Source organism: Gossypium hirsutum, chromosome D08 (assembly GCF_007990345.1).
Source record: "Gossypium hirsutum isolate 1008001.06 chromosome D08, Gossypium_hirsutum_v2.1, whole genome shotgun sequence".
NCBI lineage: Eukaryota > Viridiplantae > Streptophyta > Magnoliopsida > Malvales > Malvaceae > Gossypium > Gossypium hirsutum.
In genome coordinates this window covers 18,090,309-18,162,397 of record NC_053444.1, presented here as the reverse complement: position 1 = coordinate 18,162,397, position 72,089 = coordinate 18,090,309, and the positions used below count along the sequence as shown (strand labels likewise).

The window sequence follows — 72,089 nt, the reverse complement described above, 5'->3', positions numbered from 1 at the left end:
TATCCGATGTGTGATGGTAGAGCTCACTATATGTTTCATAAATCAAGTGCCAATTTATCATATTTTATGTAATCATTTAGAATATGTTCTATGCTTGAGTGAGTATGTATGTGTTATGAGAATAAACTATTAAATGATGCATAACTTAATACTATATGATGTTAGACTTAAGAATAAGGTACTTGTGAGTAAATGATTGGTTGTGTTGCATGATGTTATGTTTGCGTTGTGGAAATTCATTACATTCACTGAGCTTATTGAAGCTCACCCACTTATTTCAACATATGCAGATTAGTAACGTCATGGTGTGGGCGGTGTGGTTACCGAGGGAATGATCCAAGGAAGATTGGTTGTTTATCGTAGGTGCTCTATTATTTATATTCGTATTGGGGAAATAGGCAATGTGGTAGAACTATTTTGGGTTATTCACTTTTAAATATTTTGATTTGGCTTATAAGATTTTCATGTTACTATTATGCTAGAATAATAGACATTGATGTTGGCATGACGATTCTTGTTTGGATGATTGACGTTTTGGACTATTAAATTTAATCGTTACAATAAAGTACTTGATGCATGTTACCTTGGAACTATTTGAGATGAATAATTTGCTCTTCTATGCCGCATTTTTAGCTTCAGAAGCAGAGGTATCGATAGTTAGCTTTGAAAATTGATACCTCTGTGAATTAAAACGTATAGGAAAATAGAATAGGAATTTGGTATCAATACCTTATCTCAAGTATCAAAACTCGGGACTAAAGTATCAGTAATTTATAGCAAGTACCGATAATTTTCGATAATTGGGATTTTTTCCTGAAAACAATATGCTCATTTGGTATCGTTTTTCCAAGTGGTATCGATACCACTTAAAGAAAATATCGATACCTTAATATCAATATCGATACCTACGGACATTTTTTTGAATTTTTTTTATTTTTCCCTTATACATGTTTCTAACTGTATGTAAGACAGATTAACAAATGATTTACATGTAATAATGAAAGTTAACTAATTGGATGACTTAAAACCGATACGAATAATAAAATGATGGACGTTTTGTTTACAATGATCTTTCTACTTGATGTATGCGACATGAGACGGTGGTGTGACATCCTGTATTCAAGCTTAGGGACCAAGCCAGCTATAAGGTGTTACAAGTAGTGGACGATTGATGCAAGGTTTAAAGAAGACACATGTAAGATTAGATGAACACTTGTTAAAATGTTAATTATGTAATAGTTTGAGAATTGTTTTAATGGGTATTTAAGTGGAAAGAAAGAGAATCTCATCTTCTCCACCGAAATCTCACCTTAGTTGGAAGAAAGAAAAGCTTTAAGAATTTCTTCAGGTTTCCACTTTGCATGGTAAGCTATTTCAAGCCTGTTCAATATGGATTTTGTGATTTTGAGATTGTTACATTTCAATCTAGCTAACCGTGACGTTTATTTCTAAAATAGTTAAAGGTTTCATGAGATTAGCATTATTGAATGCTTAAAGTATTGAAGAGTGTTTTGATAAGAAGTTTAGATATGGAAAAGGCTTTACTTAGTAAATTATAAATGTCTAAAACTGGTTTCAACACATTGTAAGCTGATGTATTGTGTTTAGAATTTAAAATGATAGGATCAAATTGACTTGTAGATATATACAATGAGTTGATGAATGATATCTGGTTAATATGAATTGAATTAAATTGTTTTATAGATCAAGATTTTAATCCGTTAAGAGAAGACCATGGAAAAGGGAAGGTTGTTGAGTAGACTTCATTGTTGTCTATTACCATTCTGCTAGGTAAGTTCATACAATAGGAACATTATTTCCTAAATATATAAATAAAAATGTGCTAAGTAGATGTAGTTCCTAAATATATAAAGAGAGAGATGAGAATACTAAAACATGTTATGAAAGAATGCAAATGAAATTACAGAATGACTGTGTCCCAGTGAACTTAGTAAAGGATTCATACACATGGCTAAATGTTACTTCCTGATGATTCCGAGATCCAACATTTGTTGCGTACTCGAAGATACATGTGGCATAGATTTAGCCTGGACTGGTAATCTTATGTCATTTTAAAAGTTTAGTCTAGATTGGTAACCTTACATGTATATAACCCTGACCAGGCTTCCATTGTATTAATAAAGGTTTAGCCCGAACGGGTAACTTGACACCTCTATATGTGATTAGCTCGAACGAGCCTTTGATGTGAACTGTACATTTGTTTTGAACTCTTTTACGACGCTCATCAGGTAATGTAAAGCTTGTGAAATATGAAATTTGGAAGTTAAGAAATTAGGGGAAATGAAAGAATTCATTATTATAATTGAAGTCTACATTAACAGAAGGTTTGAAATGGAGTTGACAAGAGAAGTGTCATTATATTATGATGTTATTCGATACATTATGTATAAAGGAATATATGCATCTATCTTGTTGGCGAACTATGTTGGCAGAAAGGTAAACTATATTTGCGTACACGTTACAATTCGTTACACATACTACAGAACTCATACACCCAACGCACCAATTTTTAGTTCCTTGTCTATTCAAACTCAAGCTTTTACTTACATCAAACTGTACGAGTCATGCCTACATAGTCCGCCTTCCATTCAGGATTTAGGTATGTCACAATATGAATGTCACAAGTGAATAAATCCATAAACTGATTCAGGATCTATTCTGCTTAGGTCCTATCCGATGTAATTTCAGTCCAGTCAGTCATATCTATGTCTTTATCTTCTGGGAGTCATCCGCTCCAATGCCCAAGACAAAACATCTCCCCAATTTGACTTGATAGACGACATATTAGTCTTTCAATCGGTTTGCTCATTTTTTATTAGACTAAGGAAATATTTAGGTTTCTCTACTAATATAAGTTGTATATCTGTAGTACGATCTGACCACGTAATACCACTTAATATTAGTTAAACATTAGACAACCAGTGAGCGACATTTGTTTCCATTTTGCTTTGCGTGCAAAAACCATGTGAGGACAATAGACAAAGTATTAATGTAATTCATGGATACTTTTATCAACCAATTTCCTATAAAAATTACAAGTTTACTTAAATGAAAATATTACATTTAGGGCACTAGAACCAACACTATGAACATTCACAGGATTTGAACTTTGAGGACTAGGGGGTTCTCAAAAACGCACAATAGGGGACTGAGGTTGCGGAGCCATAAGTTTAGCCCACATAAATTAGTTAAACCACTCATTCATCATCTGGAAAGAATGCACTTCGCTCCTCACTTATAGGCATCTAAGAAACAAGAATACTATGACTTGCTCCTTGATTGGAAGCTAGAACTTTGTTGTCTACCTCATCAGGTACGTCACAATTAGACTCGGCCAACATGGTATATCTCTATGAAAATCAGGGTTAGATCAGATCAAAAGCATCACATTGTCACAAGTTATCATGACATGTATTTCAAGACTCAACACACGTTACATCCAGTCCTAGAATCGAATAAACCATAGCTCTTTTACCACTAAATGTAACACCCTCACCCGGCTTGGTCGCTGAACCCGAGTTACGAGATGCTACCATAATTACCAAAATAGATCATGATTCAAAATTGAAATGCATATTAATTCATGTCATAATATTAAGGATAATGTGAAATACAAACAAACCGAGTCTAAATCGAGTTTACAAAAGCTCTAAAGTTTACCCAAGCATGAAAAAGGACCGTATTGAAAACTTTTGAAAATCTGAGTAAAAAGTATTGATACCAAAATTCAGTATCGATACCGTTTTGGCATTCTGCCAAATTTCAAAATTTGAAACAAGTCATTTTGTATCGATACCATTTTTTGAAATATACCTATCATCAATGATCGATACTTTATACTGGTATCGATACCAAATTAGCATTCCTAAATGTAACACCCCTAACCCCTCTTCGTCGTTGAATTAGGGTCACAAGCATTACTAACGAATCAAACAATTAATTCAATCATAATCAACAGATAAACTAACTAATAACATTATAATATGTAGGGGCAGGTCACGACAATCGAATATGTTCATGCTATATTCTTATACATTCGAATAATAATTATGCTATGCATTTCTAAACTTGGTCTTCTATTGTCTACACTCTTATCAGTATTTATACTTTGCTAAATTTAGTCTTTCACTGTCTACACTCTTATCACTATTTATCCCTTTTAGAATGTCAAAATTCGAATACATATAAGACTATCCAATTATTAGCATCAGAGTATTAGTCTGTACTCCGTCTATGATTATCTTTTTAATTTATCTTCGATGATGTTAGTGGAATGCACTTAATTTAGGCTTGCTAATCCACCCCAATTCAGAGTAAAATTTACTTTTACATCCCTTATTACGAGTCTACGGGACCCTAAAAATAGTTTAAAATAGGTAGGGACTAATTTGAAACAATTCTGGAAGTTTAGGAAATAATTACAAATTTTTTTATTTCAAGGGTCACACACCAATGTGACCAAGCTGTGTAACTCTCTGGCTTGGGTCACACGCCCATGTGTGTTCCCGTGTGTGACACACGCCTGTGTGGCCAGGCCATGTACACCTAAAAGTACCTTAAAACTCAAGTTTACCAATTCTTACTTACTTGGGCACTAAGCAACTCAACTACCAATTATTTAACATATTCAAAACACTATTAAACATGCCCAAAATATACCAAATTCATCACCTAATATGCCTAAAAAATGTACCCTCATTGGTACAACATTTTATATGTTAAAATACATCAACAACACATCAAACATTCAAGACTTTCATTCATATCACACCATATTTGAACTAACTTTCAAACTTCTAAAGTTACCAAATATGAAGCTAAGCACATACCAAGCATTATGCTAAGCTACCAAACTTTAAATTATCACATACACAAAATATAAACTAGGCCAGCATACCAACATAGCCTCAACCACAACCATATACACATTTAACCATCATTTCACTAGCAACTAAGTTAACAACTTCTTATAAATGATATAAACAAAACACTCTCTAGGTACATGCCATTACAAAATAAAAAATCACCACACTTGAGCTCGGGATTTGTGATTTGATGCTAAGTCGACAATAATTTGGACAGTAACTAGCTTGCGCACCGAAAACAAAACCGCATGCTTAGTAAAACTCAGTGGTATTTCTATAATCTGAATAACATAAACTTGATGTAAGTATTTAAAATGCAAAATGCAACAAGTAAACTATGTTCATGTGTTTCAATTTAATAGTATAATTTTTGCTCATTCCTTACTCACATCTACTAAGATTTTCACATGTTCAAATATGTAAGTATATATCAATGGCATTTCATTTAACATTTGAATACATCATCTCATGCAATGGCATGATTCATATCTTTGATCAATACTTGAACTCATTCAAGTTTCACATCTCAGTTCATCATTTCATATCTCATTTCTCATCTCGTAATCATTTCTCCTATTTTCCATTTCAATATTTTCTTATCTCATATTCATTTATCATATTTTTCATTTCAATATTTTCTCATCTCATATTCATTTCTGATCTTTGTCATTTCAATATCAATCACATAAATTATTATTTTACTTTCCCCTATTAACACGACACAGACTTGGACGGATACACGAATCCAACCAACACACCAGTTTGGCACCCAGTGCCTCATCGGATAAATCCAAAGTAATAGCTGCGCCCAGTGTTATATAAATTGACACCTAGTGTCTCATCGGTTAAATCGAAGCAAATTGGCACCCAATGTCTCATTGAGTCGAGGTCGAAGTAATCCCTGAACTTTTTGTAACACTCTAACCCAAATCTGTCGTCGAAACAGGGTTACGGAGCATTCCTGAGATTTCAAATAAAACGGACAAAAATTTCAAACATTTCATAACATAATAATAATCACATCAAAACCAATCAACATTATAAATATTGTCCCTTATGCGAGCCCTCGAGGCCCTAAATAAGCATTAGAAACAAGTCAGGACTAAATCGAAAACTCATAGAATTTTTCAGAAAATATTGAAATTTTTCAAAGCTGTAGGGGTCACACAACTGTATGGCTAGGTCTTGTGACTCACACGATCAAGAGACATGTCCGTGTCTCAGGTTGTGTGGGCATTCGAAATAGGGACACACGATCGTGTCTTAGCCCGTGTCCGTGCTCGTGTAACTCACTGACTTGGGCCACAAAGCCAAGCCACAAGCCCGTGTGCTAGGCCGTGTACCTTTCGAAGTAACCTCACATGCCCGTGTGCCAGGCTATCTGCTAGGCCATGTAACAGCCTAACTTGCAACCTTTTGAAAGCTACAGGGGACACACGGCCGTGTCACCTGACCGTGTATCACACACAGCTGAGACACATGCCTGTGTCTCTGCTCGTGTGAACGAAAATAGGTCATTTTACAAGCCATATTTCTCACCCAATTTGGTATGTACCTACACCCAACAATGCACATATACACAAGCTATAATAAGGCATCCAAGACAAGCATAATCAAGCCTTATACAAATGGTATGATCACATACAACCAATATGCCATTTGGCACCTCAAATAACACTTTATAGACATAACTAATCATGTGTTCAATATAACCAATTGTTCAACTTACATATATGCATACTTGCACCAAAACTTACCATGTAGATCACTTAACAAAACATACCATTCGGTACCAAAACTCCAATGTACAACTAGCATCAAATGACCATGTAAATCATTTGCACCAAAGCACCAATTTACCACAATTACATCCTATCACAAAGAACATATTCAATATGTATAATCATGCCATAATTTTCATCTCCCATAATTCAACCATACTAATTATTCATCAACCATTAGAGAGAAAATATTTACATACCATATACTAGACTTATTCTATCATCAAAATGCCAAAACATAAGCCAAACAAATGGCCAAAATATCAACAAAGCATATAGGCCAACATTAGCCAAAATAACCTATACATGCCATTATAACCAAACTTAAACCAACTGAAAGTATCGAGTGAGCCAATGGATAGTGTGATATAGCTCCGACAAGCTTCCAACCTGAATGAGCTTCCGTTTCACTAAAAATACAGAAAATACATAGAGTAAGCATTTAAGCTTAGTAAGTTTGTATAACTTAGAATCTAACTTACTATTTAATCAAGTAATAGGTAAGTACAAAGCATATTCCAACACATTTTGGCCAAATGCCTAAGCACATATATACCAACCATTTTAGCCATGTAAATCCATATATATGAACCAATAATCATGGATGAGCTCAATAATTAAACAAATTACATATACATATATCATCCATTTCATATATATATGTATCATGTAAAATCATTTCCATGTACTTCATGTAAATACTTATGATACTTCGTATCGAACTCTTATCATCTCATAATAGAACATTGCCTGTTGAACCATTTAGAATATCATTGGATACTCAGGTTAGCTCACACATAGTGTGCTAAACTATAATCTGTCAATTCCTGTACATGTATGCTCATACGAGCTATGAATCGGTATGCTCTTACGAACTGTAAATCGGTAAGCTCATACGAGCTGAGATCGATAAGCTCTCACGAGCTGAAATCGGTAAGCTCGTATGAGTTGAGAATCAGTAAGCTCTCACGAGCTGAAATCGGTAAAGCTCATACGAGCTGAGACCGGTAATCCCTAATGACATGTCATTTGTATCCTACAAATTTCAAAGGTTCAAACGGGACTTGGTAATCGTCATACATTGTCAGATATGCGATCGGTTTTTTTTCATGGCAATTATACAAATCACATACATATAATTCAATTAAAAAATAAATACTCAATTTAATTACACAAACTTACCTCGACGAGTATACGTAGATACGAAGCGATTAATCCGAGATTTTCTCTTTGTCTCGATCTAACTTCGTACGAGGTCTAACTGGGTCTATACGAATAAATTCAACTCAATTTAATATATATTTCAATCAATTTAGTCCAACACATATTTTGGCAAAATTTTCATTTTCTCCCTATACTTTTAATTTATTTACAATTTAGTCCCTAGTTCATAAAAATGGAAATTTACACAATTTTACCACAACCCACTATGGTCGAATATCAAATAGGTCCTTAGCATGCACTATACTTCAATTATTCCACAATTTCACCATGAATATTTCTTATTTGACAATTTCACTAAAAATTCTTTTACAAAAGTTGTTTATCTAACAACCATTCATTTTCTATCATAAAACTTCAAAACTCATATATACTCATCAATGGTAAAACCCTAATGTTTAACAGTTTCACAAATTAGTCCCTAGGCTAGCTAAACTAAGCTACAACGATCCCGGAAACATAGAAATCATTAAAAACAGGACAAAAACCACTTACCAATTGAGCATTCAAAGTTGCCGAACCTTAGCTTCCAAAAATGAATTTTCTTTCTTTGATATTCGGTTGAAAAAGAATGGAAGAAGATGACAATTTGTCTGGTTTTATTTATTATAACTTTAATTACTTAATTACCTAATTAACCTTTAAAATTAAACCAAATTTCAAAATTGCCAAGCCAATATCTTCCACTAACTCATTTATGGAATAATTACCACATAAGGACTTCCACTTTAAAGTTCTATAGGAATTTAATACCTTTAGCTATTAGAACTCAACTTTTGCACTTTACGCGATTTAGTCCTTTTTATCAAATTGAGCATGTAAACGTGGTAAAATTTCTTAACAAAATTTTTATACGGTATTTATATCATGTTGTAGGAAATAAAATAATAATAAAATAAATTTTCTAACTTCAGATTTGTGGTCCCGAAACCATTGTTTCGATTTCACTAAAAACGGGCTATTACACTCTTCCTATCCTATGGCATGCCATCTATATCCGACTCAACCTGATACAATTAATAGGGATTCGTTTCACTTTTCAATACAACCAATGTCTCAGTTTCATGAATATATATCATCACATATAAGCATATATTCAATTTGACAATAATCACATTTTTCTCAATACACATATATTCATAATCAATATATTTCATAATATACAAAATCAATCCATTTCATTTCAATTATGAATTTAATTCAATTCCCATGTACCAAAGTATTCACCTCAATTGCTTACCATATGCAAACAATTATATATGCAATAATCTACTACTTAATTCGGATTATAGAAATACAAACCGTGATTTTCAAGCCATTCATCGTCGATTTTATATTTCTCCTTTTTACTCAAGGATTTCGGTACGATGTTAGCTACGGAATAAAAAAATTAAATCAATTAATATTACACATTCCAACTCACATTAAATTTCAATTTTCACACTATATTTTGCTTATTTTTCAATTTAGTCCCTAAACCGAGACTAATTTTAACCTTTACAAATTAACTTCGTATTTTTATACTAATTTCACTCTAGACCACATTTAGCTTCCTCTTTTCCAATTCGATCCCATAATTTCAAATTTTTCACAATTTAGTTCCTATTGTTCAAAATCAACAATTAATTCCACAATTTAGTTCTTTTCCATTTCTAACTTAAAAATCTATCTATTTAATCCCTAATACTTAAACTATTCAACAATGTCAACATCTAAAATCTTGAACAATACTAAAAATTACAACATGGGTTAGGTAGCCCTAAGTGTCAGGATTCCAAAAACGTAAAAATTACAAGTATATAGACTAAATTGCACTAACTAAATGGGATTTGAACTTCAAACCCCCTTAGGTCGTGCACTTCTTCTCCTTTTCTTTCTTTTTTTTTTCTTTCCTTTGTTTAATTTGCATGTCTCCACCTTTTTTTCTTTTATTATGTCTTTCATTTTTATTTTTATTATAATATATATACATTAAAGTTACCATATATTAAATATATATTTTCATGCATTTTGCTAAGCCCATAGTCGGCCACCTGTTTACTAACATTAATTAAGTGGCATAATTGCTACTTTAGCCCTTTTAGTTTATTTCAATCTATAATTCAACTTTTATCTCTTACTCGATTTAATCCCTGTACCTTAATAACTCTTACTTTCACGAAATTTACTAATCCAAAAACTAATTAGCTATTAAGCTGGCCTTGTAAATATTTAATAAAACTATTTACGGGTCCAGTTTACGAAAACGAAGTCCCGAAAATACGTTTTTTGACACCCCTGACTAACAAGTCATTACATTCTATCATTTTAAAATACTGTTCATTTGTTTAAGTACCGATACTCTTAGTATGGATACTTAATGCCGAAAAGGTCAAAATCATCACATTTTAGTACTTACTCATGCTCAAGCAAATGATACCTAAAATGGTGCCTTAGGCATAATCATAACCTGCACAAAATCATTTATAGCACAATACATATAATCATCAAATGATCCTAAGTTCCACTAACCAATATGCCATCACTTGGCACCAACTTACATCAATATTATATGTAAATCATCCAACCAAATCATGTTATTTCATACCATTCATCTATTCCTCATAACATGACATTCCAAATGTATATTCACATAATATAATGAAACTATGAAAATGATCAAAATGTCATTACCTTAAGTGTTCATGTTCACTATGATTCAAACATATTTGACATTACAATTCATTTGACACTCCTAAGTACATGCCCTATATATCCAAGTTTAAATGATTAATAATCTACTAAATCAGGAGATTGATAGTACGAGCTTCTTGATGATCCGATTGGCACATTCCAAAAGACAAAATCTACAAAAAGAGAAAGGAATGGGTAAGCATTATGAATCCCTTAGTAAGCTCATATCTAAATAACAATTAACTTACCTCAAATAACAAGTACATAAGTAAAATTCAACATGAATAATCAAGTTTACCTAATTCATCAAAGCACGATACAACAAGCTGAGTTATATTCATATTCAATCTAACCACATCTCATTCGTAGATATACATATATTCAAACTTGTCATTAGATCCTTCACTATGATATCTTTGAGCATTTGGCACAACACATTTTGTTTTCACCTTTCATATTAATCGTATTACCTGATGAAACTCAGTAAACAACCCAATTACATAGGTATTAATTTCATTAGAGGCTCATTTGAGTTGAGCATACAATTGTTTCAAGTTACCCGTTCGGGCTAAACCTTATATTGACACATCAAATAGCTTGGTCAGGGCTATAAATACATGTAAACTAGTTCAGGCTAAACCTTTAAAATGACAACAGATTACCAGTTTAGGCTAAACCCGTGTCACATGTATCTTTGAGTCCACAACAAATACTAGATCTCGGTATAATCGAAACTCAACCAGTAACCATGTGTAAGATACGTTTACAAATTTTTATCAAGGTAATTTCCACATACAAGTTCATAGTTATCTGTTTTCAATTTAATCCAAATCTCACCCTTTTTGTACTAAATTGTAAATAAATCAAAGTTCACTACTATTATAGGTATTCACATTATAACATATATATAAGGTTCAAAACATAAGTATACCATATGAACTTACCTGACAAAATTAGCATATTAGATTCACAGCAGGGACTAATCAACAATTTTGCTTTTTTCTCGGTTATCCTCGACTTAAGTCAAATCTCGATCTATATAGTAATTAATTTCAAACTATCAATTCCAAACATTCCACAACAACATACTATCATCGTATATCAGTTCAATTTCATTTACCGAAATTCTTTTAGCTTTTATGTTTTATTCAATTTAGTCCTTAAAACCGAAAATGTCATAACTTTCAAATTTGAGCTTCAATTTCAAAACCAATCTCAATTTCATCCTTCTACAGTCCTCTAATACTTATAATTATAGAAATTTCATGTTAAAATTTGAAATTATTGCACTTTGGTCCTTATGATCAAAACTAACAATTTTCACTTTACAAACTATTCATTTTTCATATCTAAGCTCAAAACCTATCGATTTAATACCAAAAGCTTCAATATTCAACAATTTTAACTTTTGTGAACTTTAAAAGTTTCACAAATTAATCCCTGGACTAACTAAATCAAACTTTCAGAATCTCAAAAACATAAAAATTACAATAAACAAATTAGTTTAACCTACATGCACCAAGGTTGAATGTTTCTTGCTCTAAAAAATGGCTTCCCTTCTCTTTTTAGTGCAAACGGTGATGAAGATGATAAAAGAAAGATGTCAACTTTCTTTTGTTTTTATTTCTTTTCACTTTTAACTAAATTTTAATTATTATTTAACTTAAAAATTCACTTCATTTTAAGCACTAACCGTCCACCTAATTTAAAATGGTCTTATTTCCATTTTAAACCTTAATCTAATACTATTTATCCATTTTAGCAAATAAAAATTAATAGCGATTAACTTTTACGATTTTTACGATCTAGTCATTATACCTTAATTACTAACCGTTCAATAAAATTATCAAACCAAAAATTAATATAACATTATAACATGCTCATAAATACTAATAAATAATATTTATTGACTCAATTATAAAAAATGAGGGTTTTGAAACCACTATTTTCGACACCACTGATAAACAGACCATTACAATAACGATATAAAAAATATAAAAATTACAAAAAAAAAGATTTTAAATTCACTTACATGCAAGGGCCGAATGCTAGGGGATTTTTTGAAGTTCTCAATTCTTCCTTCAATGGTGATATTTGGTGGAGGAGATAGAATGAAACTCATTCTCTTTCTTTTCACTTTTATTTCTTTTAATTAATGCCTTAGTTTCATTAATTTATCTTTATTTTTTGTCAAAACAATTGTTAAAATCATACACCAAGCATCCATACTAATATATTATGAACTAATTTCTATTTAAATCCTTGAACAATTTTTATTTAAGCCTTTTAACTAATAAAAATCAATAGCAATTAATTTTTACGTTTTTTATGATTTAGTCATTGTACCTTAATTACTAACTGTTCAATAAAATTATTAGGCCAAAAATCAATGTAACACTATAATAGACTCATAAATATTAATGAATGATATTTATTGATTCAATCATCCGAAAATGAGGTTCCAAAACCATTATTTTTGGCACCACTGAAAAATGAGTTATTACAGTAGAAGGGCTAAATTATTAGAATAAAAGTAGGGACTAAATTCTAAATATACAAAATTTATAGGGACTTAGAGTATCCTTTAGTCTTCAAATTTTTACTTTATAATTTGAGACAAACAAATAATCAATTCATCGCGAAGTGTGAGTAAACCATACTAGCAAATTTTAAAAGGAGTGTATAGGTTTTTGAAAAAAAAAACATTTTATTTTAAAATATTATAAAAATATAAATTAAAAATATATAAATTCATAATTTAATATTATGAATATGTTTGAAACTTTTTATAAATTTATTACATGCATTAATATCAAGATTAAAATATGTCATAAGTTCACTTGCATTTCACAAATTTAGAATTTAGTCTTTTACTCTTTAGATTTTAACATTTAGGTCTAATTGTTAACACTGTTATTGTTTTTGTTAAATTTGTTGGTGTGATATTTTGAAGAAAAAAAATACTCACTTGATAGCCTTGTAACTACAAAAATAATGATATGTAATGAACTTGAATTTGATAAAATAAATTTAATAATGTTAACCATTGGATTTGAATTTTGAAATTTGAAAAGTAAATAAACTAAATTCCTAAAAATATAAGTACAAAGATTACATTTTAAACTTTTAAAAAATACAGTAACTTAAGTATATTTTAACTTAATATCAATTATAAAATCAAACCCAATCAATATTTTTTTAAAAAAAATATGGGTATAAAAAAAACTTGTCGTTTTTGAGGATTTTTTTTGAAAATATTGTCAATTGAGATTTAGTTTGATTAAGATCATTATTTTTATAACAATTAAAATAATATGAATTCGAGTATAATTAAGCGTAATTTTTCTTTAATTTAAGGGCGAGGAAAGGTTATGTATAAATATAGGTTTTATATTAAAAATTAAACTTAAAAAAAATTTCAAAACCAATTTTGAACCTAATCGGACTTATCATATTAGGAACTAATTGAAAAACATATTAGAAGAGAAATTTTAAATCGATTGATTAAAAAATCGAATAAAAATTAATAAAATTGAGTGATTGAACTAAATTTCTAATTTATTATTATTTTTAACTTTTTAAAAATTTAATAAATTTTTAATTAAATTAATTAAATCGATTGAAGCTATAAATCAAAATTTAGAAACATTCTTGAAACCAGAGGACAAGTCACCAGGACCAACTATAATTGTACCTACTACTTTTACATTCCATTGTTTACGTGCTTATTTCTAAAATCATATTTATATTAGGGTGAGCAAAATTCGATTCGACTCGAAAAAATCGAAAAAAAATCAAATTTCGAGTTAAACGAATCGAGTTATTCGAATCAACTCGAATTTTTTTTTCGAATTTCGAGTTCGAATCGAGTTGAGTTTTCAAATTCGAATAACTCGAATAATTCGAATATCAAACTATAATATTTTACATTTTTACCCTAAATTCCCAAACCTTTTTATTTTTCCCTCAAAACTTTTACTCCTTCCCACTTTCCCTCAAAACTTTTACTCCTCTCCCCTCCCAACCCCCCAATCTACTCAAAATCTATTTCTCACCAAAATTTTACTCTCCCATTTACTTTTTCTCAAAATTTTACTCCCAAAACTCTCAAAACCTTTTATTTTCCCCCAAAATTTTTACTCCTTCTCACTTTTCCCCTAAAACTTTTATTCTCTTCCCATCCCACCTCCCATGTACCCCAAACCCTCCCCCTCCAATTTTTTTTTAAATATTTTCCCTCCAAAATTTTACTCCCTCTATTTACTTTCCCTCAAACTTTTATTCCCAAAACTTTTTATTTTCCACCTAAACTTTTACTTCTCACCTTTTACTCTCAAAGAAAAAATCAAAATTATCCAAAAAAAATCACTAAGCATAAATAGTAATAATTTTATTTATATCTACTATTTATATTATTAAATTAAATTTCACATTTTATATTATTTATAGTATTGAAATGTTTAGTCATATTGAATATTTATATTAAAATTGAATTATTAATTATGCCATAAAATCTGAAGATAATTGAAACAACTAAGCAAGCAAAGAAGTTAACCAGTATATAAAAAATTAATAAATAAATTATGAGGTGATGAAAGTTAATAAAAAATTTGATTAAGGTGGTCAAATTTTATTACGATGGGTGACAATAGTTACAAGGACCAAAAATTATTTTTTAACTCGAACAAATATATTCGATTCGATTCGATTTGAATTCCATCTCACTCGACCCGATTCGAGAAAACTTCAAATAAAGTTAGGATGATAAAATGAGATTCGAAAACTCAATTAACTCGAAAATTTTCGATTCGATTCGATTCGATCGAATACTCACTCCTAATTCACACGAGTCATCTTATTTTTTTTTTCTTCTTGTTCTTGTGCATGTAGGTTATATAGTTTATCTCCCTCTTCATTTGTTTTTATTTAAAAGGAATAGTACTTGGATATTTTTATTTAAAGTAGAGGTATTATATTTTTGAGGATGTAGGTTAGAATTTTATTATATATGGTTTTTTTATTTTATTATATATTAAATTTGATATATTAATTTTAATTTGAATTATTTCTATTCTTAATTTACATTGCTTAAAATTAACAAAAAGTAGATATTATAATTATAGATATTATATTAAACTTAATTATTAATAAATTGAATTCTGTTTTTCTTATGCATAATAATTTTTTAAAAAATAAATTTAATAAACAAAAATTGTTTTTAGAAAACTTGGGGAGAGTGAGACCGCCCAGCGATCCCATGAAATGCTTCCACTTGGTAATGCAGATTGCAGCCTAAATGCAAACTCTATCCCTATCCATCTGCCTCATTCTCTTTCATTTAAATAATAAATTTTATTAGCCTCACAGACCTCGATGCTCGTGCATGCCATCTCTCACTCCTCTCTTTTCTCTTTCTTAACATTCAGTCAATTCATTCATCTTCCTTTCCTTTTAGCTTTATTAGTGTTTGTTTGATTAATTGATTGCCGGCAATTCTCCTACCTCTACCATCTATCTATATCTGTCTCTACTCTCTCTTCTTTTCATACCCATGGTCTCATCATTTCTCTCTTTCTCTTTCTAAACGGAGACTACTACTGTTGCTGCCTGCCTGCCCTGCTGCTGCTACTGCTACTTGTTCCACTATTTCCAAAGAAAAAAAAACGAAAAAAGCATCCCTTCCTCATATCTCTCTCCTCCTTTGGAACTCCACCGAGCAACACAACCCAAATATTTGTTATTATTATAGATATGAACATAGGGAGTATGGATTCTTCTTCCGGTCCCAACAATTCCCTTGCTTTCTCTCTTTCCAGCCATCACTACCACCAAAATCATCTCAGCTTCTTCTCTTCTTCTTCTAACCCCACTCTCTTTCAAGCTTTCAACACTTCCGCAGCCGCCGCCGTCCCAACAACAACACCACCCGCAAACTCGTTATCAGGTCAATAATTCATAAACTCTCTCACACTAATACTGCTGCTGCTACTACTACTTTCTTTTTGTTTATTATTGTATTAAATATTAATTATTGAAGTGATCCTGCTGTGGACAAAACAGCCGAAAAAGATGCAGGTGGCGAAGGTCCAGCTACAACCGCTAGTGCAACAACAGACTTGTCCATGTTTAAAGGTGGCCCGAAACTCGAGGATTTTCTTGGCGGTTCTTCTACTACACCTGGAGTTGGAGGTGCACCTCAACTGCAGTTGCTTCATCATCATAACTTCTCTACTCAAACACCCGTGACTGTTTCTGACAACGATATATATGATTCGGAGCTCAAAACCATTGCTGCTATATTTCTTCGTGGATTTTCCTCTGAGCAAATCGATATTCACAAACAACAGCAACAAGCACCTATAGCTGAGCCTGCACCCAAAAGATCTGTTGATACTTTTGGCCAACGTACCTCGATCTACCGGGGTGTCACCAGGTAAATAAATGACCAGGATTAGTTCTAATAAGAACATACCACTTTAAAACTAATAGTATGAAATTAGCGCTCAACAGTTTGTTCTTTTGGTTTTTTATTTAGGCATAGATGGACTGGAAGGTATGAAGCTCACTTGTGGGACAATAGTTGCAGAAGAGAAGGCCAAAGTAGGAAAGGAAGGCAAGGTAATACTAGTATTCTTTTCCCATTTATTTATCTTAAAACATTTCGATTGTTTTCTTAATGTTTTAAACGGGTCTATTGAGATCTAGGTATCTCAACTGTTGAGGCAAATCTTTAAAAGAGCCCATTTCTAGGGCTGAGATCTTGTGATGAAGTTTGTAATTTGAACGGCAGAGCGGCATTGAATTTTTCCTACTTATTAATTATGCATGCATCATTATTAGTATTAGCGCGCATTAATATTGCGAATGGTTGAGGATTATAATATGCTTTTGTTGGCTCTTTATTTGGCATGTACATGACAACGATTACTTGCTCAAATTCTTCATCATTGTCCTTCCAGTTTATTTGGGTGAGTTTCCAATTCTAAGTACCACAATTAAAGATCATTTTCCTTTACTGTGACAAGCAATATATTCTTCTTGATCATCATCAACTACTTCTGATTAGAACTGTAACACTAGATTCTTCTCTTTTTCATGGATATTTCACCAACTTCAGCTTATTGTGAAGAATCTCACTTTCATTTTCTTTTGGTTTCCAATTAGGTGGCTATGACAAGGAAGATAAAGCTGCAAGAGCTTATGATCTTGCGGCTCTCAAGTACTGGGGTCCGACCACTACTACCAACTTTCCGGTAAGCGGCACTGTTTCTGAGATTCTGTCTTGGCTCTGTATTCTAGTTCGAGTTCTATCTTGTAAGTCGGGTTGTTTTCTTCTCCTTTTTAGATTTCCAACTATGAGAAGGAGCTCGAAGAGATGAAGAACATGACTAGGCAAGAGTTCGTTGCTTCTCTCCGGAGGTAGATATCTATTAAACTATTCAAATATTAACGCATCAGCTCTTAGATGTTGATCTGATTCACTGTAGCCTTTTTGGTAAGATGGAACACTCTTTTTAATGAACTTTGTATTTCAGGAAAAGTAGTGGATTTTCTAGGGGTGCTTCAATTTACAGAGGAGTGACAAGGTGCCGAATATATATATAGCTTTTCCTTTTAGCCTTTTGGTTCCTGAACAAAAAAGGGTCCCCATAATATTGTAGTATATTTCGAGTGAACTTAAAAATAATTTATCTTTGTAACTTTATATCTCAGGCATCATCAACATGGTAGGTGGCAAGCAAGAATTGGAAGAGTTGCAGGCAACAAAGATCTCTATCTTGGCACATTTAGTGGGTTTTTTTTCCTATTTAATTCATTTCCAAATAAAGATTGTTAAACAAGTACATTAGTTTGTCTTATTTCTAGCTGTCTATTTAAAAAATCGTAAAATGTGGACATATTTGTTCTACAGGCACCCAAGAAGAAGCAGCTGAAGCCTATGATATTGCAGCAATCAAGTTTAGAGGCTTAAACGCGGTTACAAATTTTGATATGAGCCGCTACGATGTAAACAGCATTGCAAACAGCAATCTTCCCATTGGAGGACTGAACAACAAATCCAAAAACTGCAATGATTCAACTTCTGATAGGAGCACCGATGAGGAGCGAGATCACTCTGGATCATCGGGCATGACCTTTACATCTCAGCCCGCTGCAAGCTCCACAGTAGGCTTTGCAATTAACATCAAGCAAGACCCATCCGATTATTGGTCAAACGTTCTCGGATACAATGATACTGGTGCTTCCTTAAGCAGTGCCAAGAACCCTATATTTCATCACTCACCAAATGGATCCGGTTTCCAAAGTCCAAGTGGATTCTGTACCGGCAATGGTGGGAATTCTGCAGTCAACGGAAGCATTAACAATGGGTTATTCAATCGAGGTGGTTATGTTGGGCAGGAGCAACAAGAGAGCAGTGCTGCTACTAATTCCCACCCATTGGCAACGCCAATTGTCTTAAATAATAGCGATAATTATGAGAGCTCGTCTTCTGGCTATGGTGGTAACTGGAATCTCGCACAGTCGTTTCAATCTACTTATCAAACTGCAAAGCCAAGTCTCTCAGTGTTCCAAACACCAATTTTTGGCATGGAATGAAATCAGCTTCACATGGACAATAACTGTGGAAAAAATCTGTGGGAAGGCCGATGCATTGCAGAGTTGGAAGGGGGTAGGGTTGTTAACCTTTCTTGAATAGGTGAGATTGGAATGACAGATCATTTCATAGGAGCTGACAGGGCCAACTCAAGTTCTTTTGTTAATTAAGGGCGTTCGGTTCCATTTCTTTCGTTTCTTTTAGCTTTTATCCTTCACTGACATGAGTAAAATATATATATGTATTATGTAATGTGTGGGTATAACCGTAAAACGAAAATGGAAATCCTTTCCTCTAATGCTCATAGTTTATCTGCGTCCATGCATATCTTGTGAGAAGATCGCTCAATTAGTTCTCCTATGGTGGGTTTTCGCATAAACTTTGAAGATCGCCATACAGAAGCGACCAAAGGTGGTTGAAACTTGGTCTTGAGTCGTCGAGAATTTTTTCCTTTCGGGAAAAGGGATTGTGTGTGTCGAACAAGATCGATCGACTTTGAGAGCGAAATCTTCTCGAGATTCTTGAAATTTTGGAAATTTATAGTATCTTTTAAAAAGATTTTCAAGCTTTGATTTCTAATCTTTTAAAACTGTGTAGAATGGTGTAGAGGATGTGTTTATATGGTGCCAATGAGTTGAAAGGATATCCTAATTTGTGGAACTTCTAATACAATTGACTTTTTTAAATAAAAAAGGAATTTATTTTTATTTATTATTTATCTAAGTAGAGATAAATTAATTCAAGAACTTTTGGTGGTGTTTTGAAAATTTGAAAAATTAAAAAAAAATTAGATGTCGTAAAATTAAGTTTAAAATTTTATAGTTGTAGAGATTATATTATAAAATTATTTGTTACGTTAGAAAAAAGGAATTACCTGATATAATTATATCATTTCTTAAAAAAATAACATAATTATATCTTTTTTGAAGTTTTTTTATTTTATAATTTTAATTTTATTAACATGCTTATTGTATAATATGAAATATAATTTTTTAAATATGGTATTTGTGTTATTTTTTGGTTCAATACGACAAAATTCTTATTTTGATACTTGAAGATAATAGTAACTTATTAGTGTTTAACTTCAATTTTAAAGTTGATTTACACTTAGCTAACAATATTAACCAATTATACATTTTCATCAAATAAACCTTAAAACAATAATTAAATCATATCTATCGTATTGTATTTTGACAAATTAAACAAATTCACAAATTACACTAAATTTGTTCTATTAACCAAATCGTGTAAAATCTAAACCTAATGATATGAGCAATTAACTTTTATCAAATCAACACTAAAACTTAAATTTAAAAAAAATCAAATTAATATTGTTGCTTTTGGGTACTAAAACATAACTTATGTCAAATACATGTACTAGATTAGACCAAAAAATGACATAGGTGCCACTTTAGAAAAGAATCATATTTTTTATAAAGTCAAGTCATACCATTTTCTAAAAATTATTTTCCAAAAGTAGGTTTCAGTGCATCAAATAGATCCTTTGTGCGATTGAAAACGAAAATTGATTCTAAAATATGTGGTATCACTAATGAGGCTTTTGCTGTCACACCCTACACCCGGTCCAGAAGATGATATGATATAGAGCGCCACATTCATCATCAAGGCAACTCAATCAATCGAACTTCCATTCAAAATGCATAAAATTTCAAATTTAAAACATGTTATACGATTTGTGTATGATTATAGAGTAACACGGATGAAAATAGAGCTTAAATGTGCCTTAATACGAAGTTTCAAGGTGTAACATCCCGTCTGGCAAAGCCCTAGTGTTTGAGTGTTGTTTATAGAAGTAAAGTACATAGAGTAAGTTTTGAGTGAGTGATGTATTAAATCTGGCTAAGTAAATCTATGGATGCTCCTTCGGGCGAAGTCTGTGTTAGGTGAGCTCGGTGGTTTGGCGGTGTAACACCCCTTACCCGTATTCAATACCGAAATAGGGTACAAGGCATTACCAGAACACATACCCTTGTAGACATATTTAACCGAGTTAAAAAATTTCATCTAAATTAAAACTCTCAAAATTATTAACATGCTTTTATAACTTTTCACAATATATCCTCAAAATATTATAATCTCAATAAATAGAGTCTACGAGACCCGATACATACTTATGCAATTCAATGCTTCATTTCCATTTCATTCAATTCGCAATTTCTCATGCTCACAATTTAAATCATATCACTAGCAATTTCCATTTAATTCACGTACAATTCAATGTCACTAAGTTTAACACTAATACGTATTTACCATTTAACTCAATGTTTAACGATTATACCATTCATTAACACATTTATGAAATTCTCAATTTTGCAATGAAGATATCACTTTAGCTTAAATAACAACATCATCTTGGTATAAATACACTACCACTTATCCATTTGCTTTAATTCTTTTGGGCCCATTTGTCACTTACCATCTTAATCAAATTAGGGAACGATTACGGAAAATCGAGTAATTCACTTCCACTTTGCCATAGTATAACTATGGTCTTACTTGTGATCACTTATCACTTGTCCCTGATCAGATAAGTGTAGCTAATGCTACCACTTATCACTTTGTCACTTGATCAGATAAGTGTAGCTAATTCTACCACTTATCACTTTATCACTTGATCAGATAAGTGTAGCTAAAGCTACCACTTATCACTTTATCACTGATCAGAAGTACTCAAATCCGGCGTTCCGCTCAATTTGATCATTTATTCATATATCAGGCTTACCAACATGTGTTAATTCATAAACCATTCATGACATTATTTCATGCCAAATCATATATTGAATATACTATACACACATACTATGAAACTTTATTTTCACACATGAGTTTAAACCATGACCAATAATGCACAAATATAAGTATAATTCATATTTCATCGTTTATCAGTTTTCGCATTTTTATTTTATTCTCATTTCATCAATAAATATATATATATTTCACCATACATTATATAATTCATGAAATTAACATTTAATCATTAAATTTCAGCCATATGAACTTACCAGGCTAATTTGCAGAAATACCAAGATACAAGGGCATTTTGGTAATTTTCCATTTCTCGATTTTCTACCCGATCTTAATCTAAATTAATTTTTCATTTAATAAAACAACTCATTTCATCCAATTCTGTCATTTTGACATTTTTCCAAAATTGCACCTAAATTTGTACTTTTATTCAATTTAGTCCTGGAGCCCAAATCATGCAAATTAACCATTTGAAATGCAAATCCATGCTAGCATAATATTCATAAATTTATTTTCCTCCTCCTCTCCATTCCACATCCTTAATGTGTATAACACACTTAAACAACATTAGCTATAATTTCACTATTCACTCACATCTATATTCAAAACTGTTTATCCGAGTCAGAGTCACTAAATTATTTTTATCCAGAGCTACAGAGCTCCAAATTAAGATCCGTTAATTTTCCCTGAAACTAGACTCACATATCTTCATACCATAAAATTTTCAGAATTTTTGGTTTAGCCAAATAGTACAGTTTATTCTTTAAAGTTTCCCCTGTTTCGCTGTCTGACAGTTACGACCACTCTTCACTAAAATTAATTATCTCATTGTACAGAATCCGGATGATGTTTTCGTTTGTTTCTTATAAAAATAGACTCATTAAGGATTCTAACCATATAAACTATAACTCATATTCATTTTTGTACAATTTTTAATGATTTTCCAAAGTCAGAACAGGGGAACCCGAATTCATTCTGACCTTGTCTCACAAAATCTATTATATCTCATGATTTACAATTCCATTGCTCACACTGTTTCTTTTATAAGAAACTAGACTCAATAAGATTTAGTTTAATATTTTATTCATCCTCTAATTCAATGTCTACAATTTTTGGTGATTTTTCAAAGTTACACTACTGCTGCTGTCCAAAACTGTTTTAGTGAAAAATGTTGATTTCCATTTTGCCCCAAATTTCACAGTTTATACAATTCGGTCCTTTCTCAATTAACCCCTCAATTAATCTAATTTTCTCAATTAATACTTTACCTAGACATTATAAGTTGTTACACAACTATTGAAATTCAGAATTTCCACATATAACTCTATCTTCAAACTCTTTTACTATTAGGTTCCAAACATTCACTTTCTATTCAATTCTTTCAATAAAATCAGCATATGAACAATTTAAGGCTCTAATTTCATGATAAATCATCATATAATTCCAGCACATATTCATATCAACTTTCAACTTCTTTCATAAAATCAAAAACTAATGAATTTAACAAGTGGGCCTAGTTGTAAAAGTCATAAAAATACAAAAATTTCAAGAAATAGTCAAGAATTGAACTTACTTGTAATAAAAATATGAAGAACCAGCTTGAAGAAGCCCTTCCATGGTGTTTTAGCTGATGAGAATTCAGAAAAATGAAGAGAAATCTAGATAATTCCTCTTTAGTCCTAACTTTATTAAGCAAATTTTGCAATATTCCAAATTTGCTCTTAATTCTTCTTACTTTCTTGCTGATTTCATGCCTTTGCCGTCCAGCCCAAATAGACCTTGGGTCTATTTGCCTTTTAACTCCTCTTCCTTTTATCATTTAAGCTATTTAATCATTTCCCAAAATTTTGCATTTGTTACAATTTAGTCCTTTTTGTTCAATTAATTATCGGAACTTTAAAATTTCTTAACGAAACTTTAATACTAACTTTTTAACACTCCATAAATATTTATAAAAATATTTATGGCTCGGTTTAAAATCCCCGAGGTCTTGATACCTCATTTCGATTCTAATTATTTTAATATTTATTTCTAGTGCACTATTCACTATTTCAAAAATTTTCCTAACTTCACATTTAACTTATACTTACTAAATTAATAATATTTTCTACTCATTTGTCGAATTTAGTGATCTCGAATCACCGTTCCGACACCTCTAAAAATTCAGGCCATTACATTTTTTTTCGTCCGATTTGTGGTCCCGAAACCATTGTTCCGACTAGGCCTAAAATCGGGCTATTACAGGTGGACTCTCCTGTAGAGTATACGCCACCCTAGCGGTCAAGCGAATATGTTGAACCATTAAAGTTAAGGTCTGAGAGTTAAGTCCCTAGTGTTAAGTCCTTAGTTTGGAGGAATCGTTTATTATATTATTATTTTATTTTGATTGAACGATTGAGTCAGCCTGATGATAACTAGTTAAAATGGGACAAGTTACTATAGATGTTAGGACACACGTTTTAGATGAGAGAAAAAGTTCTTAGTCACGAGTACCAAATGAAGGGTAGTGGGGTAATTTAACTTGCCCACTAGGTTTTCCTTCCATGTATTTCTATGTAAAGTCAGCCTTAACTTCCTTAGCAAGTTTATGCTTTCTTTGGCAACCATATTTTCTTCCCAAAACTTTCTTTGCATTTTTCTCTCAAAAACCCTATACCTAAGACTTGCTGGAAGATTTGGTCAACTGTACTCAGCCAACTCCATCGTTGTTAGCACTTGGTAAAAATTGGTGAAACTAAGGTTATTTCATGGTTATTTATGAGGCCTTAAAGTTTCATGTTTTAGGGCTAGTTTAAAGTGTAAGAAAGGAAATTTCCAGATTTTGGGTTTCCTGTTAATGTTCTTGTAAACTTGCATAGTTTTCTGTTAAAACGATCTAAAAAGGTTAACTTTTTATATTATAGCTTAGGATCTTCCCGAAGGCTTTCGAGATAAGGGCAAAGGTCCTATTATGTAACCTAGTTGCACTTTTCTGGTGAGTTCATTCTTACTCTATGTGTGTGTGTGCTTTCGTCTATGTTTGGTTTAAGGTAAGTGTACCTATCCTGTGAAAATGAAATGTTTGTGCAAATGAGACAAAAGTTGTTGTCAATAGTCTGTTTTGGTATGTCCTTTTTGGTATGTCCTTGTTAAAGATGTAATGGCCTTTCTTCGTGTTAAGCCATTACCTCCCCTTACTTCTAAAATGAACCATATGGTCTAAAAGGGAAAAGGAAATGAATTCATGGTGATGCCTTCAATGAAATGAACATTGAATTGGCAAGTTTCGATACATGAAAATGATTGTGTAGCCTCTAGTAGGACAAGTGTTATTGCAAACCAGATTGGTAAGGCATGACAAAGAAAAAAGAAACGAACAAATGATATGACTCTAAATATGGACTACGGTTTTTGGCTAACACAAATAAGGTTATCTGTATGACTGCATGGGCATAGTGTACATGCCAAATGAATAGTGTCTGGCGTATTGACTATTTTTGTTTGGTATTCGCCAACTGGCGAATTGTGTGACTGTATAGGGATGGAAACGCTTACTTGAATTTTATATGATTATTGAATTGTTTACCTTTGGAACTCGTTATGTTCTTTGAACTCAGTTATCTTTCCTTCTCAAGCTTGCTAACAAAGTAAGGGAACCTCCAAAGACTACGTTAAAGAATAATCACCGCTGTGAGATTTTGAAGTATTTTGTATTATGTAAGGCATGGGGGTGTTGTCATGACAATGTCTTTTTGAAGAATGAACTTTGTATAATTGAGCTTAAGCTTTTGAAACTATAGATCCGATGAAAATTCTGTAAAGTTATTATGTTTTATATAAAGCCCAAATTTATTTAACTTCGATTGATTAATGTTTCGCGTCTCTTATATATATGTACATAAGTAATGCTGTAATTAAATTGTGATTTGCACCAAACATGGTTTTGAAGAGATAACGATTTTAAAGCAGTGACGCGCAGGAAGTAGTGAGCTTGACTTTGTAGGAGGCTGTGAACATCAGTTCTTCTACTTCTACTATCTCTGCCTCAACATTTTGTTATGTATGCCCTTTGTTTTTGCAAACTTTCTCTACATGGCCAAACTGCTTGCAAATTTTGCATTGAGCATTAGGCCTGAACCAACAGAACTTTTCAGGATGCCCTAACTTTTTACTATGTGAGCACGATGGATATTTTTTCTTTCCACTGTATTTTTTTGATTTCTCCTTCTTGTCTGATGATAACTCTTGAAAAAAGTTATATTTTAGGTCTCTAGATGGAATTAATTGTTTGTAATTAAGTAAATACATATGCATTTTTAGGATAATTTTAGAACATTGCATAACAAAGCTTGGATTGCGTTGTCATGGTCATCATTTATTACTTTTATTACTTGGGGAAGAAAAAGTTGTGGTTGTGGTTGGACATAGGTGCAGGTGGAAGAAGGGGATGAAGAGGATCCAAAAGGAAAATAAGGGAAGTGACACATTGTCGTAGCAAATGGTGAGATTGATTGTCAACACAATTGCCATGGCAATTCCAAGAAGATGACTCAGCACTCTATCCACGTCACTCTCAGCCAGTTGGACGTGTACAAGAAAAACTACCCTGAAAAAGAGGAGAAACAAATGTATGCTGAGAGGGACGGATCTACTGAATAAAAGAAGGAGAGAGAAGAAGAAAAAAGAGAAGAGAATTTGTGTAAGAAAAAAATTGGTGACATCGATATTTCTCTTTATTGGAGAATTCTAGAGAAAGAAAGGGTAGCAACTTAAGAGAGCAGAATACAGACGTGAAGAAGGGGGAGAAATAGCTATCTTGGATTTACGTACAATTTGAAGATCAAGAGAAGCTAGAGTGTGGCGAGAATTCCTACATTTTTGCCTTTATTTTCCTGATTTCTATTATTCGAACTTATTTGAGAATATTGATGAATGATTTTATTTTGATGTTAACTTTTTCACCCATGAACTAAATCTTTGCTAGGTTGGAGTTATTTGGGTGAATGTTTTATCATCTTTAATGCCCGTGATTTGAGATTGTCTATGTTAGTGTTTCATTCAATTTATGCTTATTTAAATACATGCATGCAAGCTATAGACATAGTTGATTGTGTGCTATGTTCTTAGATGTATTTTTAATTCTGAAAAGGTTAAATATATTGGATCTTAAATCATTTGGTGCAAGTGAATACTCGACAAAATATTTGTAGCACTTTAGACATAGATGTTTCGAATTGTACATAGAAGAGAATTTGTGTGAGATAAAAATTGGTGAAAATAATTTCTCTTTATTGGAGAATTTCAGAGAAAAAAAGGGTATTAGCTTAAGAGAGCAGAATATAGATGTGAATAAGGGGGAGAGATAGCTATCCTAAATTCACGTACAATCTAAAGATCAAAGAGAAGCTGGAGTGTGGTGAGAATTCTTGCATTTCTGCCTTTATTTTCCTGATTTTTGTAATTCGAACTTATTTGAGAATGTTGATGAATGATTTTATTTTGATGTTAACTTTTCCACCCATGAACTAAATCTTTTCTAGGTTGGAGTTATTTGGGTAAAAGTTTTATCATTTTTAATGCCCGTGATTTGAGATTGTCTATGTTATTGTTTCATTCGATTTATGCTTATTTAAATACATGAATGCAAGCTCTAGACATATTTGATTGTGTGTTGTGTTCTTAGATTTATTTTTAATTCTGCAAAGGTTAAATATATTGGATCTCGAATCGTTTGATGCAAGCGAATACTTGACGAAATATTCGTAGCATTCTAAACATAGATGTTGCGAGTTGTACAGAGAAGAATGTTCATTGTAGTTATTAATCCAGAGTTCTGTAGACATATAGTAACTTAGATTTCTAGTTTAAGATCTAGCTATCGAAAGACGCAGGTTACAATAGCGACTCTTTAAGCAGTTGATTAGACAATATTTTTCCATGGCATTATTTTGATATGAACATTTCACCTGAATAATTTCAGCCCGATTCATTCAATAACATAAATACTCTTGCTTTTCTCTGTAATTTGCCATAGCATTTTATTTGCCATATCAATTCTTTGTTTTTAGCATTTGATTTCATTAATTCATTATACAAACATCTTATTCAACTTGAGAGTATTTCATGCTATTCAATATAGTCAATATGATTATAATAACTTAATTTCTTACCAATTTCCAATCCTTGTGAAAACAATACTTAATTATCACTTTATTACTTGAATGATGTGTACACTTGCACAATTGCATTAGTTATTTACACGCAACATCTGACCAACTCTTTTTTTCTTTCTGACTTGAGGAGCTCGCGTCATCTTTATTTCTGGCTTAAAAAGCTCATTCAACAAGTCCTTCTTCTCTGCTTACCCTTCTTTTTTCTAGAGCATACAGAGCATTGATTAGCTTTGAGAGTGATATGGTTCATAAATCAATTGAGTCTTCCAGTGAGGATATCTTTGAATTGTATCTATCAGGAAGTGTAGTAATCACCTTCTCAATTACTCGACTATCTGCAAACTGGTCCTTAGCAGTCTTATCTGGTTCACCACTGTTATGATTCGATCTGAATATTCCTTCACAATCTCAACTTCCTTTCATCTTGAGGTTTTCAAAATCTCGTCTGAAATTTATTATTTGCTGCTGCCTTGTCTTCTGTGAACCCTGAAACTCCTCCTTGATCTTATCCCAAGCTTGTTTGGGAGTATTACAAACCATGATTCTTGTAAAGATCACGTCTGAAACACTATTTTTTTGGCAAATTCCTTGTGTTTTTTGGAACATTCCTCACTATGTTGTTTCATTTGAGCGAGTGTGGGATTTGACCTCAACATTAGTGGTTCTATTTTAGCATTTACAACTTCCCAAATCAAAGGCTTGAAGATAGGTTTTCATTTTTACTATCTAGATGTCGTAGTTTTCTCTTGTAAAAACAGGGGGAAGGTGGTGTAAAATTTGCTGAAGACATTTTTATGAAACAGATCCTTAAGGATAAGTGGCTCTAGATACCAATTGTTGAATTTTTTTGATGAAGAAATGTTTGAAACAAAAGCAAAAAGAATTAAAAATTTAGAGAAAGATCAATTTATGATCATCTGTTTCATTAAAAAATTGATTACCCTATTTACAGGAACAAGAAAGCTTAAATAAGTTAAAAATAATGATAAAATAATTAGAACTTGACTTTGGCAACTAGATTCAGTTAACTTGCTTTCTTATTGGTTGATTTCAATCTAATCAGCAACCAAAACATCTAATAAAAAATCATCATCGTTTCAGAACAAGTTAGCAAGTTGGCAACTTGCAAGGTAAGGAGTTTGTAGTCTTGGTGAGCTCATGGTTTTGTAGAGCTCGCACATTTGGTGAGCTCACAAATTTGTGTTCTGGGTTCGCTCTTGCATGGATAGTCATTTCGCAACAGAATTCGGGCTTGGATTTGTGATAAACTCGTCTGAAATGGCCGAATATAGCCTTGAATTTTCTGCCTTCTTCGATCCCTCTTGGATTCACCGAAATCTTCTTAACGATAGCTATCCTCTCACCATTTGGATTCACCAAAATCTTCTTGGAGCATCGCTTACTGAACCAGTGTTTGATTTTTGATGTACCAAATTTTTTTGTTTGTATTTGCAATATCCAAAAAGAAAGAACATTAGAATAAAAAAGATCTATTTTCTTTAGACTCTCACCTAATATATATATATATATACACACATGCAACCCAATTTTGGAGGGAAAAAAATTGAAAATACCTTAAAGCATTGGATTTGTGTGAATTTTTTTGGTTTTTTCAGGAATTATCTGTCTTTTTGTAGTGTCAATGGTTATTTGTGTGTAGTCATTTTCTTTTAAAGAGACCATGAAAATCTCTTGAGATTTGATTTTTCAAGTTTCCTTACATTGAATGCTTTTTTTCTCGAAAATTCTAGGCTTTCTCCTTAATGCATTTTCTTAACTTTCTTTCATTTTGCAAATTTGCTCCCATAGATTTCTATTAAATCTTGATTTTACTTTAAATGGTATCATTATATACATTAAACTAGTGTAAAACAAATGAATTAAAGGAAAATAATTGATTTCCCATGGTAATTCCAAGATTCTCTCTTCTCTCCACTTCGTATATGATTTATAGTGAAATTTTCCAAATATTTTATTTTCAGGCATTTGAAAATATGGTTTTACTAATTTCTTCTCATTTAAACTTTTAATATTAAAGTCATGGACGCTTTAGTTTGTTAGCAAAAGTAAAGGTCTTGTTTAGATTTGAGACTTATCATGTGTAATTATATATATGGATGTCTTATTTTTATCATATGTGATTATTATGTGTGGATTTTTTTAATCTAATTAGTTCAATTTGTTGGATTTTTTATCATACGTAATTATTTAATTCTATTTTGTGATTACTCGTACAATTTGTCTTGTAATAATTTAATATTTATATTTTTATTTGTAATAATTTTCTCTTTTCTTTTTGCGTTTACACTCCCACATGTTGCAGTTAATGTAGAAATAGACGATTTAATTAAAAGAAGCAACCATACATGATATTTTCTTTGTTTTAAAGAGTGAAGTTGACCAAAAATATAAGAAGGATAAAGTTATCATAAAATAAATATTTATTCCAGAATCTTAGCTTGCCTAAGAAAGGAGTGATATTGAAATAACTGATGAATTATTGAATTTTAACATTGTTGACCAAATGCCGGGTGGAGTAACTGCAATGTTGATGCGGAGAATGCAATGGGATGGGCTGCGATTCTTCGGGATTCAAATGGGGAGGTAGTTCGCTGATGTATGTCTCCCTCTCTTGCAGAAGCTTTGTCGATAAGGGAGGACCTCTCGTGGTTGAAGGCTATGCATATTGATCATATTGGGCTTGAATCGAACTGTTTTACGGTTGTCAATGCTTTAAACGATAATTTAGTATACAACTTGGAACTAGGATTAATGATTTTCGTTTAGTCAAATCTCAGTTTCAATTTTTTAAAGTTGTGAGTATAATGGAAAGCTAATAAAGCGGTTCACATTTTGGTATGGATAACTTTTTGTTATGCTGATTACTTTTCGTGGGATATTTGTGTGGACTGTACCTCAGAGATTCTTCTAAAAGATCGTAACAAACAATAAAAAGAAAGGATTTAGGAATAAGTATATGGGGTGAGTTTACTAGCTCGGTTTAATTGGTCTTTTTCTTTTTAATTTATTAACGTCCTGTTTATATTTTTTATGATTAATGATATCTACTACTACTAAAAAAAACAACTCGATAATGTAAGATTTCTAGAATGTGATTTTAGATTTTAAGATTATCACAGAAAATGTATACTTTCTTAAGGGTGTTCAGTAGGTTAACCGACCTTTCAAAATTTTTAACCGTTAACTGAACTGATTTTTTTTAAATTAACCGAACCGAAATTTATTCGGTTAATTCGGTCGGTTAACCGAATTAACAGAAAATTATATATATATTTTTATTTTTGGTTAAAAATTAACCAAATTAACCAAATTAACCGAATTACCCGAATTAACCGAATTACCCAAATTATCCGAATTAACCGAATTGAATCACTACATAATTAAAAACATTACATAAGTCTTGAAATTAACACATAATTGAAAATTTATTTTTATTTATTAAATTATTTGTAATTTTATGATTGGGTTGGGTTGGATTCTTGGGTTTGGATTGGGTTTAGGTGAATAGTGGGCCTATTTATATATTATAATTTTATTTATTAATTTTTTCGGTTAAACCGAAAAAATTCGGTTAACCGACCAGTTTCGAACCGAATTAACCGTTAACCGAAAAATCAAAAAATAATTAACCGACCCCTGATCGATTAACCGAATTCGGTCGGTTACCCGAATTTTTTCGATTTTACCCGAATTTTGCACACCCCTATACTTTCTCGAGACAAACACCTAAAAGATAAAGTGAATGTTTTCAAAGGTAAGTTAAGTATTTCTGAAACCTCAAGCTTGTAGACTTTACCTATATTTTGTTTTGGTCCTTATTTATTTATTTTAGTCAAGTCTACTTTTGTTTTTATTTATTTATTTTATTGTGGTTAGAATATTATAATTTTAGTAATAAAAGGGTGAAATTAGTAGGGTAAAGCGAGAAAGCATTGTATGAAAAAGGGGTATCACTTTATTTTGCATCTCTTTTTAATAATTTAACGATATTTTAATAATTTTTTCATGTCATTGATACATAATTTTAGTATTTTTAACCTAAACATGAACCCTAAACTTTAACCCTAAAGTTGGCTTTTGGGTTTAAGGTTCAAGGTTTGGGTTTAGAGTTACGAGTGGGTTTGAGGTTTAGAGCTCGAGTTTGGGGTTCAAGGATTAGGATTCGAGTTCAGAGTTCAAGTTTAGGGTTCGTGGTTCAAGGTTTGAGGATTAAATTTAAAAATTACCAAAATTATGTATTAATCACATGAAAAAAATTACTAAAATCTCATTGAATAATTGAAAAGTGATACATGATGATGTGGCGAACATGTTTCATACCATACTTTATTAAAGAAGCTCCCTCAAATTGAAGGCAAAAAGTGGAATCTAGTGTCACGGTCCAAAGTGCAAAGCCTAGGACCATGGCACAAGATGCACCACATAGAGGTCTATCAATTAGATGGGGATCTTTTAGCCAACGAGAACTGGCCCGATTCAAAGAACTGTTGGAGAAGCCTGTCAAATTGAAGCCTAGGTGACCTAATGATGAAGATATGACAACATAGGCTTCCTTGGTAAATATGGGAACTAATCTTAGAAGATTGATAGGAATCGTATCTTGTAAAGATTAGATTAGATTTGATATTGTATATCTTGTAAATCCTATGATTTAAGGGATAGGCTAATCTCGTCCGTCAATGTAACTTAATCTAGACTGTAGGTTTTGGGGGAGCTCAACTATAAATAAAGAGCCTCCCCCTCACTTGTAGATAATCCATTGTTTCATTATTCTTTATGAATAAGAGCATATTGAGAGCATTTACTCAAACACCTCTCGTGCATTCTTTTCTTTGGCTTTTTGTTGTTCTTTTGTAGCGTTTTTTGGCATAATTGCTTCCGCTATACATATTGGTGCATTAGAGGAATTCTAAAGGAATCCTCACTTGTGGTGGTTAAGTTAACTTAGGCAAGTTTGGAACGAATAAATTGTCAAAGGCCACACGAAACGCGATACGAAAGTTCTAGGCTCGTGACAAGTGGTATCCGAGCTATTGGTTGTAAAGGCACCGTTGGGATGTCAAAAGCAGTTGCCGATCAGAATGAGCTAATGGAGACCCATGGGAGGGCCAAAAAAGTAATTCGATCGAGAGTCATGTTGTTAGCTTTAGAAAATCGAGTGATTAATCTTAAGGAGTCTGTGGGGGACATGAAGGGGATGCTCGAGTTGGTCGGGGGAGGCACAGATGGGTTTGACTCAATAGAAGAGCAACTTAGAGATTTTGTGTTGTATTCTCTCAATGCTAATGCGAAAAAGATGGATAGAATACTCAACTCCACTATGAAAAGGTTGGCAGAGAGGGATGATACTCTCAAGGATATAGTGTTAGCCATGAAAGAGGAAATCACAAAGCTTAAGGGGGAGCTCACGATTTATAAAGCTACTTTGAGTAATAGGATGTTGACTTCGAGATCGAAGCAATAAGCAATGGATGTTCCCAAATCGGAGAAGTTCAAGGGTGCAAGGTCCGCAAGGGAAGTGGACAACTTCTTGTGGGAAATGAAGTAATACTTCCGAGTAATGAGCATCGAGGATGATGCTATTAAGGTAAACACTGCTTCAATTTATTTTATTGTTGTTGCTCTCTTCTGGTGTCGTCGTAGGTCCATGGATGAGAAACGTGGAGGGAATGCAATTGGGACTTGGTAAGAGTTTCATAGAGAGTTGAAGATGCAATTTTACCCATAGTATGCCGAGAAGGAGGCTCGGGCTAAGTTACGTTGTCTTACGTAACAAGGCAATGTTTGGGAGTATGTTCGGGCATTTAGAGAGTTAATGTTGCAAATCTTTGACTTGAGTGAGAAAGAAGCATTCTATTGGTTCAAATATTGGTTAAAGCCGTGGGCAAAACATGAGTTGCGTAGGCAAGGAATCATCGAGCTTACTATAGCCATAGTGGAGGCAGAGCCCTTTGTCGAGCTTGGTCCGACGAAAGACAAGTTTGAGTCATCTATGCCCAATGGAAAGGGCAATGGTGAGGGAAACCATAAGAAAGATGAAGAGGAACATAACAATGATGACAACAGTACCGAAAACACTAGTGGCGATGGGAAACCACGAGATACAAAGCGGAGATCCAACAACCCAAGGGACAAAAGGAAGGGGATAAATTGCTTCCTTAGTCAAGGACCATACATGACGTGTAAATGTCTGAAAAAATTGATGCTTTTGGTTATAAAAAAGAATGACGAGCCGGAGGAAGTGAAGCCTGGTAAGAAAAAGACATCGATGATTAATTCGATGGTACTCACTCCTACAAAGAGGAATGGCAAGGAATGGTTGAAATTTATCGACATCAATATTGTGGGCTAGAAGTGGAGTGCTCTTATTGATACGAGAACATCAGACTTACTTATATAGGAAAAAGTTGAGAGGAAGCTTGGTCTCTCGATTAGAAAATTGAATAAGAAGATCAAGATGATAAATTTCGAGAAGGCCCAACTGTAGGAGTAGCTTAAGACATGGAGCTACACATCGGTGAATGGAAAGGCAAGGAAGAATTTGAGATAATCTAGTTAGATGCTTACGATTTTGTACTTGGCTTAAACTTCCTTGACAGGATTTAGGCGGTTCTATTTCCATGGGCCGATCAAATTCATATCGTTACTGGTTCGTTATCACAAATCGTTGCACCAATACATCGGGATATGAAGGTTGGGACAAAGGTGTTGTTGTCAATCCAACTAGTCAAGGATGTTTCATATGGGAGGAACTTTGACTCGATAGAATGGAGTGCTACGAAAGCCCCTTCGGATATGTTAGTGGTGCATGAGATCGATATGAGGCCTGGAAAGTCGACTATGGAGCTGACACCTTTGGTTAATGTGGGTTGTGTATCGAAATTTGAGGGAAAAAAAGCGATGCACACATAGTTGAGACGAGTAAATGCTACAAGTAAGATATATTTGTAACAGCCGTTTTTAGTGAAATCAGAACAGTGGTTTTGGGACCACAAATTTGAGGTTGAAAAATTTATTTTATTATTATTTTATGGTCTATAGCATGATAGAAATACTATATGAAAATTTCGTTAAGAAATTTTACCATTTACATGTTCAATTTGATAAAAAGGACTAAAACACGTAAAGTGCAAAACTTGAGTTCTAATAGCTAAAGGTATTAAATAGCTATAGAACATTAATGTGGAGATCTTTATATGGTAATTAGCCCATTAGAATGTTAGTGGATGATAATGGCTTGACAATTTTGTAATTTGAATTAATTTTAAAGGTTAATTAAATAATTAATTAATAAATGATAAGTTAAAATAAAATTAATTTTTCTCTCATCTTTCTCCATCTTCTTTCACCGATTTTCAAGAGGAAAAGAAGCCATTTTCATCCTTAAAATTTGGCCATCTTTAATCCTTCAATTAGGTATGCATTTTTGTCCCGTTTTTAAATATTTCTATGTCTTCAGGATCGTTATAGCTTAATCCAGCTAATCTGGGGACTAATTTGTGAAACTGTTAAAGTATTAGGGTTTTTCCATTAATGAGCATGCTTGAGTTTTAAATTTTAATGAAAGAAAATGAATGGTTGTTGTTAGATAAACAACTTTTGTAAAGGAATTTTTAGTAAAATTGTCAAATAGGGATTAAATTGGAAAATAGAGAATATTATGTGTTAAAATTGTGAATTTATGAAATAATGGGCTGCCATTAATATGTATAAAAATCGGCTAGGCTTGGGTAATGATTAAATTGCATGAATTTCATTTTTCGAGCCTAGGGACTAAATTGCAAATGAATTAAAAGTATAGGGCCAAAATGGTAATTTTGCCAAAATTACATGTTGGACTAAATTGAATGTGAATTATATTGAATTGGGTTAAATTCATTCGCATAGGTCCTGTTAGGCCTCGTACGGAGCTAGATCGAGGCAAAGAGAAAATCCCGGATTAGTTGCCTCCGTATCTACGTACACTCGTTGGGGTAAGTTCGTGTAATTAAATTGTATAAATGTATGTTTTAAATTGAACGATATGTTTGTAAATTTTGTAATTGCCATGAATGAATATCGGTCGCATATCTGACAATGTACAAAGACTACCAAGCCCCGTTTGAACCTTAGGAATTCGTAGGATACAAATGACATGTCATTAGGGTTACCGATTTCAGCTCATATGAGCTTACCGATACTCAGCTCGCATGAGCTAATCATTATTTAGCTTAGAGGAGCTTACCGTTTACAGCTCGTAAGAGCATACCATTCAGAGCTCGTATGAGCATACATGTACAAGAATTGATGGATTACAGTTTAGTACACCTCGTGTGTACTATCTACGTATCCAATGATATTTTAAATGGTTCAATGTGCACAATTATATTACGGGATTATATGAGTTCGATATGAACTATTACAGGTATTTACATGAAATACAAGAAAGTGATGTTACATGATACATTGATATATGAAATGAATAATTCATGTATATGAAATGTGATTACTTATTGAATTCATCCATGTGTATTGGATTTCATATATGATTTACATGGCTAATATGATGATGAACATGTGTTTAAGCTTTTGGCTAAATTGGATGGGATATGCTATGTTAGCTTACCTTAATAGTGATTTAAAATGGTAAGTTAAATTTTAAGTTATATGAACTTACTAAGCTTAAATGCTTACTCTGTGCTATTTTCTGTGTTTTATAGTGATTCGAAAGCTCGTTCGGATTGGAAGCTTGTCGGAGCTATATCACACTATCCATCGGCTCTTTTGGTACTTTTAGTTGGTTACATATTGGTTCTAATGGCATGTATAAGTTATTTTGGCTAATTTGGCCTATGTGTGAAGTTGTGGTTGTAACCATATGCTTTGGCTTGTGTTTTGGTATATTTTGCTACGTGCATATATAAATGGCCTTATTATATTTGGTGTGTGGCTTGATTTATGATAGAATGATGAAAGTTAAATGTTAGCTAAATTTACATTTTGTACATGTGTTTGTGATGTAAAGAATTGGCGATGAATTGGTACCTTGATATGTAAGTGTATGTATATGTCTAAATATGTTAGTATTTGAAATGCATTTTGGTATCAAATGGTATGTTTTGGTAGATAAATGAATTGGTATGAAAGGATGCAAATTAGCTTGGTAAATTGATGGTTTATTTGATTAAATTATATATATGAAAATACATGTTTGAATATTGTCATTTGAGGTGCCTAAGAGCATATTGGTTGTATGTGAAATATTACATGTTTAAGACTTGATTTTGGCATGTTTTGGATGTCTTGTTATGGCTTGTTGATGTGCATAATATTGAGTTTAGGTTGGTGCCAAATTGGGTGAGAAATGTGACTTGGAAAATGACCTATTTTCATCCACACGGGCAGAGACACGGACGTGTGTCCCCTGTAGCTTTTTAAAGGTACAAGTCAGTATGCTCACATGGCTCAGCACATGGGCGTCTGGCTTGGCCGTGTGACCCAAGTTAGTGAGTTACACGGGCACAAGCATAGGCTGGGACATGGCCGTGTGTCCCTATTTCGAATGTCCACACGGCCTAAGACACAGGCGTGTCTCTTGGCCGTGTAAGTCACATAGCTTAAGACATGGGTGCGTCTCTTGGCTGCATGAGTCACATGGCCTGGTCACACGACGGTGTGGCCTCTACAGCTTTGAAAATTTAAATGTTTCTGAAATATTTTTTGAGTTTCCAACTTTGTCCCGATTTGTTTTTAATGCGTAATTTAAGCCACGAGGGCTTGTATAAGGGACAGTATGTCCGACTTCGATTGGTTTCTGACATGAATATTTTATGATATGAAATGTTTGAAATTCTGTTTGTTTGGTTTGTAAACTCCGATGATGGATACGGGTTAGGGGTGCTACAATATTGCAAACACTTTGGTAGTGTTTGAATTCTGACTTCATGGCTTGGAAAGATCATAGGGACCCTTTCAAAGTTCTTAAGCAAAGGAAGTTGAGGGATTGTGGGTGATTTGAAGCCAAAATGTGAGAATCAAGAGGATTACAATCGGAGAAAGTTAAAATTGGGGCAAGTTAGAGCGGAGACTTCTTGCTAACGAGATGTGGCAACAAGTGCAACGGTTCCAGTTAAGTGGAGATGGAAGCCAAGGTGAAGGTTCGAAAAGAAGGGATGACCCGATAACAAGACTAGTCGAGAAGGAGCCAAGGCGATAAGGGAGTTTAAAGACGAATCAAGTCAGTGTCATTCTGAATACAAAACGAGGGCATTGCGAGAATAGGTGGGGGAGAATGTCACGGGCCAAAGTGCAAAACCTATGACCATAGTGCAAGATGCACCTCATGGAGGTTTATCGATTAGATAGGGATCTTTTAGCCCATGAGAACTGGCTTGATTCAAAGAACTATTGGAGAAGCTTTTTAGACTGAAGCCTGGGTGGCCGAATGATGAAGATATGGCAACATAGGATACCTTGGTAAATATGGGAACTAATCTTAGAAGATTTATAGGAATCATATCTTGTAAATATTAGATTAGATTTGATGTTATATATATTGTAAATCCCATGATTTAAGGGATAGGCTTATCTCGTCTATCGATGTAACTTTATCTAGACCGTAGGTTTTGGGGGAGCTCAACTATAAATAGAGAGCTTCCCCCTCACTCGTAGATCATCCATTGTTTCATTATTCTTTATGAATAAGAGCATATTGAGAGCATTTACTCAAACACCTCTCGTGCATTCTTTTCTATGGCTTTTTGTTGTTCTTTTGTAGCTTCTTTTGGCATAATTGCTTCTGCTATACAAATTGGTGCCTTGGAGGAATTTTAATAGAATCTTCACTTGTGGTGGTTAGGCTGACTTAGGCTAGTTTGTAACGAACGAATCGCCTAAAGATGTACGAAATGCGTGACAAAAGTTCTAGATCCGTGACACTAGGCTTTGCATACCATTTATGCTTTCTACTTATACTTTCCAATGTCTCCCTTTCCCTGAGCACTCAAAGATCCCTCTTTTTCTTCTCTTTCTTCTTTAAGTCCTTACTTCCTTAAGCATCATAAGAAGGATAGTTGAACTACTTTTTAGTTCATTTTCTTCATCATGGGTTGTCTTTATTATTTGCTAGTTGACTCTCTCGCATAAAATAAAGTTCCCTGTCTTATTTGTCACTGTTGTAATGAAGTATCCCAATCACATCTTGAAATAGTTTTTCTCCTGAAAAATGCGTCATTTTGAAGATGCTTTTAGAACCTAACACAGGGTTTTTGAAGAAGAACACAACAACAAAGATAGCTTCAAGGTTGTTTTAGTTGCACAACATTCTCAAAGACCTTTTTGGAGATGCTTCTCCTTCGAAGAAATATTTGTTACCACCAATGCTTTTATCTCAGGTTTATTAAATTGCTTTACTTTTTTTAGGGGGGAGGCATTCAAACTTTTATTTATTTGTCAGTGATAATGATTTTCATTTGGTTATGTGGATAAACAGAGAATTTGGTAGGGAAATGAGGGTATGCAGAGGTATACAAATGAGTATTAAAGGATGGGGAAGAGATTACAATGAAGAGGCTGACAAAAGCTCTGATTGATGAAAGGAAAGAAAAGGTTTTTGATAGAAATTGGAACTATTGGTCATGTCTGCCACCCAAATGTAATGACACTTTTAGGTTGTTTCATTGACAATGGGTTTTATCTCATATTTCAGTTCTCTTCCAAAGGTTCTATTACTTCTCTTCTTCATGGTACAAAATGTAAAATTTTGATTACCTTTTCCCCCATCACAGTCGACTATTTGTTTATGGATTTTTTTTGTCTTTTGAATGTTTTGGAATGCCTTCTCTTCACAGAATTTTTGTGACTACAAATGTGAATTTGCCTCTATTAGACTAGAAAATAAGGTATAAGATTGCAGTTGAGACTGCAAAAGGACTCCATTACTTGCATAAATGGCGTAAAAGAAGGATAATCCATCGTAACATTAAGTCTTTAAATATTCTATTGACTGCAGATTTTGAACATCAAGTATCCATATCAAATTTTCTCTGTTTTGACTTTCATTGATCATGCTAATATTTAGTTCTTACAGTATTTTGAGTATGATGATAACCTCTTCTCTTTCTCTTCAAATTTATGTGTAGATATCTAATTTTGGACTAGCAAAATGGATTCCTTCTCAGTGGACACACCATTCTATTGCTCCGATTGAAGGCACATTTGGTACTAATAATATTTATATGTATGTTCTATATAACATTTATTTTCTTCTCTTTTACTAAGAAAACAAAAATTAAGTTGCTACAAGGGTTTTAATGGTAGTGCTAGATGTGATGTAGAAATTTATCTCCCGAGTACTTTATGCATGGAATTGTGGACGAGAAGACAAATGTGTTTGCATTTTGAGTTTTCTTGTTAGAGATTATATCAGGGAGGAAACCAGTTAATGCCTCTTGCCAAAGCTTGCACTGTTGTGTAATGCTTTCCCTTGAAATACAAATATCATCTTCGTTACATGTTACTTATTTCATTGCTTCACATGTTACTTGTTACCTTCTCAACTCAACAGGCAAAACCAATCTTGAATGGTAAGGAGATTTACAAACTAGTAGATCCAAGGCTACGAGGTTCCTTCGACCTTTCATAGCTAAAAATACTTGCATTTGCAGCATCTTTCTGCATTCGAGCATCTTCGGCATGGCGTCCTACTATGAATGAGGTACCATTTCTACTTTCTAGATCTCTATTATTAATCAATAAGAATTTGTCACATACACATATTCATTAATGAATCAGTATTTTCTATTTATTTTTAGAAAATAGGCTACTGCAAAACAAATCTGTTAGCACTGACTGGAAAATAAATAAAGAATTAAGAAATAAAAAATTTATTGCGTTGTGGTAAACCCATTGCCATGGAAATGAATTTGCCCTGATTAGTGTAATTGTGTAGTGAATGTCGTACCCCAAGGTTAACACAGTGCTTCAATATTCGTACACCCAAATAAGGAAGATGGAACTCGATTAGTGTTGCTCTCCTTAAGGAAATCACAGTAGGATCAATTCCCAGGAAAGTTTGGGAGGGTCATAGTTGGTCTCACTTAAAACACAAACACCTAGACAAAAATTTTCTCTAAAGTGATTTAGAGAAAAAAATGACAAAATTTATAAGAAAATTGAAAAGTAAGGAAGATGAGGAAAGTGCTTTCAGAGAGTGTTGTTTTCTTTTCTATGTTTGAAAATGAGGAAATCAGTCCTCTATTTATACTAGAAATGGAAGGGTAAAGTGATAAATAGGTAGGGCAAAAGAATAAAACACGTAGGGCAATTTTGAAACTAGCCCACCATTTTCACGCCCAATAACCAAATAATATTACTATTTCAAATTTTTTGTAACAGTAAAAAAGGAAAAATAATAAAATTATGGAAAAATAATAAAACTTTTATAAAAAAAGATATAATGTTAACATGGAAATAGACCAGGCGAGTGGTGACGACGCGCGTGTGTGATAGGCTTATAACCCAATTACTCAATGAGATCAAGAAGTAAAACTATATTAAAGCCCTTTTAATAGCTTCTACTTAACCAATGTGGGATATACCCACTAACAACAATCCTTTACATTACCAACAATCCCCCATTAATGCAAAGTAATTTGAATGTTTTTTTGTAAACACGAGGAAAAGTAGAGAGTTTTTTTATCTGGTTAAAAAGTGAGAAGAGCAATAATGAAATTAAATGCTTAAACACTAGTATCTTATGGGTTTGAATTAGTACATAGTGAAATAAGTAACTTTTCTCGTTAACAAGTGAACGAATCTTGAACTTGTTAAGATAGGAGTTAGCTTATGACACACAAATAATCTCAAATCCATTTGATGTTCTGCAATAACTCGACAAGTTTTAGCCAATGCACCTTAGGATGTTAGTAAGTGCTCTAGAAAAACTGCCCAAAATATTTTTCATAGAAGGTGTTAGTTCTTCACACTTACGTAGGTGATTTCATCAAGTCTATCTCAATATAGACCACTTGAATCAGGGCTAAGAATCATTAAGAGTTTTTATTAAGGTCATCATCTCAAATTTAAGTTCAGTGAATTTATCAAATCCATCTCAAAAGGACCACCCAAACTCTGGGATATGGACTCTCTAAGAGTAATAAAATCAACCTTTCGAGTCAGTGAATTCATCAAGTCCGTCTCAATAGGACCACCACACTTGAATTATCACACCAAATAGTAGTTTTGTCGACTAGGTTTAGATGAAGTTCATTTAACAAGGACTTAAGCCATGTAATGTTTGTTGCAGCAATTGTTATACCTTGGTATTCTGCTTCAGCTGTCGAACGAGATAAAACTTATTGTTTCTTGGAACACCAGGAAACCAAATTCCCACCAAGATAGACACAGTATCCAGTGGTTGGTCGACAGTCGTCAAAATCTAGACCCTAATTTGCATCAGCATACCTAACTTGTAACAGCTCATTTTTCAATGGTGTCGGAAACAGTGGTTTTGGGGCCACAAATTCGACGAGTAAGTTCATAAATATTATTTACGAATATTTACGATTCAATTATGGTTTTAAAAAGGTTTTTGATATGGTAATTTATGTTATATGAGTGATTAATTAAGTTCAAGTGGTAAGACTATAGAGTCGAGTGGTTTTAGAAAATGAGGTATCAGGACCTCATTTCTATAAAATGAGCTGTAAATATTTTTATAAATATTTATGGAGTGCTATTAAGGCTGAATTAAAGTTTCGTTAAGAAATTTTGACGTTTGTATGCTTTATTAAGTAAAAAGGACTAATTTATAAAAGATGTAAAACCTAGTTGCTATTTAATTTTAATGATTTAATAGATTACTTAGTGGAATTAGGTGGACTTATATGACAATTAGAGCATGATGAATTATTATGGTCGGACAATGCTTGTTATTATGATAAGTATGTGTTATTTTTTATTAATTAAAATAATAATGTAATAAAAACATAAACTAAGTAAAACAAAAAGAAAGAAAAACATTTTATGCTTACCATCTTCTCCAAAACACTGAAATACCATGGCAAGAAGAACCAAGGTTGGGCCATGCTTCAATTCATGCATGGTAAGCCATTTTTCATCCGTTTCTTTTAATTTTTTTATGTTTTTGAGATTGTTGCAATTAGGTCAACTAGCTCGTACCTTTGTTTTTGAAACTGTTAAAGATTTTAAATGTTGCCATTAATGAATCTTTATGATTTTAGATGATAAATGATGAAATTGGGGGTATTAGTTGTGATTTATAAGTATTTTGTTAAATGATTTTGATGAATTTAACGATTAGGGATTAAATTGTTGAAATAGTAAAAATACAAGGACTTGGTGTGAAATTATTTCACAAATGGGATGTATTGGATGCCATGAATATTTTGTTGGCATGGGTTTGCATTAAAATTGGTTAATTTGCATGTTTTAGGCTCAGGGACTAAATTGAATAAAAGTAAAATGTTAGGGGCAATTTTGTAAAAAATTAAAAATGACTATATTGTATAAAATAAATTGTTTTACTATCTAAATTAATGAATTGAATGAAATTCTTAATTTAGATCAAGAATGAGTGGAAAACTAAGTAGAAGAGAAAATTACCAAATTGCCCTTTTACTTAGTTATTTCTATAATTTAGTCAGGTAAGTTCGTAGGAATAGAATTGTACATACCTATATATAAAAATAATTTTATTGCTGATTTATGAATGTATATACTTATATATGATGTTTAAAATGTGAGTTGGAACTCAAAATATTATAATTGACTATAAGGTGAGAAAGGATTTATTAGAAATTTATTGAATATTTATGAAATATGAGAAATGCGATTTCAGAATGATTATGAATTGTTACAGCATGTGTATCGAGAAATATGAAAATCATTAATAGATGATGTTAATCTTTATGATGATACATTGATAGTATGAATATATGTATTTATATTATATCATGTGTACGAAAACAATGAAATGCCCTTTAATGATAAATATGTTTAAAGGAAATGTATTACATGAAATGCCCGGTTGAATGTAGTAATCACTATGATATGATTGGCATGCCAATAGGGTTAGAATGTGTGCTTGTACGGGATTTGCACTTCGGTGCCCATGTTTACACTTCGGTGTCCCTATTCGCACTATGGTGCCCCTGTTATGCAACTATGATGCCTTTGGTGTGGTGTAATTACCTGAGTATCCAAGTCAAGTTACTAGTTCGTCGGGCTAAATGTGAATGAAATTTACAAAATTATTTTAATGTTAATGGCTAATTTATAGTCAAGATATTAGTAAATGTTGAATGTTAAATGTTCAATAAATTACTTGATCATATGTGAGTATCGTTATATTAATGATTATTCAGTTAAAAATATATGTTCATATACATATATGAATGAGTTTGGGTTGAATTATTATAGTACAGGAAGCCAACGGCGAATCGTTTTCAATACTAAGCCTATAAGTGCTTTTTAAATGTATAACATGTATGATTAATTTATTCATTTAGCTTTAATCTTGTTTAGTGAAAGTAAGTGATTCCAGGATGACATGTTTATAGGAAAGTTTGAGTCGAATGATGAATTACAGAATGATTATTAGTTAATTGTGAAAGAGTTATGTTTAAGCGCACTAGCTTGTGGTTATGGTTGATGTTTATGCTTATGTCTTGTGAGTTATGCAAATGAAACGGGTGAGAATAGATATTGAAATGATAATTCCATAGATGTGATGAAATATGATTAAATAAAAAGGATTGTCGAGTTAAATGACTTACTTGTAAGGAAGGAATTTACTTTTGTTATGAATAGATACACTGATTCGTGAATTGATAATGTAATTAAGCTTATGCTAAGTAAATGGAATGTTATGTTTAAAGTTTATACGAGCTTACTAAGCATTCATTGCTTATGTGGTTCTTTTTCTCTTACTTTATAGGTTATCAGAAGCTCAATCGGTTTGGAAGCTAGTCAGAGATCTATCACACTATCCAACGATAATATAGGTAGATTTTGAAGTTTTAGTCAAGGTTATAATGGCATGTATGGGTGGACTTGTGATGAATGATCTAATTGTTATGATATGTATAATTAGTATTATGGTTGATGTTCTTATGGTATATTGATGCCTTGTTGGTTGATGTTAATATGGTTTAAGTGATGCATGTTTGGAATGACCATATTTGGTATGTTTTTAATGAGGCCAAGTTGTATTATGCTTTGAGGTAGATATGAGCTATTTGAAAGGGTATAAATGTGTTCAAATATGGTGAGTTTATGTTGAAATGGTATAGGTCAATTTATGATGAGTTTTGAGATGCATAATTAATTAGGTGTTGATGAATGAAATGTGTTAAGTACATGTATATGTTTAGGTAAATTGTATGTTTGCATTTGAGGTGTCTATATGGCATATTGGTTGAATGGAAATTTGGTCATTTGAAATTGGTCATTTTATGCATGTTTGAACATGTTTTGATGTTTTGGTCATATGCAGAAATGATACTTAGGTGTATGTTTGAGTTGGGTGAAGGAAATGACTTGATTTTGGCCAATTTCTTGTCTACACGGCCTAAGACACGGGTGTGTGTCTTAGTCGTGTGTGACGCACAGTCAGGCGACACGGCCGTGTGTCCCCTGTAGGTTTTAAAGGTTGCTTTTCAAAAGTTAAACGGCCTGGCACATGGCCGTGTGGCTTGGCCGTGTGACCCAACTCAGAGAGTTACACAGGCATGGACACGTACTGAGACACGGCCATATGTCCCTACTTCGATTGTTACACGGCCTGAGACACGGGCGTGTGACCCCTATAGTTTTAATTTTTCTAGCTTTTTCCTAAAAGTTCCAAATGTTTTCGATTTAGCCCCGAATCATTACTAAAATTTTTCTAAGGCCTCGAAGGCTCATTTAAGGGATGAAATGTATGTATATGATTGAATTATGATGTGCTTAATGAGTTGTTTGGAAATGAATATTTTTATGTAACAATTTTATTGCAATGCTTCCTAAACCTTTATCGGCGACAGATACAGGTTAGAGGTGTTACACAACTAGTGACAATCTTTTAGATGGTTGAATCTGTAACCCCTAATTAATAGTATCACATAGGTAGCGTAAAATGCGCTTGATGGAAACAAAATGAACATCATTGGGGGCGTGCATAAATTGACATATGTTATTAATAACATAGGCAATGTCAGGTCTAGTAAAAGCCATGTATTATAACGCTCCAACAATGCTACTATGCTCATGTGGATTGGAAAGAGGGGTACCCATGTGTTTGGACAACAGAAAAGAACTAACCATGGTATAGGTACTCCTTTAGCTTTGCCCATATGACATCGTTCCAATAAATTAAGAATATACTTACATTGACAAAGATGAAGTCCACCATATATACTTACAAAGTGAAGAAACCCCATATCCTTAGGGAAAACTCAGTGTGGAGTTAGTTAACAAAAACATCAATCTCTGTACTTGAGTAATTGGTAATAATGATGTTGTCCACATAACTAACACATATATACGAAACACATTGGTAATGCAAAAAAATAAGGAGGCATTAGATTTGGAAAGCTCAAAACCAATGAAAACAAGAAAGGCCTTCAATTTATCAAACTAGGGGCTTGGAGCTTCTCGCAGACCATACAAGGCTTTATTCAATTGACATACACAGGGTTGCCCGTTTTCATCTGTCCTAACATAACTGGGAGGCTGCTGCATGTACACTTCCTCAATCAAATCACCATTAAGAAAAACATTGTTAACGTCTACCTATTGCATCAATCAATATTTAGTTATAGCAATAGAAAGAATAGTTCGAATTATAGCAGGTTTGACCACTAGACTGAATGTTTCATTAAAATCACACCTAGGAACTTGAGAGCATTCTTTTCCAACCAATCTCCCTTTCCGACGAGCCACTGTACCATCAGGATTTCATTTTAAGAAAAAATAAACTGGAGAAAAACCAAAGAGGAGTAAAAAACCTAGGATGTATTAAAAAAGAGAAAAATGAAATTAACAGATAGTCAAAATGAAGAGTAGAAGAGACGTATTTTTACAAACAGAGAAAAACATATGACCCAAGCAAGAAACTTACAAAGTAGCGAAAAAAGGAATTGAAATAGCCAGCCACACCAAACCACGACCAAGGCGCCACGGAGCGACAAACTCATCTTTATACACTCCTTCGTTTGAACAAGTTTTATACACTTACTATAGCATAGTACCAAATCACACCAAGTTATAAAACATACCTCATATGCATATTCAACTACTATTTTACCTTTCATCATTCAACCACAAATCATTCTACACATAAACATTATAAGGAAAATTATGCACATACCAAGATACCAAAACACAAGCCAAATAAGTGACTAATCTCAACAAAACACATATAGGCCAACATTAGCCAAAATAACCTATACATGTCATTACAACCTTAACCAAGACATCAAAATCTACTAATATAATCTCTGGATAGTGTGATAGGTCTTCGACGAGCTTCCAACTCGATCGAGCTTTCGATAATCTGAAAAGTAAGAAAAAAACAACTACGTAAGCAATGAATGCTTAGTAAACTCGTATAAACTTTAATCATATCTATCCATTTCAAATATGAAATTTATACATATCAAGATTAACCTTATACCGATACCACAAGATTCATGAATACATATTCAACAACTCACAAACTGAATAAATTCACAGCATCACATATACCTATCATCCCTAACACAGTAGGATTTTATAAAACTTTAAGTCTCTTTCAATTTTCTTCCTTTCATTTGCATTTCATTATTTTCCATTACATTTACTTTCTTAGCTTAAATAACATCATCAATTCAACTCATCATTCCCTTTTTCATCACTTTCCATTTCAAGTATGGACTTACTATTTCATTACCTTTCCACACTCATTTCATATGCATAACACACAAGACACAAGCATATCATCAGCCATAGCCACAAGCTAGTGCATTTAAACATAGCTCTTTTATAATTAATCACATGATAAACCATTTCGTAAGAAATTACATAATTTAAACCTTACCACTATTTCATAAACACAAGCATGTTTCCATTTGGACACTTACCATTACAATACATAACCTATAAATTAACATGGCATGATCCAACCAAAGCTTGGCCAAAACCTAATCCTTCACACCACACATATTAGTATACATGATACAAATCATAAGCACATTAGCATGAATAACCAATTAATCTTAACATGGATCACTTAAATCTATTACTTATCTTAAATTTTCTACACCCTACTAATAATCATTCATACTTTCAAACATATGGCTAAGCATATTTCAAACACCATCAATTCATACCTTTTCAAGCTCTCATAGTATCACTTATTGAAGCATTTGTTGAACCTTCCCTTTTTCATACTCGTTGAACCACTAGAATAATATCGGATACACGGGAATCTCGCACACTAAGTGCCTACATGCGGTCGAAGCCACTACTATCACATATCTCATATCAGTGCTTTCTCTCGAGCCATATATGGGTTTGCTCACACAAGCTGTCAGTCAGGACGTAGCTACATGGTGCTGCTCACAAAAGCTGTCAAGTAACCGCAACACATGTTAGAAACTCAGCCACCAGTAGGACGTACAAACCAACACCCGAAACACAGTAACCCCTAATAGAGGTGATCATGGGCCGGGCGGCCCGGCCCGGCCCGGCCCGACGGCCCGCCCGAAATATGGGAGGGTTTGGGTAAAAATATAGGCCCGAAATATGGGCTTGGGTAAAAAAACGATACCCGTTTAGAAAACGGGCCGGGCACCACTTTTTTGGCCTGGGCCCGGCCCGATATAATAAATATATTTATTTTTTAAAATTTTTTAATTTTAAAATATTTTTAAAATACTTTTTTATTATTTTTTAATTTTCAAATATTTTTAAAATACTTTTTAAAATTTTTTTACTTTTAAAATAAATTTTTGGTATTTATTAAAAAAATGGGCTGGGCCGGGCTGGGCCCGGGCTTATTATTTTTTCCCGGGCTAAGTCTGGGCAAAATTTCAGGCCCATATTTCGGGCCGGGCCGGGCCCAGGCCTAGGACCCGGGCCAAAATTTTTTTATGAGCCTGGCCCGGCCCTGCCCTGCCCATGAGCACCTCTAACCCCTAATGACATATCATTTGTATCCTATATATTCCTAAGGTTCAAAAGGGACTCGCTAGTCGTTGTGCGTCGTTGAATTTTCCTTATTTCATTATAAGCTAAATTTTATAATAACATATATATATCGATTCATTTTCAATAAAATTCATATAATAACATTCAATTAATCAACAATATACATTGTATAGTTCATACAAACTTACTTGGCTAAATTGTAGAAATACCAAAGTTTAAGGGCATTTTGGTAATTTTCCATTTTCCTCGATTTTCCACCCGATCTTGATCTAAATTAATAATTTCATTAAATATATTAATTTAGAAAATAAGATAATTCATTTCATGCAATTTGGTGATTTTGAAATTTTTACAAAATTACACCTAAAGTTTTACTTTTATTCAATTTAGTCTCTAAGCCCAAAACATGCAAATTAACCATTTTTAATACAAATCCAAGCTAGCCGAATTTTGATGATAATCAAAACATCCCATTTATGTGACAATTTTACATTAAATTCTTGTACTTTTATTAATTTAAAAAATTAGTCCCTAATCAAAAAATTCATCAAAATCACTTAACAAAATACTTTTAAATATCAATCAACATTCCAAATTCATCATCTAACATAAAAAATCACAAGATTCATCAATGGAAACATTCAAAACCTTTAACAGTTTCAGAATTGAAGGTATGGGCTAGCTGGGCCTAGTTGTAACAATCTCAAAAACATAAAAATTATTAAAAACGGGTAAGAATTACTTACCGTGCAAAAATTTGAAATTGACCAAAACCTAGCTTACATCCATGGAAGAATTCAGTTGTAAAATGGGGAAGAAGATGACAACCATTCATATTTTACTTATGTTTTTATTTTAATTTAATTAATTATCAAATTACCATTTTACCCTTGGTTAATAAATAAATAAAACACCAAAGTCATGTCCATATTTTTCCACTAACCTCTTGAATGGTCTAATTACCATTTAAGTCCATTTTCCTTTATTCAATTAACCATTTAATCACTCAAATCAAATAGCGATTATATTTTACATCTTTTACAATTTAGTCCTTTTTAATTAATTAACCATTGAAACGTTAAAATTTTTCAACGAAAATTTAATAACACCTTAATAACACTCCGTAAATATTTATAAAAATATTTTGGCATGGTTTATAAGATCGAGGTCCCGATACCTTATTTTCTAAAACCACTTGACCTTAGTGTCTTACCACTTGAACTTAATAAATCGCTTATAAAACAAAAATCACTATATTAAAAACCTTTTCAAAGTCACAATTAACTCATAAATATTAAATATAATATTTATGAACTTAATCGTCACTTATAACTCTTTCCGACACCACTAAAAGATGGGTTGTTACAAGAGATGCCGAAACATGAGTAGGCTTGGATGAATGAGCCTCCAAAAGGACTAAAAAAGTAACAACTGGGACAAAGGGTATTTTGTGCAGTGGACGAGAACTAAGAATTGGAAGAAAGGTGGTAACACGATTCAATTCAGGAGGCACAGAAGAAGTACTGGAGGAAGGTGTAAACAAGAATCGATCCTCATCGAACACCATATGATGAGAAATAAACACCCGACCATCCAGAGCAAGACATTGGTAACCTTTGTGGTGGGAATTATATCCAAGAAAGGTGCAAGGTTGTGACCAAAACTCTAACTTATACTGATTGAATGGGCAGAGATATGGATAACAACAAAACCCAAAAACCTGAAGATGATCATAACCTAAAGGAGTGCCATGAAGAACAAAAAACAGAGACCTATTTTTAGGAACCGGAGTGGGTAACCAATTTATCAAATGAACAGCACACGAAAAGGCATACCCCCAGTACTTCATGTGTAAATGTGCTTGAGCAAGTAATATAAGCCCAACTTCCACCATATGACGGTGCTTTGTTTTAACAATCCCATTTTGCTCGAATGTGTTTGGACATGTAACTCGATGAATGATGCCATGCTGAGTCAATAAAGAAGTAAACAAATGAAACTCACCACCCAGTCACTCTAAAACTGTTTAATGTCTTTATCAAACTGTACTTTGACCAATTTCTAAAATTGCATAAAACAATCAATAGCTTAAGATTTATTTTGAATGAGATACAACCAAGTAAAACAATTATGAGCATCCACAAATGAAACATAATACCAACTGGACCCGGAGTTAACAGAAGTTGGTCCCCATAGATCAGAAATAACAAGATCAAACAGATGGTGATAAACTGAGGTAGAAGTTGAAAGCGAAAGATTATATGACTTCCCTTGTTGACACGCAGAACATACATGCTGCATTTTATTAGTATCAATAGAAATACTACAAGAATTTAAAACCAAATTTTGAACAATAAAAATCGGATGCCCAAGTCAGCGATGCCATAATTCAAACTAATTACATTTATTAGACAAATAAGAATTAGTGCCCAACTCGGTGTTGTGTAAGGAGAAATCAGAACTACGAATGGAACCCAAATGACCAGAGGAAGACACTAGAGAAAACCAATATAAGCCTTTATGTGTGCAGCCTCGAAGTAGAATTTCCTTTGTCTGAATATCCTTTACAAGACAATGAAAATGATGAAACTCAAAAAACACATTATTATTATCCCAAGAAAATTGAGAAACCGATAGCAAATTTTTGCAAATAGTACGTACATGTCACACATTTTTTAAATGTAAAAGTTTCCCAAAAGTAGATATAGCACTGCGGCTTAATCGAGTAATAGAAGCACATGTACCATCACCCATAAGTAGATGCGTTTTACCTTAATACTCTCTTGAATCATGCAACATGAAAGCCTCATGAAAGACATGATTTGTAGCACCAGAGTCGGGATAACACATAGATGTGTCTGAAGAAGCAATTGACATTGAGGCTAATAGGCTAGATAAAGCAACAGTCAGCCCAAAAGGAGGAACCGAGCATGACCGAGTAGTATTTTGACCCACGCGAATGGCTATATAATGAGAACCTAAAATAGTAGGCCTATAAGACAGCGACCCATATGGTAGCTGATAATTCACATGATTAAATTGGGCCATAGGTCTGAAAGGAGGTAATGGGCCAGGAAAATAGGAATGAAAGTGTGACCCAATATATGGAAAGGGGGTAGAAACCCTAGTTGCCTCCTAAAAATTATCTAAAACAATATAAGAATCAGGAAACTTATCAACTACCTGAAAACCTTCATCGTTGGGCAACATGCCCAAGACGACTGCACAACTGGCACTACAGATGACCACGACCACTTTGGCCACGACCGCGGTAAGCATCACGTCCACCATGGTGAGAAAAAGTGATCGAGAAAAGTCTAATTTGAAGAAGGCGATTCATACGATGCATGTTGTTGAACGAGATTCTCCTGAATAGGAACTTTGGAGGCGAACTGTTTCTAGCAATTTTCACATTCAATAAGCATATCAATCAGCCGATCCAAACACAATGGTTCTGACGTAAAGGACGCGACAGTGAGAATAGACTCAAAGACCACTGAAAGGCTAGCAAGAGCGATTTCAACTTGTTCATCATTAGAGATAGAATGGCCAGAAGCAGCAAGAAGGTCACAAATGCCATTAATTTTGGCCAAATACTCTTTCACCGAAAAATTCCCTTTCTTGAGAGAATGCAATGTATGTTTTAACCGAGAAACCTTGGCATTGGAAGTAGTGACGAATAGGAGGCACGCCTTGCTCCAAACTGCGTGAGCAATGTTCGCACCTGTAAAACATGACAACATATCGCTACTGACTTTAGGTAAGAGCCAAGAAGCCAAAAGTTTGTTTTGTTGACGGTAAGGAACAAAATCAGGGTTAGAAATCAACTTCCTTTCTTGACCCAACACAAATTCAGGAGAAATAGTGAAGTTGCCAGTGACATAATCCGTGAGCCCATAGCCATCGATAATGAGCATGATTTGATGCTACCACTGAACAAACGTATCTTCTTAAAGCTTGACCGTATCATGTTGAGGAAACAAATGCACAACTCGGTAAGCCCTATCTCCATCGGAAAAGCATGGCAAGGAAGATCTGTGGGCACGAGCTAAGTTTCTGTGAGACACAACTTCATTGGTGGATTTTTTTAGAGGAATAGTAGTCATTTAGCACAACAGAATAACAACCTAGAAAAAGCTCTTGATACCATGATTTGAACTAAAAAATTTTACTTGCTTATTTCTAATTTGGATGAATGTATTTATACACACATAGAAGATGAAATAACTATTGTTAATAGCATAACATAAATTTCAACAAGCAACTGATTCTATTTTAGCTAGCTAACTCTAATAGAATAATTGATATAAATACATAAAATTATATAGAGTACACTCTTGCTACAAAACTCCCCTTTTCAATATTAGACACTCACTGAGCACCTAATTTTAATTTGCCTCTGATAAATCAAGAAGGAAAACTCTAAAAGGAAAAAGGATAGAGAAATGTCAAATGGATGGGGAAAGAACAAAAATACCAACTTTTTTATTTGGTACCACAACAATAGCCCCCCAACTAATGTACGAGCAAGTAATGATGAAATTGTAATATAATTTGTCCCCCATTTCAAACCTTATCACATTGAAATTTGCCAAAATTATAGATAAACTAGTTTTATGCCCCAGATTAAGCTTGGGTTTCTATTTTTTTCTTTTATATAATGAATTATAATTAAATTTTATTAAATAATAACTATTTATTAAACTATTATTTTAAAATTTAAATTATATTAATGTGTTATTTTATTAATTACAAGTCCTTCTCCCACCTCAAAGTTAAAATTTCGATATTGTTACATGTTCGGTCCTTAATGAATGAATTGTCTGGAGTCCCTTGTCTTATGTAACGAGAGCCTCAAGCACCATGGGCCTTTGGTTGTGCGAATGCCTCAAAAACCATTAGCATAATAGGTATTTGGTTGTACGAGGGCATCGAACACCATCTACACCCTAATCCCTTAATTGTGTAGGAACCTTGGACACCATCAGCATCATCAATCCTTAGTGGTGCAAGAGCATCATGCACCTTAATGCCTTGTTTTTGCAGGAACATTAGACACTGTGAACACCTTGGTGTCCAAAGAAATGATTCATCGAGTTATACTAGGTAATTTACCCAAAAAAATCAAAAGTAAAAGTAAATCTTTTAATTTCTCTTAAAAATTTTGAACTGATTTGGCTTTCCAGAACTCTTTTTTATTCTAACATTTTGAGAAAATAACGATGATACCCAAATTATTATCACAACATTACAATTAGTTAAAATGGAAAAAGAATTTGTAACAACTTGTAGAGAGAAAACTTAATTATCCAAGGTTGGTCACCTACAAATATCTGCAAAAGGTAAACTAATATCGGCTAACTATTTTCCTTTTTCATTTGTTCTTTTATTCTTAAAAAGTAAAATGTATGTTGGGGATCGACCCGATTGAGTAACGAACAAGTAAAAATAACGAAAGAAATTGAGAAATTGAACACAAAAATTTAACGTGGAAAACCCCCTCCAAAGAGGATAAAAAACCACGAGCAAAGATAGTTTTATTATAATGGAAAAAGAACGAATAGTAAAAAAATAGAGATAAAACTAAACCCCAAAACTCGAAAACAAAGAACACTCAAAAGATAAACACAAAATTCTGCAAAAGTTTTATGAGTTCTAATCTCTAATGGGTGTATTTTCTAAGGTTGTAAAAAAGCCTATTTATAGGCTAAATTCGTAGATCAAATAAATTATACTAATAAATGCTAAATATATTATACTAAAAAATAATAAATCTTCTAGAAAGAAAATATATTCTGTTTAACTTGACTTGTAAGCAATCTCTTATTTGACTGAAATATGAGACATACTCAACAAATCTCCACCTTGACTCATATTTCCACAATGCCATCTTTGCCAAAACTTGCCATGGGTGAATCTTGAACTATGCAGGAAATTAACTGAGTTGAATCTGTGTTTAAAAGCTGGAAGACTTCTAGCCTTCGACTTGTGCACTGCCAAATTAAAACTAACCTGGGTCTAATTTTCATAAACACAATGCCCTAACTTTTCAAAACCTGCATCCAAAAGAAAACTTCTCTTTAGTGATATGGTCATACCTTTTTCCCTCCTATAATCTAGTTGTCTCTGCTCCAAATGAGTTGGTTTTGACTCTATAATGGACGAAGGACGTTCGATTTCATCAGCCACTGTAGAACCTTCCAAAATATAAAGGCTGCTGGTCCTTTTACCTTTTAACAAAATGACAGCCCCACGAGACACCTTAATGTCGCTCGACTTGATGTTGATTTTGCAGCCTTCCAAGTCTAAAATACTCAAAGAGATAAGATTCTTTCGTAAATCAGGTACATACCTAAGATCTGAGGGTGTCCTAATCATCCCATCGTGCATCCTAATTTTAACAGTACCAATACCAATTACCTTACTAAATGAATCATTTATCATGTGCACAACTCCTTCTTAAACCAAACTGTATGTGGAGAACCATGCTCTATTGGGATACATGTGGAAAGAACACTTTGAATCTAGGATCCACTCAGATGTAAGCTCGAAGCTTTCGCTCATTGACACTAACAAGAAATCATCACCGCTTTCGTCGGCCAAATTAGCACCAGCTACATCTTTCTCGTTACTTTCAGTAGCCATTTTATTTCGCAGTTTATAACAATCTATTTTGACATGACCTAACTTCTTACAATAGCGACACCTTTTGTCTCGCTTCTTTGATGCTACCAAAATGAAAGCTTGCCTATCTGCCTTGCTATCCGAACCAAACTCATTGTCGAGTTTGTCTTTACTCAACAAATGACCCTTTACATCCTCAAACAGGAGCTTGTCTCTGCCATAAGTCAGGGTCTCCCTAAAAGACTTGTATGAAAGGGGTAAACAACACAATAATAGCATAGTCTGATCTTCATCGTCAATCTAAACCTCAATGCTATTTAAATCATTTAAAAGGGTAATGAATTGACTGATGTGATCTCTAAGAAGCTCACCTTCATTCATACGAAATGTAAATAGACGTTTAAACACTAAACAATTAGCTAGAGATTTAGTCGCATAAAGAGTTTCTAACATTTTCCACAAGGTGAATGAGGTCTTCTCTATCAATACCTCCTACAATACCATATTAGCGAGGCAAAATTGGATTGTAGACAGGGTCTTTTCATCAAGCTCTTCCCATTCTGATTGATCTAGATTCTCGGGCTTTTTCTCGGTAACGACCTTTTTCAGGCCAGTTTGAACTAGAATTGTCATAATCTAAACTTGCCACAAATTGAAATTTGTTATACCATCGAATTTCTCAATGTCAAACCTTGTTGTTTTCATCTCTTAATGGACTGATCTGAAAAATTAAACTAGCTCTGATACCACTTGTTGGGGATCAACCCAATTAAGCAACGAACAAGTAAAAATAGTGGAAGAAATTAAGAAACTGAACACACAAATTTAACATGGAAAAACCCCTCCAAAGAGAATAAAAAACCATGGGCAAAGATAATTTTACTATAATGGAAAAAGAATGAATAGTACAAAAGATAGAGATAAAACTAAACCACAAAAACAAAGAACCCACAAAACATAACACAAAATTCTCCAAAAGTTTATGAGTTCTAATCTCTAATGGGTGTATTTTCTAAGGTTGTAAAAAAACCTATTTATAGACTAAATTCGTAGGTCAAATAAATTATGCTAATAAATGTTAAATATATTATACTAATAAATACTAAATCTTCTAAAAAGAAAATATATTTTGTAGCAATGTCAATTGAATAAGTGTATAAAAGAGAATGAGGTCTAGCGCATACTCAAAAATGTAGATATCTCTCCATCCCAATAAATTTCCAATTGAATACTCAAATATGTAAACACAAACCTTGTGCAGTCATTATCAAAGAAAAGGTATTATATGAATTAAAAAAAATTAGTTATTACAGTGCAAAGCATGAACCGATTACCTATTGTAGACAATGACTTTTCATTTTGGTAAATTGTAACATGGTCCGAGGGTAATTTTACTCCCTGTCCAGAGCAAGAATCAATGCCAATGATCAAATGATGGCCACTAAACTTAACATGCTCTAGCAAGGTAGTAATTTCATGTTCTTCACCTAGAGCCCAATGAAGGCCGTCCTTAATTATCTATCCAGCTGTTCATAATCTCATAAAATTATTTAGAAGGGTTATGATTGTTTTACCAACATTCTTTGTTGTCTTAGGTTCAACGTTACATAACATTTAAGTTTCATGAGAAAGTACAAAAAAGAGATGTAAATTAAAGTTGAAAGTGGAAATTGATAAAGAAGCCAACAGACTTGATGTTTTTAGACATGTCAAATTTGCTCAGGTGACTTGCCCAATAAGAAAAAAAGTTAGTCCCATCTTTTGGCCACATAAATCTTCGCGGCCAAAAATTCTTCATTAACAATTGACCTAACCTGCTTACTTATAAGACTAATGTCTTCATCAATAACAACGCTAGATACTAACAATTTTGTTTTGGTATATTTGAAACATATATTGAAACGAAAAAGAATCTAAGTTGAATAATTTCTCATTAACATACCCATAAAAAATAAGGATAGGAATAATTATGGCATGTGTGTAGCATCAAAGAAAAAAAATAACCAAATAGGTCTTTCGCTATGTAAAAGATGGCTCATAAATCTTATTTTGCCTAAATCTACGACATCAAACCAAGTGAACCACCGCATCTAAATGAAAGGTAAGAAGTCACTCCGCTACTGCAAGTTCACATTCGTTAACACCTGCAGACAGGCTCAGCATCATCTCCCTTGGAAAATGAAAGCATTCAAGGCGTTGGCAATATAAGGTAAATAGTATAAAGATCTGCATGCCCGTTAATCATCTGTAAGAACCACTTGATTGTTGACTATAACATAGTTTAGTTCGGAAATTCACTGAGATGAAGAGTTTAATAGACTACACCCTGTCCAACAATGCAACTATCTCGATGAATAAAGCTACATCTATCCTCAAAGCTAAGACGTTTGTTTGCATTCTGCATTTTCCATAACAAACGCACATGATATTTTGTGGTAGAATTTTAGCTCAATTATTTCAGCAATATCAAGATCTAAACAAAGTTTAATTAGTTAGTGAATAATAAAAGGTAAGATCATGAATTGTAGAAAAACTAAAGGTGGCGTATTAGCTGGGATGGCAATTGATTTTGAGCTGAAATGTTAATTTTACTTATTCCTTCCTTCTTGAATGACATCGAAGTCTAATCTTTATCATAAGTTCAATAGATGAGACAATTCCAATAACAGCTACATAAATAACTAAATACATTATTGGATGTTATTGTATTCAAGAGAATAAAGGACATTAAAACATACATGTCAAGTATTTGTCATATCCGACTCGTTGGGTCAAAAGCTAGAAGGTACAAAGGCAAAGTAGTAGCGACGATGCAAAGTTGGATCTTCATAAAGCTTATGAAGTTGGGTCACTCTATTCAAGAAAAAAAAATGCTTTCACATAAAACCTTATTAATTAGTTATGTTGTCTATGACATCACGGTGAAGTGGGTATATAGGATCATATTCATAAGCACAATTCTTAATTAAAGTCATATAGAAAATTATTCTCATTAAAAAAAGGGAAAATTATAAATATGGTCACTTATGTATGGTTTAAATTATGTTTTGGTCATCGAACTTTAATTTGTTACAAAATAGTCACTACCATTATCAATTTGTAACATTTTGATCACTAGACCATTAAATGTCATTAATGATGTAATTAATCACTATATCTTTTTAGATAAAAGTTATAGGTTAAATTGCACAACTAATCACTATATCTTTTTCAAAGAAATTTTTTATTTCTTTATTTTAAGGTTTTTAATAATATTTCAATCACAAACACAAACGTTCGCCCTCTGACCCCTACCTCTCCGGCAATTGATGACATCATCATCAACAACAAAGACGATGATAGCGATGATCCTATAGGCTTGGCAATGGAATTAACGATCTTTGTGTATTCAATGGAGTTGTAATTAGGGGAGCATTCGGCGAGGAGGTTGGATTCTTCGAGGGAAAGAGTTTTTGGAGAAGCAGAAAGGGCAATACCATACACGAAAGGTGTAATTGACGTACACATACTAGTTCAAAATAGTGTCGCACTAGGAACAAACGAGAGGGTCGTAAGGGAGGATTGGGAGCTCTGAGAACTGCGTCAACGACGTGTACATGACGGCAAGTGGGATCATTAATGAGGTGGCGTCAGGCTTTTTTGTTAGCCATGAATGACACGACCATCGTTAGCCCTCAATTGCTTCTAGTTCATTGAAATCCATTTGATGAATTTATTTTTTACTTTTGTTGGTACAATTTATCAACAGAAATTGAGAGATGAGAAGAGAAAATGGAAAGGTGGGAAAAGGGTGAAGAAGCAGATTCCACCTAGGGTCTTTTTGTCTCATCCCCCTCAATGAGGTCTTTGATTTGGAAAAAAAAGTTACTTTTACCGGGTCAGACTTCGGGTTGCATCCCAGGTTGGGTTATATAATAAAATATATATTATTATAATCATATAACAATTTTCCCCCACCTGGTCAAAAAAGAGTTATAAAATGACTCTTCTGAGATAGGTTTTATAACAATCAATTTTTCAGTGGTGTCGGAAACGATGGTTTTGGGGCCACAAATTCGACAAGTGAGTCCGTAAATATTATTATTTAATATTTATGAGTCAAATATAGCATTATAATAAATTTTGATTTGATAATTTTTGCTATTTGAATGAATAGTTAAATTCAAGTGGTTTATCCCTAAAGTCAAGTGGTTTTAAAAAAATTAGGTCTCAGGACCTCGTTTCTATAAAACAAGATATATTTATGGAGTGATTATTTTGGTACATTGAAGTTTGGTTCAAAAATTTTGACGTTTGGATAATTAATTAAGTAAAAAGGACTAAATCATAAAAATTGTAAAAGTTCATCGTTGTTAATTTATTTGTGCTAAATTGTTATGAAAGCATAATTGAATGAATTTTTATGGTAATTTAACCATATTTTAAGTGTTGGACGGTAGATATATATGTTTTAGCTAAAAATATATATGAATTAATGGCATTTTTGTAATTAATAAAAATATTAAATAATATTAAATAATAAAACAAACTTCATCTTCTTTATTTTGGTTTTCAAAATCTATTCCTCCATTCTTAAAGAACACAAGCTTCGGCCTTGACAAATTTCTATTGTATGGTGAGTATTTCTTGTCCATTTTTAATAATTTTTATGGTTTTGAGATTGTTGTAGCTTAATCTAGCTAACCTAGGGATTAATTTGTAAAAATGCTAAATTTTTTGAATTATTCCATTGATGAATTGGTGATGTTTTTGAAGTTTTATGATAAATTTATAAACATAATAGTTAAACGGGACAATTTTGTAAAGTGATTTTGGTTACTTTTTATGTTAAAGGACTAAATTGCTAAAATAGTAAAGTCATATAAAATTCTAGTAAAAATTTCATGAATATGGGATGTATGGGAATTATAGAAAAGCCAATTGGCCTTGCTTGGATTAATTTATGATTGAATTGAAAGTTTCAAATTTAGGGACTAAATTGAATAAAAAGTAAAAAATTAGGGTAAAAGTGTAAAATGATGATTAAGGTTCAAATATATGAATTTATTTTATGATATTTAAATTGGTTAATTGAATAAAATTATTTTATTTAGATCAAGAAATGAACCATTCGGTTGGTAATCGCGGGAAAGAAAAAGTCATAGAGTAGTCATCGTCGAGGTGTTGGTAGCTATTGTATTTGGGTAAGTTTGTAATTGGTTTAACTAATTAGTTTATTTTTTCTAATTTAGTAATTATTATTATATGTTGTGATTGAGTTCATTTGTTTGATAATTGATAAGTGATGAATTGGATTATTGATATATAATAATTAATGAAGTGATTTGAATTACCATGTTAGCTAAGTTAATGCTTATGATCGTAAACAGAAACTATATAGATACATTCTTGTAATTGTACGATATCAAGATAGTTAAATGAATTGGAATGGATATTGGCCCGTATGAACCTTGTGAAGGCTTAAGAAACAAATGACATGTCATTAGGGTTATTATAGTTCGGGTGCAAGTCTGGGATATCCTACCAATGGCTGAGGTCTTGCATTTGTTACGGTTTCTCCACAGCTCGTGTGAGCCATATCTTGTAGTTTAACATTCCAACCCATAACTCATGTAAACATATACAGTTACAATTACAGTTACAAGCACACTTTGTGTGAGCATTGTTCCCGCTTATTCGACGTTATTTCATTTGGTTCATTGGGTGTTAAATGTATAAAATGAAACAAGATATACAAAACGGTTATATAGAGCTAGACATTGAATAGAGAAATTTATATGAAATACTGAAATGAAATGTGATATACAGAATAATTATGTGTTAAATGTGTAGATGAAATGGTAAAATGAAATGTTCAGATGAAATGGTTATATGAAATGATTACATGAAATGGTTATATGGAAATAAATGTATGAATTGAGACATTGAATATGGATATTTGAAATGAAATATGATTTGTTAATTGAATAGGTGATGGTTGAATTAAGTCTTAAATGTGCTCGGTTATAATATTCTATGACATGGTAAGAAAAGTTCATGTTATGTTTATATGAACTCACTAACCTTGTAAGACTTGTGATGTCTATAGGTTAATAATGAACTCATGATCTTGTTATGGTATTCAGTTGAGAAATGTTTAAGTTACAACCATTACAGTAAGTCAAAGTTTATATTTAATACTAACTTACTAAGTTTTACGCAAGCTTATCTCGTGTTGGTTTTTCTTCCTTGTAGATTGTCGGATTCGAGTTGTCAATTGGATTGCTTTTGGAGATCACACTATCCGACAACTTATTCAGTAATTAATTGTTCATTTTTGTCCAATTATAAGTGGCATGTAAATAGGGTTTTGGTATATGTAGGTTATGATTATTTAGTTATGTTTTGTGCCATTTGAAATATTTAATATGTGTTTTGGTGTAAATCTTTAATGGTATTTTGGTTGGTTTGGTATTTGATAGCATAAAAGTGTGTTTGAAATATAATGCATTGTTGGATTGTTGAATTGGTACATACATGATAGGTTAATTGATGAAATTCAAGTAATAATTTTGGGCATTTAGTGATATATGTTAATTTGGTGAATGTATAAGCATTGAAGCTAAATTGTTTAGGTTTAAATGGTTGATGTTTATGTTTATAATGTGGTACCAATAAGGGTACATTGGTTAGGCAATTAGATTGAATGATTTGGTATGTTTTTAGCATGTTTGAATGCATTTTTAATAGGTGAAAATAGTTAGAAATGGCATGGCTTGGTACCTAAGAAATGGTGTTCGAAGTTATTTAGGTACATACGGTTTGTGACACGGTCTGCCACACGGTTGTATGACACGACCGTGTGGTTGCTTGATTTTTTTGTGCAGGATTTTTCACACGAGCACAGTTAGTTACATGGCTTGAGGACACAGCCATGTGACCTTATTTTCAATTTTTCTCATATTTTTCTATTTTGATTCAGACTAGTCCCTGTTTGTTTCAAAACTATTTTTCAGGTCCCGTAAACCCGATTTAAGTCCCATTTTCACATATATGCTATGAATAATGATTGGATATTGATTTATGATGATTAAATTGAGCTCTAAACTGTTCTGATTTATAATTGAACTGAAATTTTAAAAATGTTGCAAATTAATCCAAGTTAAATTTTGGATGGTATTAGAGCATATATAACCCCGTATATGATCTGAGAAATGACATATTTTTTAATCCTAAAATTAATTGATTATGTTTGGATGATTTTTGTAAAATTTGAGCAATAATAATGCATTTATGAAGTATTCTATGTTTATTTGAGATAATCAATGTGATTTCAATGTATTTTATTCTGGTTATGACTGTAGCATTCCATAACTCGAGTTTGATGATCGGATCAGATTATGGGTGTTATAGGCTTACCCGTGCGGAGCGTGTAATTTAGGGCTTACTATGTAAGTTTGAACTTAAAATTTTATTAAATTTTGTCGTCCACCAATGTGGTACAAGAATCAAAAGGTTATTGTGGTACAACAACTTAGTACAAATGAGTTTGATTTATTTAATCATGAAGCACACAATAATTGAAAATTACTACACCAATCAATATCAAATACAAAACATAAATTTAGAAATGTTTCTATACATAAAATATTTAAACAATTATTTTCATATCAATATTTATATATTATATTGAAAAATATAAAACAATACCCTTAGACAAGTTTAATTCGTAACGGTGTTTATAAATTTTTAATAGCCCATTAATGCAATTGCTTTTAATAAATTAATTTTGTATAATATGCATTGTTCTAATTTTTCAAAATCAAATCAATTACCAAAGATAATCAAACAAAATTCCACCTATTTGAAAAGCTGTGAAATATGAATATTTCACCGTTAAGCCAAACTTTTAACTTGTTACTAAAATAAGCACAAACCTTTCCAAGTAAAAAGTAGCGAACGCTCACCTATAGATTCCATTTCAGGGTCTTCGCGGTCTCTTGTTGGTTCAAATCCATTAGACTATCTGTTTGAGTCTGCTAAGAATGTTAAAACTTCATTTTCATCGATACCTGATGTCAATGCTAGCTGAACAGCAGTGCTTCCTTCTTCATCTACGACATTTGAATCAACTCCTCTTGTAAGCAGCAATTTTACTATAGCATATTTCTCGGAAAGAATACAGAGATGAAGTGGTGTATGGCCACTTGAATTAGAAGCATTTACGTTTGCACCATACTGAAGGAGCAGCTCTACCATCCCAATGTCATTGGTTAGGCAGGCAAGATGAAGTAGAGAATAATAAAAAATACTCCTTTTCGATATCATATACATATTCACTTTTATTTAACGAGTTCAAATATCTTGAGGACTGGTCCGAAAAATGACAATATGGTGCTTGCCCATGGATAGAATTAACATCTACTACAGAGAAAACAATGTAACAGTATACAGCTTCGTGGTCATTAGCACGAACACTTTCAAAAACCTCTAATGCCACTAAAAGCAAATGTTTATTGCTTTTTACCTTAGGAACAAAATCTTTCACTGCATACTTTGCATGATTGTTCTAGGGCCATCAAACTTCAGAGAACTTCCCAACAAGATTAATAATTAGTTCAGCATAGAAAAAGCTGTCCAATAAGATAAAGTATTTTTTATTTACCCTAAAGGCATAGCAGTTCTTGTATGCCCTGATTGCAACAACTCCTCCTAGATTGAGTTCATATAGATATTTCCCAGTGATTGAAATAAAGCCAAGACAGACGGTTTCCACGCTTAAAAATCAAGCGTCAATATGATCTTACCGCGTTGTAGAATACTGCAAACTTGTTGAAGAAATTAGCGAGGTTTAAAAATGATAGCCATGGAATTTTGGCTACGATCTTAGGTATGCAAGCCACATAGGTCGTGATCTTATGTCAACGGATAATTTCAGTCGTGATCTTAGGTAAGCGAGCTATATGGGTTGTGATCTTAGGTCAACAAACCCGAATAATTTTGGCTACGATCTTAGGTCAGCAAGCCACATAGGTCGTGATCTTATGTCAGCGGACCCGAATAATTTCAATCGTGATCTTAGGTCGTCAAGCTGTATGGGTTGTGATTTTAGGTGAGCGGACCCGAATAATTTTGGTTGTGATCTTAGTTCGATGAGCCACATAGGTCGTGATCTTATGTCAGCGAACCCAAATAATTTCAGTCATGATCTTAGGTCGGCAAGCTGCATGTGTTGTGATCTAGGGTTGACGAGCCACATAGGTCGAGATCTTATGTCAGCGGACCCTAATAATTTCAGTCGTGATCTTAGGTCAACAAACCCAAAAAATTTTGGCTGCAATCTTATCTCGATGAAGGTTATACGTGTTGCTTGAATAGCCTGGAAAGTAGTAAACACAAGCTGATAGCACACAATTTAACAAGCAGAGTTGTTACTTTCTAAAGAAACAAGCATATATCTCAAACAATAATTCATTTCATTATAATAAAATATATTTTATTATTTAATAACTCGACCCGGAATCCAACTCGAAGTCTGACCTGATAAAAGTAACCCCTTTTTACCAAATCAAAGACCCCATTGAGGGGGATAGGACAAAAAGACCCCAGGGGAAATCCTCCTGATCTCTCTGTTTCTTCACCCTCTTCCCACCTTTCCGTTTTCTTTTTCCATCTCTCCATTTATGTTGCTAAATTGTGTCAACAACTTTCGATTTTTTAGATTGGTGGAGAAAGATGGGGCTTGCTTACATGAAGGGAAAGTGAGGAAATTTTCAAGAATTTGATTGGTTATGGGCGGTTAGCCGATGGTGTATTTTTTATCATTTATTTTTTGGGGTTTTGGCTTTGGACTTGAGCAAGGGAGCTCCTTACGCTAAACTTTTTTTTTTTTTTAGTTTCTTTGAAATCCGAAAGATGCCTGTTTCTTTTATGCTGATACTTTGAACAAAGTATGATTGAGGACTAGAACAATTTCAATGATTCTTAACTTTTCTGTTCCATGAAACCTGATTATGCACGATGCAAAACATGGTACTACAAAAATGATTAATTAAGGTAAACAATTCCAACGGTTCTCAACGTATCCTGTATAAATACTTTTCTTTAAACCAAGTCAGAAATGTTTTAATTTATTTTCATCACACTTTCTATTCTATTTCCATAAGTATCATCGTTCTATATATTCTTTAAAACTTTGGGTTTTTTGATATCAAAAGCATTCATTATGAAGAACATGGCATGATTCTTTTTTACAATGTAAACATGGTGAGATTTGAAGAAGAAGAAGAAGAAGAAAGGGCGGAGAGAAAGAAAAAAAAAAAGAGGGAGAAGAAGACGAGAAGTTAAATTAATTAATTAATTAATTAAATTACTCAAAAGAAAAATTATAGGGACTAATTGTGTAATTTAACCTAAAATTTTTATCTGAAATGTTACAAATAAATAACAATAATGATATTTTTTATAATAAATTTAAGTTTGATAACTAAAACGTAATTTAACTATTTTTACAAAAAAGCACTTTAAAACATGAATCAGGTTGAAACATTTTATCCTAACTTAACTGAAATTCTAAATTAAGATTATGGCTTAAATTATGAATTAGCTTGAGATTTGCTCTTGACTAAGTTGTAGGCTTTCAAAAAATTGAGTCATCCCAAAACATGCTCAAATCACCTAAGCTCAAACCTTATTTTAACAGCGCAGTCTGGAGAAATAAGCATAGGGTAAAACCATTCTCAGGCATGGAAGAGAATCCTAGAAATTCATCATTCAGATTATAAAAGAAAAAAGAAAAAAATTTATTATTCAATATCTCTACTTCTTTCCACAGACATTAACGAATAAAATTAACAACATTATTACCCCAAAATAAAAATAATTAACATAAAAAATCATATGAACTTTCAAAGATGATCATTAATTTATTTAAATGAATTCAATGGAAAAAAAAACCCAACCATTAAAATACAAAAAAGAAATGAAACCTTTATTAGGGAACATTAATAAAATCAATACTCTAGCTTAAAAATGAACCAAACAGAATCATATGAAACAACAAAAATTAAAAATATCGAATTAAAAACCAATGGCATGAATCGCGAGCCAAGCTGAACCCAAAAAAGATAATAACAATCATAGGGGAAGTATAAATAAATCAACAATTTGAGAAAGATGAGAGAAAGAGAGAAAATGGAGAATGATGAAATTAGATGAAAGGTAAAAAGTAAAGAGAGCAATATACAATAGTCCGTAGAGGAGACAGGTTTGATGGAGCTTCCACCCCTTTGGAAAAGTCGTCATTGTCTATAGGAATTTTCACCTTTAATAGGGCTTAGAAGAACATGTTTAAACCAGCCCAAATTGAAGCTTAGTACAAGTGTTTGAAAATAAAATCACCTGGACCTTACCTTTTTATATAAAGATGTATAGATTACACTAAAATTTTTTCTAAGCATGAAAACTTAATATTACATTCAGTCACAGTTAACACCAACAAATAAACATAATCGAAGAAACAGACTCCTCCCTTGCTCTAAGATCGAAAATACAAGTAAAAACCAAAATACAAAGTAGGAGATAATATGACATAATAACTTATAACCATGCCAAAACCATGCAATTCCTATTATCGCCACCTTTGGCCAACGCATCTGTGTTGAGCATTGGCCTGCAATGCAACAAATAACCAGTAGTGAGAGCAGCAGCACCGCCCACATACCAGTATGAAGATTGAACCAGAAGTAGTTTGTTTATTTTGTTTGATTTTGTTCTTTTGTAATGTGATCAAATTGGTATCTAACTTGATATCTAAAGTTAGTAAATTTTAGATTTGAAACTAATGGATGTAATAGCTGACTTATTCAGCTTTCCTTTTGTGTTACTTAAGTTAGCAACTTGCCATATTAGTGGGAGCAGTTACAAGTTTAGGTAACTGTCCAATTTGTTTGTAACTTCAATATATTTTCAAATTGTGAATGAAATCATGTCTTTTTCTTTCAGTTACTATTTTTTCTCATTGTTTTTTTCTCTTGCTTTCGCTTGTTGTTTATGTTTTACTCATTGTTGCTGCCATTTTGTTCTAACAAATGGTAATTAGAGCCTCTTGTCTTTGAGGACGTCTGTTGTTGTTTAAGCCTTTTCTGTTTAAAACAAACTTGGAAAAGAAAGAAATCGAGTTTATCAAACTTGTTTTAGCAACATGAACTTTACACCTCCTCCACCACCAGTGTTTGCTAGAGAGAACTACCACATTTGGGTAGTTAAAATGAAAACTTACCTCCAAGCACATGATTTGCGGAGTATAGTTGAAAGTGATGTTGAACCACCTCCATTGAGGGCAAATCCAACTATTGCACAGATGAGGCAACATAGTGAGAAGCGAGCCAAGAAGCACAAAGCCATGGCCTGCCTACAGAATGGGGTGTCTGATGTGATCTTCACTCGGATTATGGCCTGTGATTCACCCAATCAAGCATGGGATAGGCTGAAAGAGGAGTTCATGGGATCAGACAAAATAAGGCAGCAACAAGTAATCAACCTTAGATGGGAATTTGAGAATTTGAAAATGAATGAGTCAGAGACTATCAAGCAATATTATGACAGGATCATGGCTACTGTGAACAATATCAGACTCCTTGAAGAAGATTTTAGTGACATTGGGGTTATTGAGAAAGTTATTACCACTCTCCCTGAGAGGTTTGAGTAAAAAATCTCCTCATTATAGGACTCGAGGAACCTCACAACCATTTCTTTGTCTGAGTTGGTAAACTCACTTTATGCACTTAAGCAGAAAAGGGCTAGTAGGCAGGAAGAGCATCCTGAAGGAGCCTTTCAAGCAAAAGTCAGAGAAGGCTCTAGCTCAAGTCAGAAAGCAAAGAAGCATTGGTTTTAAAGAAGGGAGAAATCAAGAAAGATGCAGGGAGAAAGAGGTTTCCACCATGCATTCACTGTAAGAAAACAAACCATTTGGAAAAGTACTGCTAGAATAGACCATATATTCAGTGCAAAAGTTGCACACAATATGGCCATCATGAGAAATTTTGCAAAGGTAAAGAGAAGGCTCATGTTCAGCAGCAAGTACAAGCTAAAACTGTTGAGGATCTTCAAGCTCAGGAGGAGCATGTTTTTACTGCCTCATGCTTTGCAACCACAAGCAATGTCAAATCCAGTTGGCTTGTGGACAATGGCTGCTCACATCACATGGTAGCTGATGGAAGGTTGTTCAAAGACCTTGACAGAAGTTTTACCTCGAAGGTTAGGATAGGCAATGGGAATCTGATTGAAGCCAAAGGCAAATGTCATGTGGTGATCAACACTGATTTAGGTAACAAAGTTATCTTAGATGTGCTTTATGTGCCTGGTATAGATCAGAACCTACTTAGTGTAGGTCAGTTGCTTGAAAAAGGCTACTCACTAGTTTTCAAGAATGGTTCTTGTGTTATTAATGATGTTCATGGTATAGAAATTGTCTCAACACCAATGGCAAATAAGTGTTTTATGCTTGATGTAAGCCAGCTTGAGAGAAAAGCTTATACAAGCTTAACTAACAATACTGGCCTATGGCATAGAAGATTAGGCCATGTAAATTTCAGGTCACTCGATTTGCTGCACAAGTTGAATTTGGCAGAGGACATGACCAAGGTTGATGTAAAAGAGGTTGTTTGTGAAGTGTGCTAGCTTGGTAAGCAGGCTAGACTGTCTTTTCTAGTAAACCAAGCATGTAAGGCTCGAGAAAAGCTTGAATTAGTGCACTCTGATGTCTGTGGACCAATGAAAACCCCTTCATTAAATGGCAGTAAGTATTTTATACTGTTTATAGATGATCTGACCAGATTTTGCTGGGTTTATTTCATGAAGAAGAAGTCTAAGGCATTTGAAGCTTTTGGAAAATTCAAAGCTTTGGCAGAAAATCAAACAGGCTGTAGGTTAAAGCTTTGAGGATAGATAATGGAACTGAATTTTTGTCTAAAAGATTTCAGAAGCTATGTGAGCAAGCTGGGATCCATCATCAATTGACCACTGTGTATACTCCTCAGCAAAATGGGGTGTGTGAGAGGAAGAACAAAACAGTGATGGACATAGCTAGGTGTTTGCTATTTCAAAGCAAACTTCCAAGCACATTTTGGGCTGAAGGTGTCAACACCTTTGTGTACCTGCTTAATAGGCTGCCAACACATGCTGTGAAGGATAAAACTCCTTTTGAAGTATGGTATGGTCTTAACCCAACTGTTTCCCATTTAAAGGTGTTTGGATGTGTGTGTTATGTCCTTGTACCTACTGAAAGAAGAACTAATCTTGAGAAAAGATCAGTTCCAGGGATATTTGTTGGCTATAGTGGGACCAAAAAGGGTTACAGGATATTTGATCCCTCAACCAAGAAAATTCCGGTGAGCAGGGATGTCAAATTTAATGAAGAAAATTTTTGGAGCTTGGATGGTTCAGATACAAGTCAGTTTGAAGAAGGTCAGATTGATAGCAGTTTGGAATTAACAGAAAATGAGTTCAGCAGTGGAAATGTGGATGATTCTCCTGTGAGAGGGACCAGGTCTATTGCAGACATCTATCAAAGATGTAATGTGGCCATAGTTGAGCCTTCTAGCTTTGAAGAAGCTGTAAGAAATGAACATTGGAAGCAAGCCATGGAGACTGAGATTGATATGATCCACAAAAATGATACTTGGGATCTAGTGGATAGGCCTGATTAGAAAAAGATCATAGGTGTCAAGTGGGTTTTTAGAGCCAACACTACACCAAAACAGGTCTTTAGCGGCATTTTTTTAAGCCTTTAGCGGCGCTTTTTAACGCCACTAAAGGTATTTGCGGCGCTTCCAGAAGCACCGCAAAAAAGGCCGCTAACGAAAACTTCGCAAACGTTTGTAGCGTTTACAAAAAAAAATGCCGCTAAAGACCATGTTCTTTAGCGGCGCTTAGAAAAAAGCGCCTCTAAAGACCATGTTCTTTAGCGGCGCTTAGAAAAAAACGCCTCTAAAGACCATGTTCTTTAGCGGCGCTTAGAAAAAAATGCCTCTAAAGACCATGTTCTTTAGCGGCGCTTAAAAAAACGCCGCTAAAGACCATATTCTTTAGCAGCGCTTAGAAAAAAACGCCGCTAAAGATCATGTTTTTTAGTGGTGTTTTTATACAAAAACGCCACTATTTTTGGGATTTTTTATATTAAATTTTTCATTTTTTCAGCCTCCTGTAGCAACAAATCAAAAGGAACCAGATTTAAACCAGCCAAAAGCAATAAATTTATATAATATTTCAAATTAAACGAATAAAAAAATATTAATATCAATAAATAAAAGTGAATTCATAGTATTTTTGCAAAAATGTTAAATGTTAAAATGATAAAAATATTTATGTCATACACTATGAAGGCGGAAGTTGCGACTGAAACATCTTCATCACAGCCTGAAGCTGTTGCTGGAGATCGTCGTAATTTTTGGCCTGCTCTGCTTCTCTCACTGCAGCTTCCGCTTCCCTCGCTGCCGCCTCTGCTTTAAGTTGTAGCTGGAGTTCTTCATATTTCCTTTGAACCTCAACTGTGGTCGCTTGCATCTCAGCCATTTGGTCTTTCAACCTCTGAACTTCAGCTTGAGCCTGACTCCCCGAAGCCATGTATTGGTGGGAGCTGGATCCAAAATATTGGGTTGGGCTAACAAAAGATCCTTGAAATCGAACCCGACCATACCTTTCAGGACCCAAAACTTCAGTAATAATCCAGTTATCAATGTCTTCAAGATAAACAGAACTATCACTAGAAGTAATCGCTTCGTACTCCGCCTTTTTATCCTTTAGTTTTTCCTAATAAATAAATCACATAGTTAGGAACGCAATATTATATATTAAAAAACATATGCAACATAACAATAGTTTCATTACAAGCAATGAATTATACCATTAGAAAATAAACACTAAAAATAACTAAAATAAGTCAAATCTTATTAAGTAAACGTACCATTATTTCACCAGCTTCAAGAGTCATGAGAGATCCATCTTTCTTCCTATGTGTAATTTCAAAAAGTTGAAGGCGTCCAACTTTTTGACCGGACGACAGTTCCTACAATATGGTAGTATAAATATTATTTAACAGAAAGTTATACATATTCGACAATATTAAAAAAATTAAAAATACCTCCGCCTCAGCTACACATGCAAAACTTCTCGACCCGGCTGTGTGGGTGAATTTTTGTTTCTGCCTGCTGCTTTTTCCAAC

General features: G+C 33.2%; 1 protein-coding gene, 1 long non-coding RNA gene and 1 pseudogene across 3 annotated transcripts; 2 read left to right on the top strand and 1 right to left on the bottom strand.

The window, feature by feature from the left end:
* Positions 1-15,931: 15,931 nt before the first annotated feature.
* On the top strand, positions 15,932-19,455 carry LOC107912903 (AP2-like ethylene-responsive transcription factor AIL5). Of its 2 annotated transcripts, XM_016841279.2 has the most exons (9): positions 15,936-16,505; positions 16,622-16,994; positions 17,097-17,179; positions 17,521-17,529; positions 17,726-17,814; positions 17,907-17,980; positions 18,097-18,147; positions 18,275-18,351; positions 18,474-19,455. In XM_016841279.2, the coding sequence occupies exons 1-9, from the start codon at positions 16,313-16,315 to the stop codon at positions 19,157-19,159; spliced, it is 1,635 nt and encodes a 544-aa protein (XP_016696768.2). In that variant the 5' UTR covers positions 15,936-16,312; the 3' UTR covers positions 19,160-19,455. The 2 variants fall into 2 exon arrangements, with proteins under 2 accessions (XP_016696777.2, XP_016696768.2); XM_016841288.2 differs by lacking the exon at positions 17,521-17,529 and having other exon boundaries at positions 15,932-16,505.
* An 18,722-nt stretch (positions 19,456-38,177) lies between these two features.
* LOC107907483 (probable receptor-like serine/threonine-protein kinase At5g57670) lies at positions 38,178-42,542 on the top strand (annotated as a pseudogene).
* Positions 42,543-71,617: 29,075 nt separating this feature from the next.
* Positions 71,618-72,067, bottom strand: LOC121219798 (uncharacterized). Its single transcript, XR_005916691.1, has 3 exons — positions 72,009-72,067; positions 71,832-71,933; positions 71,618-71,677 (listed from the first exon to the last, which is right to left on the bottom strand). It is a non-coding gene; the product is annotated as an uncharacterized lncRNA (long non-coding RNA).
* Positions 72,068-72,089: the final 22 nt, after the last annotated feature.

What these genes read in the sequence shown, in the direction of transcription:
- LOC107912903 (XM_016841279.2), top strand. Translation starts at nt 16,313, where the DNA reads ATGAACATAGGGAGTATGGATTCTTCTTCCGGTCCCAACAATTCCCTT. An exon ending in CCACTACTACCAACTTTCCG is followed by an intron (nt 17,815 to 17,906) that starts GTAAGCGGCACT and finishes TCTCCTTTTTAG; the next exon opens with ATTTCCAACTATGAGAAGGA. An exon ending in ATTTACAGAGGAGTGACAAG is followed by an intron (nt 18,148 to 18,274) that starts GTGCCGAATATA and finishes TTTATATCTCAG; the next exon opens with GCATCATCAACATGGTAGGT.